Source organism: Castanea sativa, chromosome 11 (genome assembly GCF_040712315.1).
Source record: "Castanea sativa cultivar Marrone di Chiusa Pesio chromosome 11, ASM4071231v1".
Classification (NCBI taxonomy): Eukaryota; Viridiplantae; Streptophyta; class Magnoliopsida; order Fagales; family Fagaceae; genus Castanea; species Castanea sativa.
The window spans coordinates 35,111,493-35,173,088 of record NC_134023.1 but is presented as its reverse complement, the minus strand read 5'-3'; the positions used below and the strand labels follow the sequence as shown (position 1 = coordinate 35,173,088).

Sequence of the window (61,596 nt, the reverse complement as noted above, 5' to 3'; positions counted from 1 at the left end):
CACTTGCATTGCTAATCTAGTTTAGCAAAAAGTATTTTCAAGTTTGACTGTGTTTATAAGTGATTTCTGAACTAAAATGGTAAATGCACCAATTAGTAAAAGGAAATGGCAAATCTGGTCCTTGATCATTTCACCCTCCAACCTGAGAATGGCTAGTCTTTGGTCAAATTAATAATTGATATCATGAACAACAAAGGAGTGGGTGGGCCAATTGAGTATTTATATTTTATTTTTGATTAATTGTAATTGAGTTGGAGCTTCGAGGAGTGGATGAAAAAACCTTACCATCTTTGTCTAAATTTTATTCACTAAATTTAGGGCCTAGTAATTCAATAGTGTAAGGTTGAATAGGCAAACCATGACAAAAATGTAGAGTTTTGTAAGTCAGAGTATTGCTTTCAAGTTCAAGATAAAAACACAAGATCAGCTCAAAAGTAAGAAGAATTTGGAAGCTCGACAGCTGTTTAATTGACAGTTTGACAGCTATTCAATTGATGTTTGGACTTATGTTCGACTGATCAAAAGACTGTCGAAAATTGCAAATCAGTTTTTGCTGACGCGTTTTAATTGAGGCCATTGGATTGTTTTTAACATTGTTAGTCCCCGGCTTCAAAAAAAAAAAAAAAAAAAAAACATTGTTAGGGTCTGTTTAGATACAGCTTATGTATTGAAAACTAAAAATTTATTACTGAAAATACTGTAACAAAATATTTTTTAAAAACAAAACACTGTTCACGAACATTGTTCACGCGTTTTTGTACTTTGGCTAGTCCATGAACAGTGCCATGGGATCAGCCAAAAAATGCAAACGCAGCTTTAACGCGCAAAACTCAGCTCCCAAACACCGCTTAGTCTCCCATATAAAAAGGACTATTATTTTATGGATGAAATCTATAAAGCTAGGGAGACAGAAAACCCTATGTTAGTCCAAAAGAAAATCCTAGTAAGTTTAGAATGGAGAATATTTTGGGCTGTATTGCTTTGGTGAGATTAGTGTTTGAAGTCATAGAGACATCATCCTAGTGTTGCTGCTATTAAGTAAATCTCCGGAAGGTTCTTGGAATTGGTCGAAGATTTAGATGGTGAAATACTGGGGCGTCATTTGTGGACTGTTCATATACATAGTTGAAGTGTTAAAAAGTTTTGAAATGATAGATAACTTCATTTATTGGGATTACAGAGTTTAGAAACAAATGTTTTATACTAGATTTATAAACTTCTGGATTGCTCACTTGGGAAGCGTTTCCCTGATTTTTTCCTCAAATAGATTTCCTTAAGTTATTTACTTTCTTACCGTGTTGTTGTCTCTTTGTGATTGATTTTGGACAATTGGTGAAAAATTATTCTTCATACCATATATGTTTTAATTATGTACAGTAGAATCGGAAATTGGCATAAATGAACTATGTAATACACACATATATATATATATATATATATATATATTTTGTGTATGGAAGATAACTCAGTAAAATAACTTATATATATATATATATATATATATATATATATATATATATATATATATATATTTGTGTGTGGAAGAGAACTCAGTAAAGTAACTTGGTTGAATCACTAGCAATTCAACAACTGGGGGACTAAATAATTTTCAAGTAGAAATATTTGCTCTCTTTTATTGTGAATCAGGATTTAAATTGACCTTTCTCATTTTTGCAAATACCGAATTATTATAATATTTAATCATTATTCAATAACTTTGAAAGCACAATATATTTCACAATATTTTTTACAATTGTTGAGGGGGAAGATTATGATTGGTGTTTAATAAAAGTAATGTTAGTGATGCTCTCAATGAAAGTGATGTTTCATTAATAAAAGTCTGCCAAATCTACAACAAGTTGTGAAGTTTATTATGTTTGAAACAATGTTAAATTTCATTTTAAAATGAACAACCATTCTTGTTAAATGAACGTATTTGTTATTTACTTGTTATATATATATATATATATATATATATATATATATATATATATAAAAGTATAAATATATGAAGTGTTTGATAAATTGATTAAAATCTGATATAAATTGAACCAAAGATAAAAATAATTTTAAATGGGATAAGCTTTATTATATCTATTGTGTCTAGAATTAGGTTAAAACTAGTTTTAATTAGCATGTAGTTTATGAAAATGTCAAATTTAAAATTATTTTACACTTGGAATTTGTATGTCAAAATATGAAAATTTGATTTTATTCGAAAGAATTAAAGTGTTGAAGAGTCCCACACTTCTTTTGATGAAGTAAATACAATTGCTATGATTTGAGATTTCAATTTCCTGTGAGTTGATTTAATAAAATTCCATATTTCGTATATAAAAAAAAGGAAAGATCTATTAGGTTTAGAATTGATCTTTGACAAGAGGTCAAACCACACCAATATCAATTCATTTTATTAAATATCTTCCAAGGTAAGGATTCAACAATTACTTAGCCAAAATTAAGTAACTATTCATATGTTGTTAAAGATGAATAAGGAATGTCAGTCTTTTATAATTTTGTTATCATCTAATTGAAGAATTCTCTTATATGGTAATATATATAGTCCCAATTTTAAACCTATTTTTCAACAAATTAAAAACAAGTAAACCAGTTGTATTTTTCTTAGCGATTTTGTGGCTTGCCAAACACCTCCTTATACTTACATTAAGTAATACTTTAAATAAACTAGAAGAAATTTATCCAAACAAACCCGGTCCTGTCTCTTGTGGACATGAATGCGATTTACTGGGAGTACGAGATAGATTAAAATTTTTATATTTTTGAGAATCTGAGAGATTAAAATAATCACTATAAAGTATAAAGAGAATTTTTGGAGAAAGTTAATAGAAAGCCCACAGTTCGTCCTTTTTATCAAATTAAAAACCTTAATTTTTTTTTTCAATTTAAATCTCAAATTTCAAAAGTCATGATAGTCTAATCACTTCATTCATATCTTTGAAAAACCTCTAATGGAACAATAAATGAGTATTGAGGATGAACTTTTCGCAACAGTAACCCAGTTTACAAAACAGTATTAGCAAGATCAGCTCTATGCTTTTATTTTATTTTATTATATCTCATTCTCATTCCTTGTGGCCCAGGCCCACTTGAAAGGGATCTCTTTTGGAGGAACATATGAAAATGTGGTTTGGAGGCCCAAGAAAGCACTTTGATTTTTGATGGGGTTTGAAACCAAACTTCTTCTCAGGAGGATAGATGGGGCGATTCAGGTGAAATCCAATGTAGATCTAACTTTCTATTCAATCGTGGGATCTGGGCGGTCAGGGGGGGGGGAGGGGGACCACCATGGCTCCTCTCTTCTCGAGAATCCATACATCCCTTATTAGTATTTGGACAACTATCTCTTGAGCACCGGTTTAGGTTCGGCCTCAATGGGAAAATAAAACAGAGCACCTTACAACGCATCTTCGTAGACCAAGAACTATGAGATCACCCCTTTCACTCTAGGGTGATGGAGGGATCACACTATTCGAGCCTTTTTTTTTCATGCTTTTCTCGAAGGTCTGGAGAAAGTTGCAATCAATAGGATTTTCCTAATCATCCCTTTCTAAAAGGAAGAAGTTGAAATTATTTTTCCTCTCTGCAGGGACCAGGAGATTGGATCTAGCCATAAGAAGAATGCTTGGTTGATAAATAACTCACTTCTTGGTCTTCGACTCAGCCGAGAAAGTTTCTTTGGATTGGAGGAGGAGAGCGGAATGGGTTGGATTTCCTTGAGTTTCTTTGAGACCAATTTGACAGGAGATCGATGAGATTTATGTTCAAATATTTCTTCTTAGAACGGATTGATTTGATCCCATAAGTAGGCTCATTGCCCCATAGCATGTTGCTTCTGGAAGCATTACCTTGCATTTCTTCTATAGAATCTCCTAATTGTTCCAGAGCAACTAGAAAGAGATTCTTTAACTAGAAAGAATTCAGTTTAGATGTAGGATACCTATCCAGAAGTTTTCGCAACTCAGTGATGTAAGATGGAATCATCAAAGATTTGACTTTTTGAATTCTATTTGTAACTCACTATAGGCTCGAGAAACAAAGAGAAGATGTGAATGAACGAGATATCCAGCAACAAGAATAGAGGAACGTTCGAACATTTTGTGATCTCAGATGTGTACTCTTTTGAGCTCAAATTAAGAAGCATAAGGCTTGGAGCACATGCATTTCCATTAATGCTTAAGTGCCCCACGTGTAAGTCCAAAACTAAGATTTGTTCCTCCATTGCTTCTTCCTCATTTCACGCTCATTCCTTATTTCACTCCTTGTTTCACATTCAACTTAAACCTCCAAATTTTGCAACATCATTTGGTTGAAAATCTTCAAGAACAGTTAGCAAGCAACCTTAACTAATCAAATTATACAAAATTAACACGAGGCCAAACCATCATTTTCCCATGAAACCTACAGTTCAAAATTAGCAAAATTCAAAAGAACCATAATTTAAGAGTAGTCATTACTTATTGGGTATTTTAGACACACTAAGAGCCCTCTATAAAAGCCAAGTGGGTGGGAACATGAAAGGGGAAAAAAAGCTTCATAAACCTCAAAATCTCTTCATTTACTATTACCCACAAAAACACAATGTTCTTATGCTAAATACAACGAAGGTCAAGACAGGTTTCTTGGGTTCTTTATCACATGTGGGATGTTAGAAATATTGTATTATATTTTTCAAGTAATAAAATATAAATGAATGCCTTTATATAGGAGGTAGAGTGTGCAGTACAAGTATGTGTGCTATACAAGTAAATAAGGTGGGTTTAAGGCCCATAGTCTATTACATGTTAATAGCCCCCTTCAAACTCAAGGTAGGTGTGAGACCAATTTGAGGTTGTCAACCAAAGCATGAAGGTGTCCTTTAAGATGTGACTTGGTGAAAATATTTGTAAGTTGATTTTTAGAGAAGACTGAGAATAGCTTGAGAGCACCATAGACAAGATGATAATGGATAAAATGACAATCAAGCTCGATGTGTTTAGTTTGTTCATGGAATATATCATTGTGAGTAATATGAATGACATTCTGGTTATCACAAAGAGGAGTGGCAAAGGATGTAGACACACCTAATCCTTAAGAAGCCATCGAAGCTAAAGGAGTTCAGATTTGGTATCAGCAAGGGCATGATATTTTTCTTTAGTATTGGAGTGGGCCACAAAGGTTTGTTTCTTGCTTCACCAAGAGATCAGAAAAGAATCAAGAAGAAAACAATAACCAGTGGTTGACCTTCGATTAGTGGGATCTCCTACCCAATCAGCATAAAAGAATGCACAAAGAACAAGAAGAGACTGAGTAGAGTAGAAAAGGCCATGAAAGAGAATGCCCTTTAGATATCGAAGAATGCACAGGACAATAGCATAGTGGGTCGATCATGGAGTAGACAAAAACTGGCTCACTTGGTGAACAACATAAGAAATGTTTGGACGAGTGATGGTGAGATAAACTAAGTTGCCAACCAATCGTCTGTAACGAGAGGGATTAGATAATGGCTTCCCAGCTAAGGGAGTTAGATGCACATTAAGTTTAATTGGAGTGTCAATAGTCTAACTATTAGTAAGTCCAGCTCGAGACAATAGTTCAGAAGTATACTTGGCTTGAGTAATATAAAACCCATCAGTGGAATGAGTGATTTTAAGACCTAAGAAGTAGTTGAAATGTCTAAGATTTTTCATCTCAAATTGCTAGCTAAGAAAATCCATGAGTTCTTGAATGCCACTAAAGTTGTCATCAGTTATGATCATGTCATCTGCATACTAAAGAAGTAAAATAGTGCTTTTGCCGATGCGATGAAGAAACAAGGCAGAATCATAAGGGCTAGCAATGTAACCCAAGCAAAAGAAGGTGGAGCTAAACTTAGCAAACCAAGCTCGCGGAGCTTGTTTAAGGTAATAAAGTGCACAACAAAGGTAACAAACCTTGTTCGATTCAATATAGAGACTATGAGGAGGTTGCATATACACTTCTTCACTTAAATTCTCATTAAGGAAGACATTTTTGACATCCATTTGAAAAGAGTCTCATATACTAGTAGCTGTAACAATCAAAAGGGCATGGACAGATGAAATTCGAGCAACTGAAGCTAAGGTCTCTTCATAATCAATTCTATACTCCTGCGTAAAACCTTTTGCAACAAGACGAGCTTTATAACACTCAATAGACCCATCAGCGTGAATCTTGATCCTGTAGATCCACTTACAACGAATTACAAACTTCTTAGGGGGGAGAGTCACCAAATCCCAAGTATGGTTTTTAGATAAGGCATCAAGTTCCTCTTTCATTGCAATCTACGATAAGGGGTTAGTGGAGGCCTCATGATAGGTATAAGATTTGTGTAGTGTAGCAAGGGCAGTGTAACAACGATAGTCAAGTAAATTTGTAGAAATGGGTTTTACCCGAGTTGAGTAACGAGATGGAATGCCGTGTGCAAGATAGCGAAAGTTGGGGACCTACGCTCAAAGTTGGGTAGCTCGTCTTCGACTTGTTCATTTTCCACCTATTTATTTGAGGGTGATTTAGGACAGATATAAAAAATATCTGGTGGTTGGATAAAGAAGTCTATAGGAGAATCAGAAGCAACTATAGAAGGAATATGTGACTCTTTTGGAAAGAGTTCTAAGACAGAGGAGGTAGACAAGATGGAACAGAAGTGAGATAGCTCAATAAAGGGGCGATGTTCCCAGAAGACAACATTTAGGGAAACGCGGAGACAACGTGAGATAGGATCATAACATCGACACCTCGTTTGAGTTTCTCCATAGCCAAGGAAATAACAAAGTCTGGATTGAGGCTCAAGTTTGTTGTGCTCATAAGGCTAAAAAAGAACAAAACAGGTAGAAGTTGCTAGCTGAGAAAATCCTTGAGTTTTGTTAATGCCATTAAGGTCATCACTAGTTAGGATTATGTCATCCATATACAAGAGAAGAAAAATAGTTCCTTTGTCGCTGCAACGAAGAAATAAGGCAGAATCATAAGGACTAGCAGTATAACCCAAGCGTAAGATGGTAGAGCTAAACTTTTCAACCGAGCTCGTGGAGCATGTTTAAGGCCATAAAGTGTACCTCGAAGGTAACAAACCTTGTTCAATTCAATAGAGAGACTAGAAGGAGGTTGTATATAAACTTCTTCACTTAAATTCCCATTAGGAAAGACATTTTTGACATCCATCTAAAAAAGAGTCTCATTTATTGGTAGCAGCAATAGCTAAGACGGCATGAATAGATGAGATTCAAGCAATCCAAGTAAATGTCTCTTCATAATTAATCCTATACTCCTATGTAAAACATTTGGTAACAAAATGAGCTTTATAGTGCTTAATGGACCATTAGTGCGAATCTTGATCCCGTAGATCCACTTACAACCAACCACATACTTCCAAGGGGGGAGAGTTACCAAATCCTAAGTATGATTTTTAGATAAGGCATCAAGTTTCTCTTTCATTGCAATCTGCCACAAGGGGTTAGTGGAGGCCTCATGATAGGTGTGAGGCTTTTGTAGTGTAGCAATGGTAGTGTAACAATGATAGTCAAGTAAATGTGTAGGAATAGATCTTACCTGAGTTGAGTGATGAGGTGGAATGCCGTGTGCAAGATCTTTAGGTAGAGCAGAAGTAGGTGACCTAGGCTCAAAGTTGGGTAACTTGTCTTCGTCCTGTTTATCTTCTACCTATTTATTTAAGGGTGATCTAGGAGAGACATAAAAAATATCTAGTGGTTGGATAGAGAAGTCAATAGGAGGATCATGAGCAACTATAGAAGGAATATGTGGCTCGTTTGGCAAGAGTTTTAAGACAAAGGAGGTAGACGTGAAGATATGGAAGTGAGAGAGCTTAACAAAAGAGCGATATTTTCAAAAGACAACATTTGGGGAAACATGAAGACAATGAGAGATAGGATCATAACACCGATACACTGTTTGAGTTTCTCCATAGCCAAGGAAACAACAAAGTCTGGATCGAGGCTCAAGTTTGTTGTGCTTATGAGGCTAAAACAGAACAAAACAGACATAAATTGCTAGCTAAGAAAATCCTTGAGTTCTTGAATACCACTAAGGCCATCACCAATTATGATTATGTCATCCACATATAGGAGAAGCAAAATAGTGCATTTGTCAGTGCGATGAAGAAACAAGGCAGTATCATAAGGACTAGTAGTGTAACCCAAGTGGAAGATGGTGGAGTTGAACTTGGCAAACCAAGCTCGTGGAGCATGTTTAAGGCCATAAAGTGTACCTCGAAGGTAACAAACCTTGTTCAATTCAATAGAGAGACTAGAAGGAGGCTGCATATAAACATCTTCACTTAAATTTCCATTAGGGAAGACATTTTTGACATCCATCTGAAAAAAAGTCTCATTTATTGGCAGCAGCAACAGCTAAGAGGGCACGAATAGATGAGATTCGAGCAACCGGAGCAAAGGTCTCTTCATAATCAATCCTATAGTCCTATGTAAAACTTTTTGCAACAAGATGAGTTTTATAGTGCTCAATGGACCCATCAGCGCGAATCTTGATCCTGTAGATCCACTTACAACCAACCACATACTTCCAAGGGGAGAGAGTTACCAAATCCCAAGTATGGTTTTTAGATAAGGCATCAAGTTTCTCTTTCATTGCAATCTGTCATAAGGGGTTAGTGGAGGCCCCACGATAGGTGTGAGGCTTTTGTAGCGTTGCAAGGGTAGCGTAACAATGATAGTCAAGTAAATGTGTAGGAATCGATCTTACCTGAGTTGAGTGATGAGGTGGAATGCCGTGTGCAAGATCTTTAGGCAGAGCAGAAGTAGGTGACCTAGGTTCAAAGTTGGGTAGCTTGTCTTCGTCCTGTTCATCTTCTACCTATTTATTTAAGGGTGATCTAGGAGAGATATAAAAAATATCTAGTGGTTAGACAGAGAAGTTTATAGGAGGATTAGGAGCAACTATAGAAGGAATATGTGGCTCGTTTGGAAAGAGTTCTAAGACAGAGGAGGTAGACGTGAAGATATGGAAGTGAGAGAGTTTAACAAAAGAGCGATATTTCCAAAAGACAACATTTAGGGAAACACGAAGACAATGAGAGATAGGATCATAACACCGATACACTATTTGAGTTTCTCCTTAGCCAAGGAAACAACAAAGTCTGGATCGAGGCTCAAGTTTGTTGTGCTTATGAGGCTAAAAAAGAACAAAATAGGCCTAAACTGCTAGCTATGAAAATCTTTGAGTTCTTGAATGCTACTAAGGTCATCACCAGTTATGATTATGTCATCCACATACAAGAGAAGCAAAATAGTACATTTGTCAGTGCGATGAAGAAACAAGGCGAAATCATAAGGACTAGTAGTGTAACCCAAGTGGAAGATGGTGGAGTTGAACTTGGCAAACCAAGCTCGTGGAGCATTTTTAAGGCCATAAAATGTACCTCGAAGGTAACAAACCTTGTTCAATTCAACAGAGAGACTAGAAAGAAGCTGCATATAAACTTCTTCACTTAAATTTCCATTAGGGAAGACATTTTTGACATCCATATGAATAAAAGTCTCATTTATTGGCAGCAGCAACAGCTAAGAGGGCATGAATAGATGAGATTCAAGCAACTAGAGCAAATGTCTCTTTATAATCAATCCTATAGTCCTATGTAAAACCTTTTGCAACAAGACGAGTTTTATGGTGCTCAATAGACCCATTAGCGCGAATCTTGATCCTGTAAATCCACTTACAACCAACCATAGACTTCCTAGGGGGGAGAGTTACCAAATTCCAAGTATGGTTTTCAGATAGGGCATTAAGTTCCTATTTCATTGCAATTTGCTATAAGGGGTTAGTGGAGGCCTCACGATAGGTGTGAGGCTTATGTTGTATAACAAGGGCAATGTAACTATGATAGTCAAGTAAATGTGCAGGAATGGATCTTACTTAAGTTAAGTGACGAGATGGAATGTTGTGTGCAAGATCTTCAGGTAGAGTAGAAGCAAGGGACCTAGGCTCAAAGTTGGGTAGCTCGTCTTCGACTTGTTCATCTTCCACCTATTTATTTGAGGGTGATTCAGGAGAGGCATAACAAAAATTTGGTGGTTGGACAAAGAAGTCTATAGGAGGATCGGGAGCAACTATAGAAGGAATATGTGACTCATTTGGAAAGAGTTCTAAGACAATGGAGGTAGACAGGGAGTAACAGAAGTGAGAAAGATTAACAAAGGAGTGATGTTCTCAGAAGACAACATTTAGGGAAGCATGAAAACGATGAGAAACAGGATCACAATACTAATACCCCATTTGAGTTTCTCCATAGCTAAGGAAACAACAAAGTCTGGATCGAGGCTTAAGTTTGTTATACTTATTAGGCTAAAAAAGAACGAAATATGCAAAACCAAAAGAGCCTAGGTGATGATAGTTAAGAGGCGACCCAAAAATCTGCTCATATGGTGTTTGATTATGGATGACAGGCTTGGAATACAATTAATAGCATGAAGAGTGGTTTCACCCCAAAATGGGGTAGGAACTTTGGCAGAGAGAAAAAGAGCATGAATAGTGTCAAGAATATAATGAAATTTTCGTTCGACTTTACCACTTTACTAAGAGGTACCAGGACAAGTTAGATGATTTATAGTGCCATAGGAATGAAAAATAGCTTGAAAAGCATATTGAGTCTATTCAAGAGCATTATTAAATCCAAAAATCTTGATACATTTGGAAAATTGTGTTTCAACTATTTTTGCAATGGTATAGTAGATTTGTAGTAATTTAGAACGAGATTTCATAAGAAAAATCCAACTATAATGAGATTAATCATCAACAAAAATAACAAACTATCGAGATCCACCAATACTAGTAACAGGGGAAGGTCCTCAAACATCAGAATGAAATAAATCAAATATATTGGTAGATATCGATTCACGATTGTTGAAAGGCAAAGCTGGTTGTTTTCTTAATTGGCATAAAGTACCATTAAAATTGTCTTTGGATACAGAACCTAACAGACTCCTAGAAGCTAACTGTTATACCCGAGAAGAAAGTGTATGACTAAGACAAAAATGCCAAAGTGCGAGAGAAGGAAAAAAAGAAACTACAGCAGCTGTAGTAGAAACAAAAATAGGAGTAATAGGTGGAAGATGAAGGTTATCTATAAGAAACATACGCCCAACTCTAGGACTGGTCCCAAGCTCCTGTCCCGTCCTCAGATCTTGCATAGTACACCCAAAATAGTAAAAAAATAAGGCAATAACCCAATTTAGCCAATTACCCCACAGAAAATAAACCATAGGATAGGTAAGGTACATGGAAGAACCCAAGAATCGAAAGGTTGGAGGTCGAAACAAAACCTAGACTAATTTTATGCATGGTGGAACCATTAGCTATATGAGTACTAAAATGATGTGGTACAGGTTCAAGTTTAGAAAATAAGGATGGGTGAGGTGTCATGTGATTGTAATAAGTAGAATAACAAAGCCAAGAGTGAGAGTTACCAGGTAAAACTAAGAGAGCAGTGGAAAGAGATACATTGCTAGCCATATGAATAACCTGAGCTATGATGTTTTGTAGTTCAGTTGATGAGAGGTTGACAGTGGATCCAGAATACTTGGGAGTCATCTGAGATGGAAGACATTGGCTGGGTAGACTCAGTATTAGCAACAACAGTAGTAGATTTGCAATAGTTGCAAAACTTTTTGTTAGGCTGTTTGTGACGATTGCAGAAGTTAGATGCATTAAACCCTGATTGTGGAGGTTGCTTCGTGGGAGGAGCAGAAGGAGTAATAGCCAAAACATTAAGCTTATTCTAGGTTCGAAGAGTTTCAAGATGAGCTTATTCTCCAACCAACTTATTTACAATAGTTTCAAGAGAGGGAGGAGGACTGTGATTAAGAAGTTGACCTTAGATGAGCTCATAGGAGACGAAATTCATCTCAAATAGTAGCATATTGTTGAGCATCCTTTGAGCATGCCCAAGTTGAATTAGAAAGGTCAATTTGGTCCCAAATGTAGTGAAGCTGATCATAGTAGTCATTGATAGATTGCCCTGGTTCTTGCTTGGGTTGATGGAATTCAACCACTAATTGATGTTTTGTGGATCCGTGAGAGGTGGAGTAATTTTTAACCAATATATCCCATGCAGATTTTGCATCATCAAAGTTGCCCAATAAATTGGTGATGGAAGAATAGAGGTGTTGTAGAGCCAAGTGAGAATTATGTGGTTGTGACATTCCATTCAACCATGCAAGTGATGAAAGCAATATCTTATTAAGCTACCTCTTTCATAGGAATAGTGATTGTACCATCACAATATTGTTAGAGCATGTGACTCTTAAGAAAACCATGCATAGCTTGAGACCAAAATAAGTAATTCTTATTCCCTTTCAATATAAAATTGATGAAGCGAGGAAGAAAAATATCATTTTTATCCATTTAGAGGCAAATATATGCAAAAATAGACTGCAAAAATGAAATCTATGCGAAAAACTAGGTAAGGAGCACCCTGGACTGCAAAAGGTCAACTTTAGAAAAGTCAACGGTCAAACTTGGTTAAAAAGTCAATGGTCAAAGTCAACCAACGAAAGCCATAGATGCTCAACTATAGAGCTATGATGTCAGCAAGATGACATCAACATATGACGTGGATGATGATGTAAGTGGAGACAGGGGCAATGATGTGGCAGCTGATGTAAGCTAGACTTGACGTGGCACTGATGATGTCACATATAATGTCAATCGATTTAGGTGCAGGCGTGTGCGGTGCATGAAGAGCTTGTGACACCAATGCAATTACTTCGATGGCGTGTGAAGCTCCAATGGCAGCTGGACTTCCACTTTTGAGTAGATTGGCGAATGACGATCTTGGTGGTGCCTGTAAAAGGTTAATTAGGGCAAGATTCACGATGGCAACGATAAGAGCATTGGTCTTTATGGTGTGGGACTCCTCAATGATGGCAGCTATAGGTCCAGAATCTAAGAACGATGGTTGAGAGATGTCGGAGGTTTAACGGTGAGTGGCTGTGACGGCTGTTGTGATGGCGGAAGCGATGGGAGAATGGAGTAACACCAAGAGAGACAAGAATGCTAAGAAAAGGTCAAAAAAATGGCTCTAATACCATGTTAGAAATATTGAAATATTGTATTGTATTTCTCAAGTAATAAAATACACATGAGTGCTTTTATAAAGAAGATAGAGTTTGCAGTACAAATATGTATGCTATATAAGTAAATAAGGTAGGCCTAAGGCCCATAGTCTATTACACATTACCATGAGAAATTCTCTTTGTCTCCCCTACCACACCATTTTAAGTTTCTCCACTTTTGTCATATTTTAAGGCTTATTGTCTTTGCTCACTTCTTATTGCAGCCTAACCTATGTAATGAGTCCACAAAATAACAGCTTTGTCATTCCATAATGGACAAACCCAAGATACGTTACACATTTATAGCGAACATTTATGACAACGAGTAATAAACGAAGCAATGGGAAAAAAGACGTTACATAAGTCAAAGCACTAATTTGTGACGCCTCAATCGTTACAAATGAGAATGAATGCAGAGATCTGTTGCTCATTAAAGACAAAGATGTCTATAAAGTCAGAGAAGAACAACACCAAAAGGTGCACACAATTCTCATCCCAAAAGCTGTTCCCAAGTTGAATTCTTTTGCAATATACTTTGATTGAATCCCATTCTAAGTTAATCATCGGAGGGTGTTTGGCAAACACCACACCGGTGTATCTTTTTTCTCTATTTTAGATCTGTTGCAGGTTTGTCCCTAGACGAATTTATTACCGTCGTCCATCCACACTAACGAAGATCACAACTGTTGATTTTTTGCATCATCACCATCTATTTGCAAGTTTTTATTTTTATATTTTTGATAATTTGATACTAGTAAAAGAAGGAGAGTGGATTAAAATCCTATATGTTTCCATTGGAAATAGGAAGAGTTACTATCTAATTAAACTACACGGCTCCTAGCTTTTTGCAAGTTAATGCTTTTATATGTAGTTCTTGTCACAAAGCCGCAAGACTTTACCACAATTAGGACTGTCCATGGGTCGGTCTAGGTCGGATTTGGCATCAACCCAGGCTGAACCTACTCAGATTAGATGGAACAAAAACACACCCACAATCGACCTCCGACCACCACGGGTCAAGTCGGCCAGGCTTAGGGGAGCGAATGGTTGGGTCAGTCGAGTTCGATGATGAGCGATGGCGGATGGAGGAGAAGTTCTCTCTTCACCAATCTGAGTTAAAGGTGCCGGATTTGAGTAGATCAGAGCCTATCTTCGTCGGTCTTAGTAAGAATAGTCAGATTTAACCAAATATTAGACTCTATCTTTCCCGATCTGAGCCTATCATCGCCAATTTGAGCTTATCTTTGCTGATCTGAGTCAGATCTAACCATATATTGCCGGATTTGAGCAAATCTGACAAAGGAGGAGAGTAGATCTTGGGCGGATTTGAGTGAATCTAAGCAAATACCACCGGATCTAAGTGAAGGAAGACGAAGGGTGGCCAGATCAGAGCTAAGAAATACCAGAAAGTCGTCGGATCTAGGTAATTTTGACATTTTTTTAGCATTTGTCGGTCGGATTGGGTGGCTTGGATTTTAGGGACTGAAAGCCCCCATTAAAAGCAGATAATAAATTGCTCAGTTATTGTTCCATTAGATATTTTTAAGAGCTATATAGACAAAGTGGTTGCGTTGTCATGGTTTATAAATTTTGGTGTTTAAATTAGTATAACTAAAAACTCAGAGATTAATTCACAAGAAGCAAACTGACTTTTTTTTTTAATTAAAAAAATTCCCCTATTATTTTTCATTTTGTGTGGTTTTGTCAATTTCAGCAAAAGCTAATGACCATTAATTTTCTTTTTTGGGGGTCTGGATCTGTTGGTTTCAGCAAAAGCAAATGACACACATTTTATAAATCAAGATACAAATTGTGTGATTCATTATTTGCTTTGAGTTTTGTTTTAAATGATTTTTTTTAATAAGTGAAGACCTGGAGGGAGACTAACCTCTGGTGGAATTAAGGGGGACTAAATCACTAAACATCCAACCCGCCATAAGGCCCATAACCTCCCATAAAAGAGCATCTTCTCAGAAATATTTTCAACTTATGGTGTTTATTATCGATAATGACTCTTTATAATCAAACTAAAATACCAATTGATTTTTTAGTATAGATAGAAATCCAAATCTTTTATTCAACAATAAAAAAAATTTAGTAATTGAACTAATTAGAACTCAAAAAATAGTGATAAATTAAACCAAATAGTGATTGCTTAGCAGAATAGTTGGTCATATTCACTAATGGAAGTGTTCGTATGAGTGATACTCTGATTTATTGGTAAAGTGTATTTCTTTTTACCTTGAATTATAAGGTTAATTACAAATTTTTTTGAGCTTCACATTTGAGCAATCAAAAGTAATCCAGTCTGTTCTAATTTTCTCATTGTATTTTAAATTTAATGAGTATTTACGTGCGTATAAGTTATAACATTGTCATGTAATATAACTATGTGCGTATAATTATATATATTTTTTATTCTGAATAATTACATGGTAAGGTTATGGATTTTTTTTTTTTTTTTTTTTTTTGAGATAGAGGTTATGGAATTTAAGGTTTACAATGTGATGATAACTATAAAAATAAAAAAGATAAAGAAAAAAAAAAGTATCAGGATATTGCAAGTATCATGATAGCTTTAAAGCGTCACTTCAATAAATTTAAAGTTCCAGAAATATTGTAAACTACCTTTTTGTTCAAATGAGAAAGTATGATTTTCCTTTCATTTCTTTGTATCGGAATGAGAAAAAACATCGAGAAATGCTATGTTTACAATATTTTTACAAAACTTTTATAACAAATTTTAAGTGACATATTGTTACTGATTGTTGTTGATGAAAAAAATAGTAATTTCACTGATAAGTTCAAATTAAAACTAATAATAACTTACCATCTATGTGAAATTCATCACATGCTTACACTCTTCATAAAGACATTGTCTTTTGCCATATTCCTCATGCCACTAGTACTGTAGCCACTGTCAATCCATAGCAGCCGTTCTTTAGTCTTTGGCACAACCATTCTGAGGCCCTTATAGCCATCTTCATGTATTGATTCATCATTGTTGGCCCTTGCCATCACTAAAATTTTGTACAATTTATTTCACATTATATGTCTGGCCCATTCTACATTTGATCTAGTCATTCATGGTCATTTCATAGCTTCTTCGCTAGCTAGTTTACATTCCATACTCAAGGTATCATTAAGCTTCTACCTTGAGTATATGGGGTATGGTAGTGTGTCATGCATGTCACATTTGACACATGTTGATATTCTTCATTGATTAAAATCAAGGAACGTTAAAAGGATGTTTGAGAGAGTAGTTTAAGTTATGTTGTTTAGGTGTTTTTGATATATGTGTGGGTGAAAAAGTGTGTGAAAATGTTTGTAATGTTGTTTAAAATGTGTAAAAATGTGTTTAAACATGCTTGCCAAACACCCCCTAATTATCTATGTTTTTAGTCTTGATCAAGGTATTCTCACAAGTCAACTTTAGTTTTTATACGATGATTCATATAGTAAAAAGGTAAAATGTAGTCATCAAAGACTTTTCTTTGTGGACGTAGGCTATATTAGGCCTTACGACTTACCACATACACCCTTACTTTCACTCTCCTTCTCTGTCTAAATCTTTTTTCCTTTTCTGTCTAAAGCTTTTATTTTAACACTTTTATATTAGCATTTCTTATTGTTAGATTTTTACATGCAATTAAATCTAACTTTTGTAAAGAAAATGTCATATAAGAGTATAGCAAAATGACATATAGAAATGACATATTTTGACTTCTGAATAACATTTGCTTATAAGTAATGCTCCTAGTAGTTAATATATTTTATTTCCACCATGAATATATAATTAATTTCGGGTCAGCTCCACTTGGAGAGAGAGAGAGAGAGAGAGAGAAATTGGAATTCTTGATGGATTATGGTGTCAAAGTTTCGGATGATTGGAATGCAAGCAATCTTACCAAGAAAAGAAATTCTAGATCGTGCCTCACCCTCCACTCTTTTTCTGCTGCTGTAGAGTCAATAGTTTAACAATAAGACATGATACTTTTCCCATAGTTGTCAAGGTCTATATTTAATTCATACATACTCTCTTTATTGTGTGATTAATCACTTCACCAGAAGCACTATATTTGCATAATCTATCAGGCTTTATAACATGATAAGCACCCTCCAAATAACAAATGAGCCTTCAAAAAGTCTTGTTTGCAGTTGGGGTAGTGCCTTGCACGTATAACCGCGTTGCTCTTAACAAAATGCCATTCATTCTTTCATATAAAAGAGCAAACCCAATCACCACCCTATTCCAAAACCTGAACAAGAAGTAGAAAAAAAATGTCTTTCTTTAAAGCCTACGGCAAAGTTGATGAAACCGAACAAGCAAAGCTTGTAGCTGCTCGGAAGACCCGGAAGAGAATCACCATCATAAGCTTATCATCCATAATCCTTGTTGCAATTGTAGTTGCTGCTGTAGTTGGAACTCGTAATAGTTCTGGTTCAAACAAAGGTAGTGATGCACAGCCTCTTTCCACCTCTGTAAAAGCTGTTTGCGATGTAACATTGTACCCGGATTCATGCTTTGCTAGCCTTTCTCCTTTATCTAACTCCACGAACATTCAACCTTTGGATGTCTTCAAGTTGGCAATCCAAGTGGCTATGAATGAAGTGTCAAATGCTGCTCTGAAATTATCTGAGCCCGGCTTTCTCAATGGTTTCAATGACAACATGACCACCATAGCTATGGAAAATTGTCAGGAACTTTTGAGTCTTGCTTTGGATGATCTCAATAGCACACTGTATGCTGGTTCTGACTCATTTCTTCAAGTCATCGATGACCTCATAACATGGCTAAGTTCTGCAGGTACTTGCCAACAGACCTGCATAGATGGCTTTGAGAATGCCAATCAAACATCAATACAGACTACTATTGCCGATCACCTGAAGAATTCTACTGAATTAACTAGCAACAGCCTTGCTATCACCACATGGCTTTCTAACATTTTGGGTTCGGTGAAGCTAAGGCGACTTATGAGTTACCCTGAGAACCAAGAAGAGCCAGAGTGGCTGCATCCAAATGATAGGAAGCTACTTCAAAGTCCAGATTTAAGGTACCAGGCCAACATAGTTGTGGGGAAAGATGCATCTTGTAAATACAAAAAAATTACTGATGCACTCAAGCAAGTTCCCAAAAAAAGTGACAAGAGGTTTGTGATCTATGTGAAGAAAGGAGTTTATTATGAAAATGTGCTGGTTGACAAGAACATGTGGAACGTTGTGATGGTTGGTGATGGAAGAACTGCAACAATTGTATCTAGTAATCTAAACTTTGTGGACGGGACTCCTACGTTTGCAACCGCTACATTTGGTAAGACTAGGCATATTGTGCTTTTTAATTTGAATAATTTTCTTAGGTGAAAAATTCATATTAAATATTACAAATCCGAAAGTTGTATTCAGTATCATATTATTTTAAATTTCAAATGATATGAAATTCTGTACATCCATAGATTTAACAAATTAAATATTGACTGTAATATATGAACTCTTTTAATTTCACGTGAAATGTAGTGGATCTTGCTCCCAGCCAACTTCACTAACAATTAAATTTCTTTCTGTGCAGCTGTATATGGGAAGGGCTTCGTTGCTCGAGATATGGGATTCCGAAACAATGCAGGTGCGATCAAGCAGCAAGCAGTGGCCCTCATATCAAAGTCAGACCTATCAATCTTTTACCGCTGTCACATTGATGCATTTCAAGACACCCTTTATACACATTCCAACCGACAGTTCTACCGTGAATGCAACATTTATGGAACAGTTGATTTCATCTTTGGGAATTCTGCAGTTGTGCTTCAAAAGTGCAACATATTTGCTAAGGTTCCAATACCAGGCCAGCAGAACACTATCACAGCTCAAGGTAAGTTGGACCCAAATCAGAACACTGGAATCTCAATACAAGGTTGCACCATATCTCCTTTTGGGAACTTGAGTTCAGTCCAGACATACCTTGGACGTCCATGGAAGAATTACTCAACAACAGTGTTCCTCCAAAACAATCTAGGGAGCTTAATCAACCCCAATGGATGGTTACCATGGGTAGGCACATCAGCCCCAAGCACCATATTTTACTCTGAATACCAAAATTATGGACCTGGTTCTTCCACAAAGAATAGAGTCAAATGGAAGGGAGTAAAAACCATTAATCTTCAAGTAGCAAGCAAATTTACAGTAAATAAATTCATCCAAGGAAACAAGTGGATATCTGCCTCAGGTGCACCCTACCAACCTGGCCTCCGAACGTGATAAATTTCATGGAGACTTTCTCAAAGAGATGTTTGGTTTTTGTCCCCACTCCCTCTTTTGTTCTAATTCTTTTTTTCGCTAATAGTTGTTTAAATATTGTTTTCTTTGACTTCATACAATGTATGAGGTTCGTTGATTGAAAAATGTTTCGAATAAAAACGATATCTAACAAGTGTAACGTGAAAATATTCTGAGGTAATAAGTGCCTCATGCTTTTCTTGAAAGATTCTATAACAATTGCATGTGATTTATTTTCTTCTTGCTTCTTTCCCTTTGCAATGAACTTGAAAATTGCATATAGCAAGAAACGTCTAAAACTACTTGAGGTTTCTCTTCTGAAGTTATGTTTCAGAATCACAACCTCCATTTCAAGGACTGTAGTAATTAGACCAATATTCTCCGAATCATTTACTAACAACTAAAAAATCAAGAAGAATGAGAAGAAATAATGACAAAGAAAATTTTTGTTGGATTATATTTTGTATGTGTTGACAAATCCAAGTCAAAACGCATTTTTTTTATTATATATTTAGTCTTATTTTAGTGTGTTTAGAAAGTGCTGATCGATTGAGGCAACTTGAATCTCAACATGGTAGTCGATCGATCAAACCTAAATCTCAACAAAATTCTAATGAATTGTGTCAATCCAGAACTTGAGAAGCAAACAGTACTGATCATGTCAATCCAGAAAGACTCAATTGCCTTCCTAAACATTCTCCATGAGACCGTAATTTTTCATAGCCCTAGGAAAAGTATGCTAAAATAATTACATTTAGTATCCACTTCATGACATAGATCTAGGCCCAAGGATCCATAATAGACTATCTAACCATTCCTTATATTAGTTTATGTCTTCAAAAAAAGGGCTACGGTTGGATTCAGTTCTCTTGTGTATTGGACTTGTTAAGATGTAAACACGTGACAATTATTTGACATGAGTTCAAATTCCAATGAATCCAATACACAGAAACACTAGTCCCAAATTAGATAAACTGGCATAAGCACTTGATTTATGAGTCACAAAACAAAACTGTGTATCAAATTAAGCGGTCCTCACTATCCACTCATGTTAACCCATTGAGACTCAATTACTTTCCTAGATATGCTTTATGAGACTGTATTTTTTCATGGCCTTAGGAAAAACATGCTAAAATAGCAATATTAAGTACCAGTATAAGACAAAGTTCTAGGTCCAAATGGCACGTAATAAGCCATTTATTTGGTCCATTAGGTTTACACAATACAGAGCAGCGATCCATCAAGTCATTCTTTTAATTGCTTGACTGGATAGTACAAACGTGCTCCTCAACTTAAACAAAACCCTTGTGCTCCACTAAATTAGCCTTATATCATACCAACCCCAAAAGAACTAGAGATGGGGATCATCTTTGTTGCACATATAGCTAAACACATGCATCTTCTCTCTCTTCAACTATGAAAGCTTGGATTTGTGTAGATACTCAAGAGCTTGTTTAGACCCCCAAAATAAAAATTACGGCTAGATAACTTTTACTCTAACTTATATTAAGTGCAAAACAAGAGTAATGAAGCTCAAACAACCGTTATCACTACCCTAAGCCATATCATCCATTATCAACAATAAAGGAAGAACTTAAAGAGTAGGGAAGAGAGATGCAAACACAAGATAACACCGAGACATGTTATCGAAGAAGAAACCGAAGAACTCGGTAAAAAACATCTCTGCGACCCTCCAAGTTGAAATCGATCCACTAGAGAATAAAGTTGAAGTACATGAATAATAAAAGACCCTTCAAGCCTAGTCCACCCCATATACTTGAGCCCTCCAAGCTCCTGCTACCAATTGACTTCTTAGAGCCTTAACTTCTCTAGTTTTTCGGATCCCACAATTCAGCTTGATTGCATCTGTCAATAAATGGCTCATTCCAATGCTTCCCAATAGCACCAAAATCTCACTTTACACTCAGAATGGGTGTAGTAAGTGTTTGGGCTATCAACCTCTCAAGGATGTAGAGTTAGAGGGGTAGGAGTTGAGGAAAACCACAAGGAAATGTGTAGATGATTGTGGATATAAATCTCTAACTCTCAAGTGTATTTTCTAGGGTTTTCTCTCTGAAAAATACTCCTTACAATTTGTGAGTAATGAAGGCATATATATATAGTGTGGGTAAAGACTTGGTAAAACAAAACTTCACTTTTTGCTAAACAGAGAGTTTCGCGAGTCCTTCGCGGGGGCCTTACTCACGAGACACTTGCGAAAATCTCCAGCATGACATGACTCTTCATCTTCCAGTCATGTGCTTTACACGTGGCTCTTTCGTGGGTAAGCTTCTCGCGAGACACTCGAGAAAACCGCTTGTTCATCCTTTGAAACTTGAGTCTTCACACTCTCTCACACTCATCTCTTACAATTAGAAACTCACATACATACATGGAAAAATGATTGAAGAAATTTACAATCAAATTTGGCACGGAATTAAAACCAACACAAAATAGTTGTAAATCACAACTTTACAAACTACACCAAATTTCTTCTCTTTGGCTTTATGATTATAATGGAAGAAAATGTTATGCATTATTGCTTTAATATTAAGGGATATAATATCAATGAGTAATGATAGTTAAGAGTTATATATTTCTTATTCAATATTCACTTTACACGCACTAAAACATGACTGAAAATTGTTAAATCATATTTTTAAAATATAATTTCCCTAAGATTATATTTAAATACAATTTCAAAAAGAAGTGCATACGAAGTGTGCAATTATTAAAAAAATTTGGAATTGTTTAATGTTGGAAATTGGAGGTTCAAGAATTCGAAACGTGGGTTTGAATGATTGAGAGAACAAGTTCGACCGATTGAAAGACGAGTTGTGCAGAATTTAATTAAAGCCCATTAGTCTGTTAAGCCCATTAAGTGATTAGGGTTTCAAATCTAATTCTCCTAGTGTTTAAAAGAAACCCTAAGGCACGTTTTGTGATGACTTTGGAGATACTCTTTTGAGATCTAAAAGGTACTGTACCTTCTCTTTTCAAAGCCACTACCGGAAATCATTCTCATACCATTGGAACCTGTAGGTCTAAATTTTCTGCTACAAGATCAACAACTGCTGATGATCCAAAACCTTTGAGTGGGATCTTAAAATCACAAACGTAGGTATTTGTGTTTAGTAAATTCAGATAGAAGAGTCTGTAGAGTTTGGGATACATGTGGTCGTGTGAGTAAGTTGTATATGAGGTAACTTTAGATTTTAGGGAGAGAATCTATTGTAAACTTCCATTCTATTATAGCAAATTTGTTTAGCTTGAGAATAGTTAGGTTAAATCATCTCCAAGTTTTTACCTTAAAATTGTTGGTTTCATTGGTTTTTCCTGAGTTATCATATTGCTGTCTTATTTACTTTTTTGCACTAAGTAAAATGATTGCATGAGTTTAATCTAAATCTGAATAATTAATCTATTGTAAACTTCCATTTTATTATAGCAAATTTGTTTAGCTTGAGAATAGTTAAGTTAAATCCTCTCTAAGTTTTTTACCTTAAAATTGTTGGTTTCATTGGTTTTTCCTGAGTTATCATATTGCCGTCTTATTTACTTTTCTGCACTAAGTAATATGATTGTATGAGTTTAATCTAAATCTAAATAATTAATCTAAGTAACTACTTGGCTAATTAATTAGGTTAAACAAATTTGGTTTGTAGGGGTCTAAACAGAACAAACAAGTTCTTATTTAGGCCCACCACATACATAAAATTTTAAGCTACAACTAACGATATACCACATCAACAAGTGTCAAATTTGTGGTCAAATTTTGTGTCTATAGACTTTCGCAAAAGCAATTGTAGGTTATTTTAAAATCATTTTTGCAGTATTTCAATATTTGTTCTCTTTACAAGCATAGGAAACACACTGGTGACGTTGGCCATTCTTAACATGTTGTTCCTAAGAACATATATAAATAAATAAATAATTTAAATTTCATAATCTTCAAATAATCATTTGAATAATAACATTTCACATAAATTAGATTTCACCATAAAATTAAATAATAAGTTGATACATATTAACTCGATGGTACCTTAAAATAATCTCATACGTCATAACATGATAAACAAAATTACTATAAACACATGTATTATAATTTAGGTGCGTGGCAGGGTTGCACAGACTAAGTTGCTAGCTTGAGACAATACGCACCGTCTATGGATTTATCCAATGTCTTTGAAAAATAATTTCTGCACGTTATCTTGCACATTATCTTCAGGATGCAACTGCCTAACCACTTTGCTGATTATCTCTACAAGCCTACATAGCTTGTAGGATATGAAGTTCTTAATAGTATTTTCTTTTACCCAGAATAAAATACATACAAATAGTAATATATTTAAATATAATTTAACAACAAATATTTGAAGAGGGAGTATACGGCTTGTTGGAATGTAAAATTTACTCATAAAAGAATTGTCATCATCTCAAAATGCTTACACTACATGTATATAAATGTCTAAGGTGTAGCCTTGTCATTTAATTCCATGTTTTAATTAAATTAAACTTTCTGATATTTTTTGTATTCAAAACGTTTGGTTTGGACAGCCATTTAGCTACAAACCATTTCAACATTTTTATGCTCATTGAATTCAGCAGTAATGGGACACTAAAGAGAAAACCTGTCAAATGAACATTTTTACTCTATACGAATTTAACAGGTATAAAGATTAAATGATTATATAATCAGAATTAAAATACATTTTATAAAAATATGTTAGGAAATATGTGTTTCACTTGTTAGAAACATATGTCATTATTTTATGTAATTGGCTAATCCTTTGATAAAATGCACTTTACTTGTATTTGAATAGATCTAGGATATTTTTAATACTTCAAAAAACAAGGTTTCAAGATCAAGTGTTAAAGCCATGCAAGTCTGTCTAAGAAACAAGCTGAAGAAGTGCTTGTCATTAAAGCTCGACAGCTAGTATCTATCGAGCTTAAAAAGCTATTCCAACCCCGTGGCTCGACAGCTGCTCGACAGCATCTTGACAGATGTTATCTGTCAAGGTTTAAGAAAAACAGAATTTTAGATCTGTTTTGATTCCAATATGTGGATATGTCTTTGGGCCTTCTTTTCTCATAACCCTAGTGTTAGAATTTATTTAGATCCCTTAAACCACAATTGGATTAACCTAGTTAACAAACCAAGTTATTACTTAGTCCAAATTCCAGATCTAAGTTAACACAATCATATAATTATATCAATGTAAAGTGCGGAATATAAAAACACAAAGATATGATGACCCAGGAAAACCAAACCGGTAAAAAACCTAGGGAGGATTTAACCTAGTTATCCTCAAGGTAAACCTGAATCCACTATAAAAGAATCGAAGTGTACAATAGCGATTTAGACCACTAACATCCTATTGCTACCCACCAATAGAACTTACTGACACGACCACATGCAAGCTCCGAGAGCACAAACTCCTTCTTTCTTAGATTCTCCAGCAGGTACAAGCACCCCCGCTTGTGTATCTTTAAGCTCTTATGGCAGCAACTGAACGATCATCCAGCTCTCGAAGAAATCTCCTTCTTGATAATCCCAAGCTTGTGTGAAGGCAAGCACCTCTCAGATCTTACAAGAGATTCACACAAACAGCAATATGAGCAACAAGACTCTAGAGAGGTTTGGGTACAAAACCCTAGATACAACAAGAGGCACACTCTTCTCTCCCTTAGAAGCCTTTAAAAACGTGCTTAGGGTTTCCCTTATATAGTGGGAGAAGTAGATTAGAAACCCTAATCCTAAATGGGCTTAAACTGTGTTTGGGTCGACTAAAAATTTTGCAGAAAATTCCTAATGCATGATTCTCGATCGGTCGGGTCTATTCTTCGATCGATCGAGCCGTGCAAAAATAGAACAATAATTTTCTGCAACTACTCAATTCCAAACTTACATTAAACCAAACTTTGAGCAAGTCTAAACCTAGACTAAATGTTTTGATCATGGTTTGCTAACACAATACACATTGAAGTTCTAATACATTAGTCCCTAAGGTCTTAGAACCTAATAATCTCCCTCTTTGGCAATCCGTGACAAAACACATCACAAACATGAAATGCTCAAAGTTACAAAAAGCCCAATCAGATTTAAAAAGCACTAAACTCAATTCAACCTAACTACTATCTATCAGTTGCAAGTGTAGATAGCAGCACGACTGAATCAACCTGTATATTCTTGAAATACTCAACAAACGCATAAACGCATGTGTGACAGAAAAACAGTAAAACAACAAATATGCAAACTAACTCTCCCCCTAAGTTAGATGCATCAAAAACAATTTTAACTCCGCCTAAACAGAACATTCTTGTATTTTCCACACATATTCCCACATTTCATTTAAATAAATCTTCCCCTTTTTGTCACGTATTGACAAAGATAACTCAAACAAAGAGTAACAACTCAAAAGAGAACAAGAGGAAATAGAGAATTAAGGGAAGACAAAACAAGATAACTCTATAGAAAATAGAGACAACTCCCCCAATGAAGAGAAAAGGTTAAAAACAAGTTTCTCCCCCTATAAAAATAGGAAAAACAAAACAAGTTTTGGGAAAAACAGTTTTGGGGAAAACATAGGAGGTGGGGAAAATAAAAAACACACAAACATAACTTAAAAAAATTTAAGTTGAGGGTGCATATGAAGAAAAATATTCTCTTTTTCAATAAATGCAAACTTAACATTATGTGACCCATAAACAGTTGCATGAGTAGAGAAAATATTTACACATTGATTATCCATCATATCTCTTAAGAAAAATATTTTCTATAGTTTACACATAAAAATAGCATATACTAGAATGTACAAAGGACTCAAAAATTAATCAATCAATTTTTAAATCAAGTTGAGTACCCAATTTAGCAAAGTGTATGCATGGTATGTGTGAAAACAATGAGAGATATGACTGCAAAACTATAAGATGGATACAAAAATCAATGCAATGCATGTGAATCCTAAACACAAATGATGCATGGAAAAAAATTTGGTCAAATGCTTAAAAACAGAAAATTTTTCAGTTTCGATCGATCGAGAATCGATCGAAGACCAATCGAGTCAGGCAGAACCTAACCAAAAATTTTAACACTTTTTTGATCGAGACAGAGACAGTTTCGATCGATCGAAAATCTGGAAAAAAACAAATTTTTGAAAAACAGAGCAGTTTAATGCAGAAACTCCTCAAAGCATAGTGTTTCACAAGTGAAATGCATGAGTATGAGCTTAAAAGTTTTTCAAAAACATTTAAATTCAATCCAGATATTCCATATTTTGCATCAAACACCATAAAACACATAATCTTGGATGGTAAAACCAAATTCACACACAATATCATGTACCAAGTTTTACAAAGAGTAACTTGTGAAATGTGTGCAACTAGCAAAATTTCTTTAAAGGGCCGTCAAACAGACATATAAAATGATTATTTTAAGGGCCGTCAAACAGAACACAAGTTGCACAAGCATTGAGAAAAGTTTGTTCAACCAATTTGTGACCGGAGACAAAGTTTGCCCTAGTTCATCTCTATTGTGAAGAAGCTGCTGTGTTTGTGCACCATAGGGTTTTATAACCAAGTATCTTCTTGATCTTCATCATGTGGATGAACTAAAAATGAACTAAAAATTTTTGCAGCCAACATCTTTCTCAAGTTGGTGATTGAAGTCGCGTACTGAGATTCGCGCAATTGGTTAGTTATGTACTGAGAGCTGTGCATCAAAAGGAGAGATTGTCACTACAGAACAAGCCTAATTGGGTATTGGGGTAAGGGTTCAACTGTAGGTTGGTAGAAGGTACTAAGATTCCTTTACTTGTAACCGCTTGTTTTGATAATAGTAGATTCTCGGGAGTGGTGACCTTAAAATCACATAGTGGAGTTTTTGACTTGGAGGTTTTTCCTATTCGTAAAAAAATCACCATGTCAAATTTATTTTCCACTGCACTTTAGTTTAATTAGTGATTTGTTTATGCTACCACGCGTTTGCATGTTAAATTGATTAATTAATTAAACTTGGCTAATTAATCAACTTAATCCATCACAAATGATCAATATATTTTTGGCTTATCAAGTGGTATCAGAGCAGACACACTCTGATTAGGGTTTAATCCTTGTGTGTGATCCATTGACCCCTATTTGTCATGGATAGAGGACAATGTCTTATTATACCATCTTTATTTGATGGAACTAACTATGCATACTAGAAAGTATGCATGAGAGCTTTTTTGTAGTCTTTAGATGAGAAGGTGTGGCAAGCTGTAGAGATTGGCTGCACCAAGCCAAAGGAAGCGTTAGCCGATTGGGATGAAACAAAGATCAAGGCAGCAAACTTTAACATCTGGGCATTGAATGTCTTATTCAGTGTAGTCACTAACGAGGAGTTCAAGAAGATATCATCGACTAAAACTACAAAGGAAGCTTGGACCATCCTCTAGTCAACCTATGAGGGAATAAAGACTGTGAAAGATTCGAAACTATAGAGGCTCACTACAAGCTTCGAAGAAATTAAGATGGAGGAGGATGAGTCGTTTGATGAGTTCCATGCCAAACTGAAGGACATAGTGAACTCTACTTTGAATCTCGGAGAAACTATTCCAGAATCCAAGATTGTGAGAAAAGTGCTCAAATCTCTACCTGAAAGATTTCATGCCAAGATCACTACTATTGAGGAATCAAAGGATATTGATAAAATTTCTTTGACAGAGCTGGTTGGAAATATACAGACCTATGAGTTGGGTTTGTCCAGAATCGGGAAGTCTAGCAAGAGCAAGAGCAAGAGCAAGAGCATGGCACTGAAGGCCAAGAATAGTGAGATGGAAGAGTCTTCAGACGATGACGATTTTATGATGAAATCCTACATCACCAGACAATTCAAGAAGTTTATGAAGAATGCCAATGGGAAGGGCTTTCTATGAAGTCAATCAAACTATTGGAGCACTGAGGTTTGAAAATAACTTCTTGGCTGAAAAGATCAAGAAGCTTGAGGCAGAACTGTTTCAAGTTAGAGCTCAGCTGGAAAGGACGTCAAGTGCTAAGCTCGACGAAATTCTTAGTCTTCAAAAATCTACTTCCGATCGAACCAGTTTAGGGTATCATCTCTCTTCTTCTAGTACTACTGTTTTTGTTCCTCCTAGAAATAATGTTGAAATTGAGAACACTAATGTAAAAATTGAATTAGCTAGTGAGAACATAGACAAGGGCAAATCTATCTTAGGAGCACCCCCTAAGCAGGATAAGAAAGAAGTTAAAAACCCTAGGGCTAAGAATGCTAACTCTCAAAAGCCTAAAAAGAAGAAGCAACATCTCTGTCATCATTGTGGAGCAGCTGGTCATACTCGACCAAATTGATATAAGTGGTTAGCCACTCAAAATAGCAGCAACATGATGGCGTTGGGAAACCAGAATTAATTTCCATCCTCCTTTGCTCCTCTTGGAGATCTTCTTAAATCTCTCATGTTTGTTTCAAACTTGAATGGTCTTAATTCTTCCCCCTCATCGCCGGTTCAAGGGTTTCCAAAAAGGAAAGGTTCTTCCAAAGTGTGGAAGGCAAAGGGTTTCAAGTGATTTAATCACTTTTTCTCTTTCTCCCTATCTGTTTTTGATTGTATTACTTATGTGTTTGCTTTCTTGTCTTGAGTCAGTCTAGTTTTATGCATTGCTTTGTTTTATTTTACATGTTTTTGTTTGTTAGTTTTCAGTTTTATTTATTTTGTTTTGATATAAAAATATTTTTGAAAAATTCAAAAAAATACAAAAACAGTGTGTGTATGTATACATTGGTTCTTGTGAACCTTAAAATGGCCATTGAAACATAGTTCTCTAAACTTTGTATCATTTATAGCTTAGATGAATATCCTTATGCACAACTAAGCAAGCAAGCTTTATGGCTCTTTGTTTGTGATGAATAAGATTAAGTAATCTCTTGTACTTAACACTCGTATCACTCTTTTTGATGGAAATGACTAGAAAATCCTAAGAGAAAGGCATAAATAAATATTTAACCACGGTTACCCGCCAATCATGAAATGACATCTGTATGCTTCGGCATAGCAAAAGTGTAATGTCAATGACATCTGTATACTTCGGCATAGCAAAAGTGCAATGTCAAAAAGCTTAACATAATTGAGTATTTCTTTTCTCTCTTTTGTATACCCATGCATGATTTGCTTAGTAAAATATATATATATATATATATATGCAAAGAAAATAAAAGTAAAAAGAACAAAATGCTTTAAAACATGATTGCAAGCGTGTTTTCTAGGAGATGTGGGAGTTATAGGATGTACCTTGAAGGTGATAGTCCCCATCAAACAGTTATGATTGTGTATGAGTTAAAATGATTTTCTTATATCTCAAATCATCATAACATAGAGACACTTATGAAATTTTGCGATGTTTTCACACACAACACGCAAATTTTTTTGCTATTTTTGATACATGTGCAGATACAATGTGATTTGGCCATCACAAGGTTTACATGTGTTAATGTATGCTCACTAAACTGTCTTGACTTGTTTTTGAAACATAAAATCGGTTAGACTTATTGTGTGTGTGTGTGTGTGTGTGTGTGATCAATGTGCTTAAAATTGTTGTTGAGAGATGATTTTTGAGATTTTAAAATGTTGCTTGGATCTTTGGTTGAGTTGCATGCTTGGTTTACATGTTTGTGTTTTTCTCTTCTTGGAAAAATGTTTTTAAGCAATCTCAACACCTCCTCAACACCTCCTCGATACCTGGCTATCTATCGAGCTCTTCAGTTAGTTCTTATCGCAATCTCGATACCTCTCGATAGCTAGGTGGATCGATCGAGAAATCTCCTGTCCCCTCAATAGCTCCTAGATACCTTCTTGATCCATCGAGCTTTTGTTGTAGACATCTCTGGAAAACTCTGGACACCTCTCAATAGCTACATTGGTCTAAGCCTTTTATCTCGACACCTCTCAACACCTCTATCTGTCGAGATTTACTGAACACTCTTTTCTCTCTCAAAACCTTCAATTCACGTGATTTTCTCCATTTTCTTGCTTCAAATCACTTGGTATGATCTCTCTTTCTCTCATTCTTCATGATCTTTTCATGCATTCATATCTAGGTTTTGAGTTTTTGAAAATTTTTGGGGATTTTTCAAAATGTTGAGTTTTTGTAAAACTTTTGGGATGGGTTTTGTAGATTTGATCTTACAAACTTCATGCATTGCATCTCATGTGCATTATAACTATATTTTCATGCATTTAGATGTGTGGTATATTAGTTAATCTGTTTGTGTGCTGGTAGGTTTGGATTGGGCTGAGCCCATGATGATATTATTGTTGCACGTCACATGTTCATGAATTATCATGCATACGTCCTTTGCATTCAATATATATTTCTGTATATTTGATTGCTTAGGACTTTCTGTGTGTTTCTTTCTTCCCCCTTTCTCTCTTGTTTACTTTAGTGCGTCAATGGCACAGAAACGTAAGTCTGCTCCGTCCTAGAACTATTTTTGTTCTAGGGCCTCTTCGTCTTTTGATCCTACCCTCTATTCTGTTTGGTTCCATGATGAGAAAGCCCAAAAGGACTTCTCGGAGAACTTCTCTAAACGAGGTGTTCATTCGGAACGCTGAGTTATTTTGTCAGATTTTGCCGACACTGACCTTCCCAATGTCTTTCACAATCGGGAATGTGAGTCACTGTGTGACGTCCCGGTCACATGTCCTTCCGTGCTAATCCAGGAGTTCTACTCCAACTTGCATGGAATTGATTCTTCAGCACCACTCTTTCATACTCTAGTTCGAGGTACGCGTATAGTGGTCACACCGGAGTTGGTATTTGATGTGCTCCGTGTCCCGATGGTTGCTCATCTTGACTACCCCGTTTGTGAGCATCTGCAGACTGTGTCCAAAGATGAGATGATCTCTGCTTTCTGCGAGCGCCTAGCTGATTGGGGTGATCGTCAGTTTACATCATGTTTGACCTTTGCTAAAGGTCCTAGATTCATGAACATGATGATGACTTTTGTTTTACACCCTCTCTCTCATTATAACTCTATCACAGAGCCCTGTGCTCGACTTCTGTTGTCCCTTCTTGAGGATCTCACTATAGATTTTCCTTCACATTTCATTATTTATATCATGGATGTGTATAGGTATACGACGACTCGTGATAAGCTCATCTTTCCTTCAGCTATCATGTGGATTTTATGCCATTTTTTTGTTCCTTTTCCCTCATCCAACCATTTCTCTGTCATGTTTGCCATTGACTACACTACCGTTAAACGAAACGAGGCGCAGTTTCGTTCGAGGTGATCCGGTTCGGCAGCTCCTCCCACTCCTTCAACTCCATCCACCTCCGCTCCCTCTACTTCAGCGGGAGGTGTGACTTTGGATGCGATTATGGCGCAGCTTCAGCACATGGATTCTCGCCTCGATACACTTTCTACCGAGTTGTGTCAGGTGAACATCCGTGTCGGCCGTATTGCTAGACAGTAGGCTCGCCTTGGTGGCTTTGTGGAGTCTCCTTCTCCTCCTCCTGAGGCATCCGACAATGATGGTTCCGGCGACGATGATGATGATGAGGATGGAGATGCTAGCTCTTCCAGCTCTGACAAGATGTCTACTTGACACTCTTACCCTTTGTCACTCATGACAAAAAGGGGGAGTAGTTTTGGTTTGGATATGAGAGTAGTCATTCTTAGGGGGAGAGTTAGTATAGGACCTTTTTGTTAGGGGGAGTGTTGATATCTTGAGGGATGTAGTGAGGACTACTTGTATCTTTTTCTTTTCTTTCTTTTAGAGATACATTGTTCTTGTACCTTAGGTCTTGTGACCATTTTTTTTTCATACATTGTGCTTATCTTTGATATATATGTGATAATGTATGTTTTTCTTCACCTATCCTTACACGTGTTGTTTCTTTTATCTCTCTATGCACATGCTTCGTATTATTTATATGCAATCTATTATTTCTGTTTCACATAAAAATGCCTTAATGTGTTTTGTTTAAAGTGTTTCAGAAATATAGGTTGTCAAAGTCTACTTATCATGAACTCTCTTCTTGCAAAGTTTTCAAGAGTTTATGGTAGGATATATTTTATTGTATTCAACAAGTGAGCATAAGTTGAGTATTTTATGACTTCTCTCATATGTTCATTTGTTTGTTGTGGTTTTGTCACGGATTGCCAAAGGGGAAGATTGTTAGGACATATGTGTTTTACTTGTTAGGAACATATGTCATTATTTTATGTAATTGGCTAATCTTTTGACAAAACACATTTTACTTGTATTTGGTAGATCTAGGATGTTTTTAATACTTCAAGAAACAAGGTTTCAAGATCAAGTATTAAAGCCATGTAAGTTTGTCCAAGAAATAAGCTGAAGAAGTGTCTGTCATTAAATCTCGACAGCTAGCTCGACAGCTAGTATCTATCGAGCTTAAGAAGCTATTCCAACCCCCTAGCTCGACAGCTGCTCGACAGCATTTCGACAGATGCTATTTGTCAAGGTTTAAGAAAAACAGAATTTCAGATCTGTTTTGATTCCAATCCGTGGATATGTCTTTGGGCCTTCTTTCCTCATAACCCTAGACATATAAAAGGATTATTTTAAGAGATATCAAACAGAACACAAGTTGCACAAGCATTGAGAAAAGTCTGTTCAAGCAATTTGTGATCGGAGACAAAGTTTGCCCTAGTTCATCTCTATTGTGAAGAAACTGTTGTGTTTGTGCACCATAGGGTTTTGTAACCAAGCATCTTCTTGATTTTCATCGTATGAATGAACTAAAGAACTTTGCAGCCAACATCTTTCTGAAGTTGGTGATTGAAGTCACGTACTGGGATCCGCACAATTGGTTAGTCACGTTCTAGGAGTCGTGCATCAAAAGGAGAGATTGTCACTACAGAACAAGTCCAATTGGGTATTGGGGTAAGGGTTCAACTGTAGGTTGGTAGAAGGTACTGAGATTCTTTTACTTGTAACTGCTTGTTTTGATAATAGTGGATTCTCGGGAGTAGTGACCTTAAAATCACACGGTGGGGTTTTTACTTTGGTGGTTTTCTCCATTCGTAAACAAATCACTGTATCAAATTTATTTTCCGCTGCACTTTAGTTTAATTGGTGATTTGTTTGTGCTACCACGCGTTTGCATGTTAAATTGATTAATTAATTAAACTTAACTAATTAATCAACTTAATCTATCACAAGGGGTCAATACGTTTTTAGCCTATCAAAATATTCCAATATAACATAAAGCAAACTTAACCTCCCTAACATATTGTCACACGTAATTGATCAAAAAAACCCTCCCTAACAGTTTTCCATACGATTCTATAGGCCATAAATGAAGTACTCTAGTGAAGGAAAGATTATACAAAGCCTTCATTATAAATTGACAGCACCAGAAGAATGAATGAAAGTTTTATCCAGTTTTAGATCTCTAGTCAAGTAGTCCTGCATAGAAGGGAATATTAGTATTAGGCAACCAAGTATACCCCATTGTGAAATTGTACACAGTGAAATTCAAAGCCTGCGTAGCATTCATCAAACTATAACCAGGCCAGTGTACTCTCTTGCTGGTATTTGCACCTGGTCCATAATTCTTAAACTCCCCATAATAAAGTGTGTCTAGTCCAACTGTTCCATTCCACTCCAACCATCCAACTGGATCGATCACACTACCAATATATGATTGCATATACACAGTCCTAGAATACTCCTTCCAAGGTCGGCCTAGATAAGTTGATGTGGAGTTCAAATCCATAGCCAAGTCAGGTGCAGCTTCTATTGTGCAATTGTGGATGGATATGCCAGTGTTCTGATTTGGGTCAGTCCGGCCCTGAGCTGTGACTGCATTCTTCTGGTTAACCATTGGTTTCCGAGAATATATATTGCAGCTCTGAAACACAGCAGCAGCGTTCCCAAATATGAAATCTACAGTTCCATATATGTCACATTCTTTGTAGAATTGTCTGAAAGAGTGAACATAGAGTGTGTCCTGGTAGCCTTCGAAACTACAACGATAGAATGTGGAGAGGTCGGCATTGTTCCTTACAGCCACTGCTTGGTGTTTCGTAGGACCAGCTGTGTTCCTGAATGTAATGTCTACTGCAATAAACCTGTCTCCAGAAACAGCTGCACCACCATACGAATTGGTTTGGAGTCCGCACAAATAAAATTTTCCAAGTTTTATGATGATGGATATGAGTCAAGCATTATTGTGGAATTCACTGATCCACACCCCCAAATAAAGCCTAGAGGATTCATTTGTATGATCTCCCACAAGTTATTGTTGTATACATTTCAAAAACATTCAAAACATGTGAAAAAATTTATGGGAGGTTGAATTAACACAAGCACTACCGCTTGTTGCAAAAACTTAAATAGTTAGAAAAAGTGTAAATTCGATCATTGAATCATTAGACTTAACAACTTTTAGGCTCAGTTTAATTTTTATCCTCATAAAATTAAGCACATTTGAATATTATTCTTGTCATCAATTCTAATTAACGAAAGATACTTTTTTTTTTTTTTTTTCTTTAGATACAAGATAGAATTTTGCCTCTAGTCTAATCTAAATGTATATGTGTATGAAGCTCCTTTCTGGAGACTTGAACCTCGACCCTTGCCCTCCACACCCTACAAGTATTTATACTTGTGGAGTGACCACCGCATCAAAGGGGCGCGGAAGTATTAACGAAAGATACTGACATAGCTAATAGAATGTTTGTGTCAACTTGATTAAAAATAATAATATTAAATAAAAACGGTGTAGCTAGGTTAATAGCTTAGCCAGTGAAAAGCTGTGTTAGCTATAAATTTTGAAAACCAAAAGCTTATTTAAACATAATAATTTCATGTAAAGTGATTAAAACGAGTAATATTAGGAATACAACATTTTTTTACCATTTATTTCATAATTATTGACTTGACTTATTCTAATTTGAACAATATCACTTTCACCTGAGTCTACTACTAACTTTATTTTTATTATGCACAATCATAATAGGTCATGTCATCTCCCTAAATACACTTGTTAGAAATGAAGATCATGTAATTATCCAAATGAAAGAAAAATTTGTTAGTGACAGGATGAGCTCCAATACTTGTAATGTTTTTGATGAACACATGAACATGATAGAAATTTTTTGGAAGACAAGATGTATGGCATGGTTATAGTACTTACCAAAGGTTGAAGAATTAAAAGTTGTCCAGCCATCAATCACACTATGGTTTCCAGTGATCACAGTCTTGTTGATCCCATCTCCAATCAACAGTATATTCCTCTTATGTTTGGGCACCACAATGTACTCCTCGTAATATCCTTCTCTTGCATAAATTACAAATAATCCATCTTCAGGCATCGAATTATTGGGAGCAAATGCAATTGCCTCGGTGATGGATGTGAAGTTTCCGCGGGTACCATTACGGGTTACAGTCACTTTATCAATTACAAGAATTCCATTATTGCCTTTCAATTCACTGAGTATCCGTTCCTTGTTGGGGCAATGCACTGATTTTTGGCAAGAGGATCTCCGTAGATCCTACAGCAAATTACTTCTTCAATTTCCTTTTTACCCCAAAACTCCTCAAATAATCACCTCAATCTATTTTGCATAAAAAAAAAAAAAAATTCTAACTCTCTCTACTTCTTCTTCTTCTTCTTTTTTTTTTTTTTTTTTTTTTTTTTTTTTTTTTTCCTTTAATTATTTGTTTCACAATAAAAAGCTTCTCCAGTATTTTGAAGTGAACCTCTCTTTTTGTGTTGAAGAGCAACTAGTTGACAGAGTTTTAGCTGTTTATTTCAAATGGAGTCACGCATATGGTACAAGTTCGTAGTTCCTTTAATAATAATAAAAACTTTTTGAAGAAAACATCTAGGGTTCAAATTGTCTCACCTACATTCAAATAAAGAAAAATACTCCAATGCACAAGAGGGTAAGCTATATCATTGGAAAAGTCGGCGAGGTAAAGTGACATCACCCTAAGTACAAGGAGGAAAAAGTGTACTTTCCTTTTTTTTTTTTTTATAATAATTAAAATGAAATAGTAAAATATAAGAAATTTACAAACCCTATAATATCATTACAATATTTTTCAAGAGTTTGGTAAAAATAAAATATAAACATCAACTATATTTTGTTAATATCAGGTGCTTTATAATCAAGGAAGTCAATTTTGTACTAAAAACCGTTTTGGTTTAGATAAAAAGATGATATATTTCAATATTAGTTAATATCAATATATTGTTTCGGAATTACTACTATTTAAGTGTATGTGTGTGTGTATATAGATATATATATATATATAGATATATATATATATATATATATATATATATATATATTTGAGAATTTTTATATATGAAAATTTACCAAACTAAATGTACATATTTTTACAAAATGTTAAAAATACCACAAATTTTATCATATTGCATTTACAAATTGATGTGTGTTCTTGGTAAATTTCAATAACATAATAAATAATTGTCAAAATAATTTTTTGTGGTTGGTAAAATATTAATGTGTAAAGATTTTGTAATAAAAGTTTGTAGAGTCCTTAGTATGACTTATATCTTTTGTTTACTCAACATTGTTCTGAACTCCTCTTTTATTCTCCTCAACCAATCTCTCTTCTTTTTACAGGTTTATTTTATTTATTTTTTTAGCATTGTTTATTTCATATATGCTATTACACACATAGTGCACACACACAAAAAATAGAGGAAAACATGACTTGAAGTCACGATGTCAAACTAAGGATAAATAAAGCTGCAAAAGACAAAGTAATGCGCAAAGACTTAGAAGATGGAGCAACATGCAGAGGAAAAACAAAGAAGAAAAAGAAAGAAAGAGACCAAGATAGGAGAGAAAGGGACAAGATCATGAGATTTTGGGAGACATCTATTATCATGTGAGTGAAATTTTTTTCAGCAATTGAGTTTCTGTTTCAGTCTTGCACTCATTTACTAATTGAAATCTGGTATTTCTCCCAATACTGTTGGAATAACTTTGGTATGGCCGATATTTAAATTGACACAAAATTAAAGCATTTTTGTACTGGCCTAGGCACGAGTGCGAAAAATACTGACTAGTACAATACAAAATCGATTTCCTTGTTTGTAGCTCATCAACTAGCATCTCATTATATTTCTAATGAAAACATTCAAGATTTAAATCTCTCACCTTCAAGTAGTGATGCATCCCAAAAAAGAAAAAAAAAAAACGTGCACAAGATTGAAAAGTTAGCGAGGTAAAGTGACACCATCACTAAGTACAAGGAGGTAAAAGTGTATGTTCCTTTGTTCCTTTGTTTTATAATTAAAATGGAATAATAAAAAATAAGCAATTTGCATACCCTACTAAATAATAATATCATTACAAAATTTATTAAGAGTTAAAAAAAGAATTCAAAATAATCATTGACTGTATCAAATTTGAGTAAGAAGATTTCACATATAGATTATTCATAAATGAAACCGCGTTTTGAAACTAGTATTGTCTCATTATGTGTATTATAATTATTATTATTTCCGGCTGAGTATCTGTACTTGTCTTTTGACATGTTTCAAAAATCACTTTCTATAAGGAATTTGTTAAACTAATCTTCAATAATCAATAAAATACTACTCCCTAGTCCCTTGATGGTTGATAGAATTCTAATGACTACGTTACCAACTCAAAAGACACACAAAGATAATTATATATAATAATAATCTATCCCCTCCTTTTAGGGAAATCTCCCAGGCCCACCTATTAATTTATAGGCGGCATCAGGCCGTCCTAGAGATATGAGTAATTTAAATCAAAACTAGCAGCCATAGATGTTCCATTCATCCGCAGCACAATACTGTATATATAAGGATGGTTTGGTTTGTGTTTGCAAATAATAATTTTTAATTTTTAAATAGTATTACATGTATTTTTATATATTTTTTTACATACGCATATTTTTACAAATTTTTTCAAACAACAATTTTCAATTTTTAAATATATGTACCAAACGGGGCATATACTTCGGTTTTCCTCTTTTATTTTTCTAAATTGAAACCTTAGAAGTTTAGAACTTAATACTAAACTCTAAAATGCTGCAATTGTCACTCAAGGAATGTGACTATACAAAAAGGCACCGCTCCTAACCATAAAAGGAAAAAAAATTGCTATCGAGTTCAGTCAAATTAAAAGAATGAGGGTGATCACAAGCAAAAACACGTGATGTGAAGTGGCAGCCAAGTTGTTCAACTCCAACCGTGTTTCGTGAACACTGAGCTTTCTAGCAAGTCACCATGACTTTCAACCGGCCCAAACACTATTTTATTTCTGGATAACTCATTCAAGAAGATTGGGCAAAGTCATCAATTGTGAGGCCGAATTTCGAAGGGCCCCAAATCTTAATTAACTCGACCTTTAATACACAATAAGCACTAGATTTTAGGTAATCTCTGACCAAGAGATCCGTCTAGATTGTCTCTTGGTGCAATTATAATTTATATTATATAATTAACTTGGATGGGTACAAAAGATTCAACATGTTGCTCTTATTTTTAGGACTTTGTGCCGTCCATGAATGATCTTTGAGAACTTTTAAAAGACTCTTTTTTTGGGGGGGGGGGGGGGGGTGGGTAAAAAAAATTAAAGTGAGATGTCTACCAATTCACTAAAAATGTGTTTTAACTTTAAGGTGCCTTTAAAAACTAAAGACAGTTTTAAGCTCAAGGTTGAAGTTTGGAACTTTTAAGAAGGAAAAAAAAACTTTATAATTAACTGTTTATATTTTATAAATTCAAAACTCTAAAGCATCTTTCAGTGTAATTGTAAAACAATCTAATTCTAGAAGCTAAAGAGTTTTTTAAGTAAAATCCTATATTACATAATTTCTACTACACTACTAAAGCTCTACAATTAAATCTATGCTTCCTAAAATAATATTAGACTCTTTGTTAAAAGTTTAGGGCAAGACTTACTGTACGTAGGTGCAATTCTTTATGTTCCTCTTTTAAAATTTTGTTATGCGGATTTTTTCTTATTAATGGAATTGTATTTTTTAGTTAAGTAGCTACATGGTTAAATTTTAAAATAAGAATTTAAAGAATAAAACCTAAGATACTGTACCCAAATTTTGTCCAAAAGTTTATATGTAATTAAAACAACTGTTCTAGGTTCGGTGGATAGCCCTAACATAATCAATGATTTTTACCCCTTGGACCACCAGCTCAAGCAATATGCCAGTAAATTGTCAATGCTGCCATCTTTGGTCCATGCAACAAACAAAAAATTTTGCTATGTAGATTTTTTTTATAGATGAAAGTATTTATTTTAGTTAAGTAGTCACATAGTTGAATCTTAAAATAGAAATTTAAGAAATAACACCTAAGTACTGTACTTAAGTTTTGTCCAAAAATTTATACGTAATTAAAACAACCGTTCCAAGTTTGGTGGACAGCCCTAACATAATCAATGAATTTTACCCCTTGGACCACCAGCTCAAGCAATATGCCAGTAAATTGTCAATGCTGCCATCTTTGGTCCATGCAACAAACAAAAAATTTTGCTATGTAGATTTTTTTTATAGATGAAAGTGTTTATTTTAGTTAAGTAGTCACATAGTTGAATCTTAAAATAGAAATTTAAAAAATAACACCTAAGTACTGTACTTAAGTTTTGTCCAAAAATTTATACGTAATTAAAACAACCGTTCCAAGTTTGGTGGACAGCCCTAACATAATCAATGAATTTTACCCCTTGGACCACCAGCTCAAGCAATATGCCAGTAAATTGTCAATGCTGCTACCTTTGGTCCATGCACTAAACACTAAGTCAGCCGACACAACAATTTTTGAGAAATGTTAAAAGTTAAAACTATTGTAATCAAATTTTATTATTTTTGTATTTACCAAACTTAGTAATAAATGTAATTATTTATAGTTCAATAAATAAATCTCGAAATTACCTTTGTGATATATATTATAAAATTTCTTACAATTCTAGCATAATTTTTTTTTATTATAAGTCATTTCACAAGAATTTTTTTATATATAATAATATGGTATTCTAGTTTTTGATGAGACTATTTTACTCCCACTCCTAAATTATGAGATGTTTTAAAAATCTATGGAACGATGAAACTTGTATTTTTGGGTTTACGACATAATTTCAAAGTTTGCTGAACCTACAGCCATGATATCCATAAAGAAACTCTTTTTTTACATTTAGTGAGGTGGTATGTTATACATTTTGTGAGGAAGTATGTTATAATTGAAAGTGGGGTTACTTAAATAACAATTTACCAAAAAATTATGATAAATACTGTCACTGTGCAAGAAAATAAGAAAACCAAGAAATAAAAAAATAACAAGCACTAATTAATTAAAAAAAAAAAGATTTAGTACCTTGATGAAGGTTTCAAGTGGCTCCCGGACAGGGTGTCCCTTGGTCGGAAATCCACCATTAGACCCTTTTTTCTTCTTTTTCATTTTCAGATTTCGATCCAACGAATGTGTCACCAACCCAAGTGACACACTATACAACTCTGTCACATTGTTCAGAGGCTCAGACACTGCACTCACAATGCTACTCTTAGAATACTCAAGCCCATCATAACAAGTTTGCTGGTTTGTCACAATTGCACTCAGCAATGTCTGAACTCGCTCCACAAGCTCATCGTTCAAAGACCCAGCTATTTTCAGCTCAGTTGAGATGGACTCCAAGTAGTCCACATTGAGTTGAGAGAGCTGGCCGCAATCATAGAGTGCACCAATCTCAGCTTGGCTCATATAGGATCGCTTCTTGTCGTGGGTGAGGTAATGGTTGATCTTGCCTGACATTTTACGTGCTTGTTTGAGAGACTGTTTGACAGAGAACTTGCCGTACCTGTAGGGATCGGACGGTGAGGAGCGGATGGTGGAGAGGATCGAACGGCAGAGTTTTGGGTAGAGGGTGGACTTGCATGCAGTGGAAGGTGAATAGGATTGAGCTGTGGTAAACGCAGCTAAGAAAAGTAGTATGAGAGAAGAAATGAAGAGAAAGATTGGGGGCTTTGGCATTCTGAAATTTGTGATTTTGGCCTTTGAAAATTTGGGTTAAGGCTATTGACCTTTTCTTATCCAAACTCAGTAAAGATGAAAATTGTGTGTACTAAATACGACCTTATTTTCAATCTATTTATTATTACTTCTTCGAACTCTCAGAAAAGTAAAAGAAAAGCGCAATTGGAAAAGTAAAAGTTGTGTGCATTGAATAGTGAATACCTTACTATGCTTGAAAATGCAACTGAGGCTAAGAGGTGAAAATGCAATTGAGATTTGGTGGATTTAATAGTGTGAAGAGAGAGAGAGAGAGAGAGAGAGAGAGAGAGTTTATGCGTGTGCGCGCAATGTACATGCAGAGCAATTAGTTTGAATTTATATATAGGTAGCATAGAAGAAGGGGAATCATAAATGCGTGTGAAAATATTAATGGTGATGGGGTTTGGTCATTGGTGTGTCGGTTTGAGAAGTTAAAGATGGGCAATAAATTAATGTAGGGTAGTATGGTAGGAACTTGCAAACAAAGATATGGCCAGATGTCACGTAGATGTGGGTAGTTTACACTGCCTCTTGTATATAATTATTACAGTTTTGTTACAAAACCAACGACTTCCACTTTTAATTTTTTCTTTTGCTCTTTTTTATATAATGTATGATGTACTCCACGGCAGTTTTTGTAAGCGCACAATTGCACCTAGACCCAAAGACAATCACGGGCTCAGGTTCAATGAACCTTAAACAATAAGATTTGTAGAGTGTGGGCTTTAAACCTAGGTTAGAAATGCTGGGAGCTTGATAACAGGCTTTTATAAGCAAACACAAGTAAATAAAGAACGATAATGACAAATGGATCTCCTCGGACTCGAGCCGAGGACTATTTCTTTATTATTTCTCTTTCTTCCTTCAAAATTACAAGTTCTTAATTTCTTTCTTAGTTTCCCGATCCCCCATTTCTTTGGCCTTTAACCCCCTTTTATACTTCCTTCCCTGATACTTTTTGAACAGTGACTAGAAGTTTCCACCTCACTGTTCAGGGGTCACCTCCCCATTAATGCGGCCAGGGAGGTAGGTGCAGAGCCTTTAATGCGGAGGTGGCAGCCTTTATTCTTGATATTTTCTTTAATACTGGTGCATCTAGAAGATTCAGGATGTCCCCTTTTAACCACTGGTCTCTCCAGAGTTGTGCTTTGACCTTCATAATGAAACTTTGAATTCTCTAGGGCTCTTCCGAGGAGAATCTCGTCCTCGGTTGTATCCTCGGACCTCGGCGTACGGGCCAACTCATAGAGTTTAATCCTGGAGCAGGTCGGCCCTCCACATTACAGCCCAAAGGCCCATATGCCTACTTGGGTCCTTTTACTCCCCACAATAGCCCCTCAAAACTCTAATTTTCAATATCCGAGGAGAAAATTAGGGTTTTGATCCGATGAGAACTAACTCTGCTTACTATGTGAATGATTGCACGTGTGGAAACCGTTTCGCGTTCCAGAAAACGCCACTTGGCGGTTTTATTTTCAGAAATGCGCGCATTTATTACTATGAATTACACCTTGTCCCCCACGTTCAACGGTGAGATGTGCATCCAACGGTCCTCGTTATTTCACGAAAAATTGGGCGGGACAAATATAATTTCGAGGCCGCTTTCCGCACACCATGACGCTTCGAGAACCTGCGCCTTCATTTAATTCATCAGGGACTAATCCCATCAAAACATCAGTAAACATACTTTACCCGCAGAAAACCGTGGAACTCTGCACAACTTGAGATTCGTAAGTTTTTTATTCTCCTTTTCTTAACCTTTTCTCCTCGGATCTTGTCCTCGGCTATACTTGTAGACTTTTTCCCTTTTAGAGTTTAGTCTTTCGCCCCTCTCTGATGGGAAAATTTAAATGTCTAGTTGATACCGCCGCTGGAATGGAAGGCTTCAGAGCCAAGTATCACATTCCCGGCGATGTAGGTTTAAAATATTGCCCGGCGGAAGCCGTGGCCGGCTCTAGAAAGGAGGGAGAGGTTATCATCCCAATGGTAGCCTTTGTAGAGGGTGGGATGACCCTCCCAATGAAGCCTGTAACTAGGGAGTACCTTCGCAACCACCGGTTGTGTCCCGATCAGTGCCTCCCAAACGTTTTTAGAGTTTTGGGTAGCGTTGATGCTCTAAACGAGCAAATGGGTCTAAACCTCACCTGGCACGATGTCGTCTTTCTGTACGAGTCCCATAAACTTACCAATTTAGGTTACTACATTAAATCTCGATCCAATGTCGTTAGGCTAATCTCCTGTCTGCCCAAATCCAACAAAGGCATGAAGGACGACTACCTGATCGTCTCTGGGAACTGGCACGACGGCCTCCACTGCCCAGTTGAGTGGGGAGATCCAAGTGCGACACCTTAGGATTAAACTCCCCACCGCATAACTTCCTCTAACATTCACAAAAATGCGTATTCACATGTATTCATATCTATTTAAGTTTATTATACATTGTGTGAATCTGACCGGGTTCGTTTGCTTTGATGTCTTTCTTTGCAGATAAGCAACACGTGCGCCCACGCTTGAGCCACTGCAACGTCGCAGATCTAAACCGGGTACTGCGCTCCGAGGTGTTTGTCAGCGAGGACCTACAACTCAGAGCTGCTCACTTGATTCTAGGGTACGACCCCGTATCCTCGGACTTCCAGGCAATAGAGAACGCCATTATTGCAGGTGACCGGCGACGTAGGAAGATCAACGTAGCCAGACCTCGCTTCCTGGACGATCGCGACCTCCCTGACAGCCCTGACACCATACTCTATTTACGACCGATTGCTGCGGTCCCTCTAGCTACACACTCCCAGGAAACTATTGTCCCAGAGGAGCAAGTGTCTTCTTCAAACACGCTAGACGAGGAGATAGAACAGTTCCAACTTGAAGACACCGAAAGACCTCGAGGGAACCAGTTTGTTGTACTTTTTGACGAGGAAGAGGAAGCCACTGAGGCCTCTGGGATTGCAGGGTTAGTCGTTGCCCAACCAGAGGACGAATCCGAGGAGGACATGGATAGGATGAAGGGTCTCCTAACCACGAGAGCTACGAAGGTTGCTGAGAGAAAGACGGGGGGGTCCCAAGCTCTTTCACCTTTGCCACCTCCCCCTCCTCCAGCTGAGCTAAAACTTCCAGCCGAGGATCCCAAAAAGAAAAGAAAGGGGGAGGCCGAGGGGACGAGCAGCAAGGACCCCAAGAAACCACGACAACAACCCCCACCGGTTCAGCAGCACCGGCCACCTGGTCCCCTGATCTAAGACTGGACGGCGCACCTATCTCCTGCCAGTCCAGTATCAGGGCGGCCCAGCAAGGCCATGCCCACCACTTGGCCGAAGTGTTAGAGCGCCCTCTTCTGCTGCCCAAGGACATGGAAACCTTGGAAAAAATGAGCCAGCCACAACTATTCATCTCTTTAAAAAGGGATTTAGCGCTGGTAAGTTTAACCCTTTTAGGAAGATTCCACTTTTAACAATATCAGATTATTCATAAGTGTCTTGCTATATCTGACTTCCTCGCACTTTATTGCAGGCCATTCAGGAAGTCTTCGTAGCCGAGAAATTTATAGAAGACACTCGGAAGAAGGCCAGAACTGAGCTTGAAATCAGGCTGGAGACTGAGAAGTCCTTGGGCACAGCCCTTGCTGAAAATGAGAAGCTTACCTCGGAGGTGGTTGAGCTAAAGAGAGAGAAAAATGGGGCCGAGGCGAACCTGAAGACCATGAAGACCCAGATAGAAGGGCAACGCAAGCTTCTTCGTGAAAAAGATGACGAGCTCTCCCAAGCCCAAAGGGAGCGCTCGGATTTGGAGAAGGAACTTGCGCGAATGAAGGAGGAAGCCGGCGCATTCCATCGTTCTCTAGAAGCCGCCAAGCAGGCGAGTTACGAGGAAGGGGTAGCGGTCACCGAGGAGCAACTGACAGAAGCCTTTGCGGCCTTGTGCCGGGAGTACTGTCAAAAGGTCTGGGGGGAAGCTCTGAATGTAGCAGGAGTTCCTCTATCCTCGGATCTGAGGAAGTCCGAGAATATTCGGCTTCCCCTGGAGATACAGGAGATTGAAGAGGCTCCTGCTGCTACTCCTACCCCTGAAACAACTCTTCCTGCTCTTCCTGCCATGGTCCCAAAGCTAATTCCAGATCCTACAGAACCTTCGGGTTCCAATAAAGAAAAGGAAGGAGACGGGGATGCCGAGAAGGACCTGAGCCAGAATGTGGAGTCCAAAGTCCCTCCAACAAAGGCAGCAGACAAAGGAAAGCAAGTGTTGTCTCCCTTTGAGCTGGAGTTGAGAAAGACCGAGGCCACCAGCACTTCTCAGCAAGACCCCCCTCCAAAAGCTTAGGACCTAGCTTAGGACTTCTCTTTTTCCATATTTGAATTAAATATGTAATGTATATTTGAATGATTAATGAAGAACAATTTCATTTGATTCTCACCTATGTTGCATCCGTTTTACTTTATTCTTTTTGTATTTGTCATAAAGATTGTCATTAGTACATAGTCAAAAAGGGATAGAACAAACAAATCTAACTCCAAGTATTACACAATCATAACCTCCACGCAGTCATTCGCATGTTTTAGTATTAAAAACTTAACAGCAGATGACAGGGTTGAGATATTTTAAACAATGCCTTGGTAAAAAAAGACCTCATATAACGGTTAAACCCTTATAATGTGTGGTTTTGTTTTTAGTAGGATGTAAGATCCAAGGACCATTCCTTACATAAATTTGCTTAACACTTAAAGATATAGAGCTTTAAGATCCGATCTGACAAATAGTAAGGCACTAATTTCCAGACGCAATAAGAAATTAACTTTAATCAAGTTTGCAGTCCGAGAACAAGACTTAACCAAGTTGCTGTTTGATTATTTAGATCAGTAACTTCAAATGTTAATTTTCCCAAAGTAGGAGGTCCGAGGACCCGGCATAACTAAGGTTCTGTTTAACAAGTGACAAGATATCAATTTCCACAAGGTTTGTGGTCCGAGGACGACACTTAACCAAGTTTTTGTTTGATTCTTAAAAGTAGTAACTGCAAATGTTAATTTTCCCAAAGTAGGAGGTCCGAGGACCCGGCATAACTAAGGTTCTGTTTAACAAGTGACAAGATATCAATTTCCACAAGGTTTGTGGTCCGAGGACGACACTTAACCAAGTTTCTGTTTGATTCTTAAGGATTGTAACTTCAAATGTTAATTTTCCCAAAGTAGGAGGTCCGAGGACCCGGCATAACTAAGGTTCTGTTTAACAAGTGACAAGATATCAATTTCCACAAGGTTTGTGGTCCGAGGACGACACTTAACCAAGTTTCTGTTTGATTCTTAAGGATTGTAACTTCAAATGTTAATTTTCCCAAAGTAGGAGGTCCGAGGACCCGGCATAACTAAGGTTCTGTTTAACAAGTGACAAGATATCAATTTCCACAAGGTTTGTGGTCCGAGGACAACACTTAACCAAGTTTCTGTTCGATTCTTAAAAGTAGTAACTGCAAATGTTAATTTTCTCAAAGTAGGAGGTCCGAGGACCCGGCATAACTAAGGTTCTGTTTAACAAGTGACAAGATATCAATTTCCACAAGGTTTGTGGTCCGAGGACGACACTTAACCAAGTTTCTGTTTGATTCTTAAGGATTGTAACTTCAAATGTTAATTTTCCCAAAGTAGGAGGTCCGAGGACCCGGCATAACTAAGGTTCTGTTTAATAAGTGACAAGATATCAATTTCCACAAGGTTTGTGGTCCGAGGATGACACTTAACCAAGTTTCTGTTTGATTCTTAAGGATTGTAATTTCAAATGTTAATTTTCCCAAAGTAGAAGGTCCGAGGACCCGGCATAACTAAGGTTCTGTTTAACAAGTGACAAGATATCAATTTCCACAAGGTTTGTGGTCCGAGGACGACACTTAACCAAGTTTCTGTTTGATTCTTAAAAGTAGTAACTGCATGCGTCAGAGGTACTCATAACTTTGAAATGTTAACTGACAAAAGCACATTTTATTAATAATAATACCTTCTAAGATTATTTACATTCCATGGGCGTGGTACAATTCTTTCATCTAGGTCAACTAGCCGATATGACCCTATGCCTGCTACTGAAACAATGCGATAGGGGCCTTCCCAGTTGGGTCCTAGTTTACCCCAAGCTGGGTTCTTAGAGGTGCCCACAACTTTTCTTAGCACAAGATCACCAGGTGCAAGTGGCCTTAGCTTCACGTGGGCATCATATCCTCGTTTTAGCTTCTGCTGATAATAAACCATTTGGACCATAGCTGCCTTGCGCCGTTCCTCAAGTAAATCAAGACCTTTCTCCAGGAGTCCCTTGTTATTCTCTGGGCTAAAAGAGCTCGTCTTTAGGGTAGGAAAACCAGATTCCAGAGGTATCACCGCCTCGGCTCCATAAGTCATAGAGAATGGTGTTTCCCCAGTGGACCTGCGCGGTGTGGTCCGATACGTCCACAGAACATGAGGGAGCTCTTCTACCCATCTGCCTTTCGCATCGTCCAACCTCTTCTTGAGCCCGTTGACTATGACCTTGTTAATGGCCTCGGCTTGTCCATTTCCCTGAGGATAAGCTGGGGTGGAGTACCTATTTATGATACCCATGTCACCGCAATACTTCCTGAAAGCTTTGCTGTCAAATTGGACACCATTATCTGATATAAGTGTATGTGGTATTCCAAATCTAGTGACGATGTTCTTCCACACAAACTTCTTGGAATCAACATCTCTAATGTTTGCCAAGGGCTCCGCCTCGACCCATTTAGTAAAGTAATCCGTTCCTACAAGCAGCCATCTTCTGTTACCTGCTGCCCTCGGAAATGGCCCCACTATGTCCAATCCCCACTGTGCGAAGGGCCAAGGACTGGAAAGGGGGTTAAGAACTCCTCTAGGTTGATGGATGTTAGGGGCGAACCTCTGGCATTGATCACATTTCCTGGCGTAGTCTTGAGCCTCCCTTTGCATATTGGGCCACCAATAACCCTGAGTCAGAGCTCTGTGGGCCAAGGACCTTCCCCCAGTGTGGCTGCCACAAATCCCTTCATGTAGTTCTTCCAGAAGTGCTTCCGTTGAGTCAGGCTGCACACACACAGCAAGTACGGTCTTGAAAAGGATCGTTTATACAGTTTCCGATCCTCGGACAACCAGAAGCGTGGCGCCTTTCGACGTATCTTATCTGCTTCCGATTTGTCCTCGGGAAGGATGTCATTCTTAAGAAAAGACACAACCGGGTCAATCCAACTAGGTCCAGGCCTTACTAGATGGACGCGAGCCACATTGATGGGGGTAAGAGTTGGCTTTAGCAAATCCTCCACAAGGATAATCCTGGGCAAACCCTGAGCCAAAGATGTTGCCAATGTGGCTAAAGGTCTGCATGGGTGTTTCCACTCCTAGGAATGTGAGCTAAGGCAAAAGAGTCAAATTCAGCTTGCTGACGTTTGACCTGGGCCAAATATTCCTGCATTCTGGGGTTTCTAGCCTCCATGGTCCCCATGACTTGGCCGACCACTAACTGAGAGTCCGAGGACACATGGATTTCCCTTCCGCCCATCCTACGTACCATCTGCATGCCTACCAAGACTGCTTCATACTCGGCCTCATTGTTAGTAGCCGAGAAGGCCAATCTTAAAGATTTCGAAGACAATTCCTTTAGGGGACATTAGAACAAGTCCAACACCAGACCCTCTCTGATTAGCAACCCCATCCATATACAATTTCCAAGCCGAGGGCACTGCGGCCGTGACCACTCCAACTGATTTTCCATCCATGTGTGCTTCTTTTAGAGTTTCTTCTAGCAATGGTTCAGTAAACTCTGCCACCAAGTCAGCGAGGACCTGACCCTTCACCGAGGTGCGAGGCTTGTATTTAACGTCAAAAGCCCCCAGGATGGTCCCCCACTTTGCTATCCTGCCTGAGTAGTCGGCACTACGTAGCACTGCCTTGAGGGGCAATTGGGTCAGGACAACCACGGTGTGGGACTGGAAATAATGAGGAAGCTTTCGCGTGGCCTGAACTACGGCCAGAACTGCTTTCTCCAAGGGTAGATAATGCACCTCGGCATCGTTTAAAGATTTGCTAACGTAGTATACCGGCCTTTGCACCCCGTCATCATTCCTTATAAGGACCAGGCTGACCGCATGGACAGCCACTGCCAGATGAGCAAATAAGACCTCGTCCGCCTCGGGACGAGACAAAATGGGCGGCCGAGAAAGATCTTGCTTGAGTTGTTGGAAAGCTAACGCGCAGTCCTCGGTCCATTGGAACCCTTTCCATTTGTTCAACAACTGAAAGAAAGGACGACATCGGTGAGCCGACCGAGATATAAATCTGTTCAAGGCGGCAATCATTCCAGTTAATTTCTAGACTTCTTTTGGGTTCCGAGGAGGCTGCAAGTCCTGAATAGCCTTAACCTGTGTTGGGTTTACCTTTATGCCTCTATGAGTGATCATGTACCCCAAAAATTTTCCAAACCCAACGCCGAAAGAGCATTTTGAGGCGTTAAGGCGCAGCTTACACTTTCTTAACACCTGAAAGGTGTCAGCCAGGTCTCTCACGTGCGAGGGTATTGTTTTGCTCTTCACCACCATATCATCCACATATACTTCAACAGTCTTCCCCAGTTGCTGTTCAAACATTCTAGTCATCATCCTTTGGTAGGTAGCCCCAGCATTCTTCAAACTAAATGGCATGACCTTATAATGATAATTTCCCGTTGGAGTAATGAAAGCAGTCTTCTCTTGATCCTCCAATGCCAAGGGAATCTGGTGATACCCCTGGAAGGCGTCCAGAAAACTCATCCTGGGATGTCCGACATTAGCATCCACTAGTTAATCAATACGAGGGATTGGGAACGAATCCTTGGGGCAGGCCTTATTCAGATCAGTAAAGTCCACACATACCTTCCATGTCCCATTCTTCTTTTTAACAACAACAGTATGGGCCAACCACTCGGGGTAGAAAACTTCTTTGATAGCCCCAGCCCTCTTGAGTTTAAGAACCTCTTCCTTCACAGCCTCAGAATGTTCTCTAGAAGATCGCCGAGGTGGCTGCCTTTTCGGAACAATAGTTGGGTTGACATTTAAATGATGACAAATGAAGCTCGGATCAATGCCTGGAGCTTCATAAGGATCCCACGCAAAAACATCAATATTGTCCTTCAAAAATTCTAACAATTCCATCTTCTCTTGATGTGGCAAAAGTATGCCGACTTGGAAGAACCTTTCTGAGCCATTGGCTACTGGAAATTTCTCTAACTCCTCACAATGTGTCTCCTCTCCTGTCACCATTCCAGATGAATCAGGAGATGTTAACTGCTATAAGTCTTTGGTGATTAAAGCCGAAGACTCGGCTTCTGTCTGATGCAGTACTGCAGCCGATATGCACTGCCTGGCTACCGATTGGCTGCCGAGGATTTCCTCAACACATTCCCCCGAGGGGAATTTAACTTTAACATGTAAGGTAGAGGAAACGGCTCCAAGTGCGTGCAGCCAAGGCCTGGCGAGGATGGCTGTATATGGAGAGTACGTGTCAACCACAATGAAATCCACCTCAACCGTTTCTGAGCCGGATTGAACGGGCAAACGGATCTGTCCCTTTGGCACAACGGCTCTCCCTTCAAAGCTTATAAGCGGCGAATCATAAGGAGTAAGATCTTCCAACTTCAACCTTAACCCCTTAAATAGATCAGGGTACATGATATCTGCACCGCTGCCCTGATCTATCATCACCCTCCTCACATCATAATTCCCTATCCTAAGCGTAACTACAAGGGCATCGTCATGGGGCTGGATAGTCCCTACCTTATCCTCGTCGGAGAATCCTAAGACGGGCAAAGTGCCCTTCAACCTCTTCGGCCTGCTGCCCGTATCCTCGGCCTGAGAATGGGAAACCGCCATTACCCTAGTGGGACCTGAGCCGGTCCTACTAGGTGCAGCGAAGATAACATTGATTGTTCCCAATGCCGGCCGAGACGAATTGTTCCTCTGATTGTTTGAGCCGGACTGGCTGCCCTGACCAGTAGGTTGACACAAGTGCTGCTTCAGTTTTCCTTCACTGACAAGCTGCTCCAAATGGTTCCAAAGGGTCCGACAGTTCTCGGTAGTGTGGCCCACATCCTGATGGTACTGACAAAAGAGGTTCGGATTCCTCTTCGCAGGGTCCCCTGACATCTTACCAGGCCACTTGAAAAAGGGCTCCTTACGAACTTTCTCCAACAACTAATGCACTGGTTCTCGGAACACAGTGCTCACGGCCTGAGGTGCTGCCGAGCCGGACTGCCCAACGTAATCTCTCCTCGGCCTATTGTTGTGGTACCTGTCCGACCTGAAATCCCTTCTCTCCTGCGGGATAACCTTCTCCTTACCCTTTCCTTGCTGTTGGTCTTCCTCCACTCTCTTATACTCGTCAATACGGTCCATGAGGCGACGTATACTGCGGACGGGCTTTTTAGTCAAAGACTTTCTCAGGTCGTGATCAGTAGGAAGGCCTACCTTAAAGGTATTAAGCGCCACCTCATCAAAGTCGCCATCTATTTCATTAAACATCTCCCAATAACGGTCGGAGTATGCTTTCAACGTCTCCCCCTCCCTCATAGTCATGGATAACAACGAGTCCAATGGTCGAGGGACTCTGCTACACGTAATGAACCGCGAAGCGAATGCTCTAGTAAGCTCCCCAAACGAACCTATAGACCCCGATTTAAGGCCGTTAAACCACCTCATAGCAACAGGTCCCAGGCTAGAGGGGAAAACTTTACACATCAGGGTCTCGTTGTGAGAGTGCACCGCCATCCTCTGGTTAAAGTGACTCACGTGCTCCACCGGATCAGTCCGGCCATTGTAGATGGTAAAAGTGGGCTGGGTAAACCTTCTCGGAAGCCTTCCTTTCTCAATCCTCCATGTAAATGGAGATTTGGAGAGTTGGTGCAACGCCCTACTCATAGCATCGTTGCCTAAGCCCCTAGAATGAGGCTTTTTACGTCTACGAGTTGGCTGGTCGTCCTCCTCATCGGAGGATGTTGCACTGGTGGGAGAGCGCGACCTTGAGCTGTAGCCACCTCCCCTATCCTCCTCTGAGGAAGGATTAGATGAGGACGGTGAAAACCTACGCTTAGCACGGCGTAACCTTCTCTTCAAACGATTGATTTCCTTCTGCATGGATTTAGAACCCTCATCGTGGGTGGTGCTACCCCCCTCATGAATATGGCTAGCGCCTGGGTATTCTGTATGGACACTTCCCTCACGATCCCTTCGATGTTCAAGACGTTCGAAATGATCTTCCGGCTGTGATCCCTGTGACTTTGCATGGTGAGCACCTAAGCCTGCCATAGTATCCCTACCTCTTCTAGACTAGATTTCCCACAGACGGCGCCAATTGTAAGCGCACAATTGCACCTGGACCCAAAGACAATCACGGGCTCAGGCCCAATGAGCCTTAAACAATAAGATTTGTAGAGTGTGGGCTTTAAACCTAGGTTAGAAATGCTGGGAGCTTGATAACAGGCTTTTATAAGCAAACACAAGTAAATAAAGAACGATAATGACAAATGGATCTCCTCGGACTCGAGCCGAGGACTATTTCTTTATTATTTCTCTTTCTTCCTTCAAAATTACAAGTTCTTAATTTCTTTCTTAGTTTCCCGATCCCCCATTTCTTTGGCCTTTACCCCCCTTTTATACTTCCTTCCCTGATACTTTTTGAACAGTGACTAGAAGTTTCCACCTCACTGTTCAGGGGTCACCTCCCCATTAATGCGGCCAGGGAGGTAGGTGCAGAGCCTTTAATGCGGAGGTGGCAGCCTTTATTCTTGATATTTTCTTTAATACTGGTGCATCTAGAAGATTCAGGATGTCCCCTTTTAACCACTGGTCTCTCCAGAGTTGTGCTTTGACCTTCATAATGAAACTTTGAATTCTCTAGGGCTCTTCCGAGGAGAATCTCGTCCTCGGCTGTATCCTCGGACCTCGGCGTACGGGCCAACTCATAGAGTTTAATCCTGGAGCAGGTCGGCCCTCCACATTACAGCCCAAAGGCCCATATGCCCACTTGGGTCCTTTTACTCCCCACAGTTTTGATGCGATTTCTTTCATCATATCATATGGTAATTCGTCATTTGATGTTGTGATATGAACTACATGATGTCTTAATTACATGATTAAACATAAGCTATAACTACAAATATGCGGATCTAGAAAGTTTGACAAAATTTTTTACAACGGTTGATATGATAGATTATGTAAAAAAGTGATATTAGAGATTAATTTAAATAAAAGTTTGTCAATTCAACTGTTACAAAAAAATATTATGAAATTTTGTGTATATATCATGCAGCATTGCTCTTTGTAAACCATTTTTTTTTTTTTTTTTTTTTTTATCATTGCTCTTTGTTAACTAGTGCTCCCAAAAAGTCTTGTACATCAACCAGTTTACATTCACGGTGTTTCCAAGATATCTAAGGTTCAAATATTTATTTTCTCATTGTAACTATCAAATTATAAAAAATAAAAAAAACTAATATACTTAAAATTATATTAAACTATAATTTTATATATATATTTTTTAAAATAATATCAAACTAGGTATACATAACATATATAATCTATTAAGGTGAAAGCTAAAATCTAAATTAAATTCAAATTTTGAGCCAAGTGCCCTTCTAATTGTCCTATAATTTGATGACAAGTGTTCTTAGATTGAAAGTACTATAATTCTATTTCAAGTTTGATTTCATTTGTACTCTACTTTTGGGTATATATTTATATGCAAATTAATTCATCTTGTTAGTATATATGATAGTTAGTCTATTAGTCCACTAGGCTTTGATCACCTAATGTACTGAACTTGAGGTATATTGATATTACTTGTACTCCTCACATACTGTTCTTATATAAAGGTTTCTTATTGTACAGTATTATACATACAAAATATATGTTGTATGGGCAGCGTTTTGGTTTCTAAGCCCAAGAGGTAGAAGGATTCAGGCCCAAAGAGCCCAATACAATGAATTTGTAGAGAGTAAGCTTAAAAACTAGGCTTCAATGAATCAAGCAACATGCACAATGGGTTAAAGATAATAAGAAAGCAAAGAAAGACAAGCTTATGAAAAGAAATCCTTCCTCGACGAAGTCCAAGGAGAGTGGTTCTGGAATATAATTCTTTCAAACTTGGATACAATTTAAATTCTTGTTGCTACAATGTGTTTTCTACAGATTTTCCAATCCCCCTCCCCCTGGAGGGTCTCTCACATTATATGCCTCCCTTTAGATGATCTTGACCCTTTATTTGTTGATCGTCCAGGCTACCATTTGAGTGCTTGTCCCATCAGACACCTTCCCAAACCCCTTGTGAGTTGCAATAACCAAGGTAGCACTATTCAGGGGTCTTCTCCACATAAATGCGGCCAGGAGGTTTGGTAGGATGCATTAAATGTGGTGGCAGCCACCGTCCCTTCAGTCAGAGCTAACCCCTTCCCCGAAACTCTTTCTCTTCGGTATGACCTCCTTTAGTAACGTGCCACTAACGTGGCCTTACTGCCCTAGGGTGTGATCTTCTCGGAATTGCAGTGGCCTCTTCGGCCTTAAGCATGACACGTGGCAGTGTAACCTTATCAAATTTCTATTCCCCACAATAGCCCCTCAAAACTCAGGTTTTTTCCTCTTATCTGATGAGAAAAGTGGGGTTTTGACCTTGGATAATTAACTTCACACGCTTCTTTTGAATTCCACACGTGAAAACGTCACCTTGCCCACCCCGTAACCGTTCCGGCACTTCTAAATCCGCAACGTCTCATTAAATGCTCCAGAAGGCGCTTTGTTCCCACTTCCTATGATGAGATGGGGATCCTATGGCTGACATCTCTCCTCGAATTTTGGGCAGGATAACTCCCACCCAATTCTGCCACCTTTAAATGGTGCCTGGGGGATTCATTTCTCCCACTTTTCAAAACTTAACTTTCAAACTCTCAAACACCCAAGAAGCTCCTAAAGCAATCCCTACCTTTATTTTCGTAAGATTTTTCCTTCTTAGGTTCTTTTCTCCTCAGCCAGTCTCCTTGGCCTGTTGTTCTCTGTTTCTTTTCCTCACAAGAATATCTTTGACTTCACCTTAGCTTGTTTAGATGGGTAGGTTTGCTCACCTAGTAGATTTTCCCGCCAGTATAGATGGTTTTAGGGCCTTGTATCTCATTCCCCGGGGTGTTTCCTTACGGTACTGCCCTCCGGAGGGATGGATTGACCTTAGAAGGGAGGGGGAAGTAGTTATTCCTATAATCGCCTTTATAGAAGGGGGAATGAGGCTACCCATGGAGAGGGTGACTAGGGACTACTTGATAGTCCATAGGATCTGCCATCACCACTGCGCGCCCAACCTATTTAGAGTCTTGGGCAGTGTAGACGTTCTCAACAAGCAAATGGGGTTAGGCCTCATTTGGCACAATGTCGTCTGGATGTACGAGTGTCATCTACTTACAGATTTGGGATACTACCTTAAGTCTAGGTCTTCTGTTGTTAGGTTCGTCTCACGTCTCCCCAAATCCAACAAGGGCATAAAAGATGACTTCTTGATTGTCTCGAGTGAATGACATGCCGGTCTTCACTGCCTAGTCCAAAAGGGAGTGCTAGGTGGGCTAATCGGGGTTTAGGTCTTTTAACATGGGCGCTAGTTCTGTAGTTTTGCTACTTTCTCCTTTCTTTTAGTATTTTATTTCTTTCTAATGGAAGGCTTCATTATTCTAACAGTAGTTTTGCTTCTCGACTATTTTTGCAGATAAAAGATATATAGCTCCCAATATCAACTTCGTCAACGTTCTCGATCTCAACAAGGTGCTGAGGTCCATGGTGTTTATGAGTGAGGATAAACAGTTAAGAGCTATCCATCTCATCCTCAGCCTCGAGCCCTTATCAGACAAGTTCCAAGACGTGGGTCATGCGATCAGAGTCGGCAATCCTCAGTTGGCTCGGATAGACGTCTCCGTACCCGGGTTCCTAGCTAGAGAAGACGTCGTTTGATGTAGAACACAATTTAATGTTTAATTATTGTAATTTATTATTTTTGGTATTTTTATGTAAAAACGTTATTTTAGGTTTAGGTGATTTATTTCCTTGTTTTTAGGTGCATTTAATGCTTTTTAGGTCAAATTTGATTCCTGATATGGTAAGGTATCAATTAGGAGTTATTTTAGAATATATTTTCTTGTCTGTCAAGTTTTATGGAGCCCTTAAATAGACCCTGAAGTTTGTAAACGTTTTTCAATATATTATTGAATAAAAATCAGAAAATGTGAGGCTTTGCTCTTCTTTTGGTTCTTCAAGAACTGTGAACTTATCAGGGATTCTTCCTTGTGGCGTTCAAACTTTATACCTTTGGTTCATGATTCTTTATAATCATTGGGTCAATGTCAACTTATACCTTTGGTTCGCGTTTCGATTATAAACGTTGGGTCAGGGTTTCTATCAAAAATCTGAATTTTAGTTTTCTTGGGCAAATATTCCAATATTTTTGTTGGGTCTCAAAGCGTGTCGATTGAGGTTTGCATCATCGTTCAAGTCGAGCTACCCTCCCGCCGTGCTCCCGCCGTGCTCCCTTTGAGGGCGTGGTCTCGAGAGAAGAAATAGCTTCCTCTTGCATATCACTCGAGGTGGAGATAGATCAGTTCTAGCTTGAGAAAGACAGGGAGGAACAAGGAAAGCCTGTAATCCATGTCTCGAACTTAGAAGACGAGCTTGACAAATCTTCTGTCATCCGTTCCCCCAAGCTCATTGTTGCACGCTTGGACAGTAGTTCGGAAGAGGGGGATGAAATGTCGTTGGATAATAAGAAGAAAAGCTTGCGTGAGCTCCTCAAAGCTAGGGGTCAACGCCTAAGGATGCCTTAGGGTCTCAACCTCCTTTTATTCTTCCCCCTTCTCCTCCTCCTCCAGTTAACTCGTTTGCTCTTGCTAGCCTAAAGAAGAGGAAGAAGGAGAAGGAGGTGGTTGAGGAGGGGGAGCTGGTCCCTCAAAAGCATAGGGTTCCCCCCAAGTAGCAAAAAAAGGCCAAGGGCAAGAGGAAGGCCTCCTTGATCGAAAGCAAGGAGGACCAGAACGTGGCCGAAGTGCACCTTCAAAACTTGGTATGGGATCCTTGGCTAGAGCTAGATGGGGCAGCCATACCATGGAACTCCAGCATTAGGGAGTTCCAGAAAAGGCACGCCCACTACCTCACCGAGGCCCTAGAGCAACCCTTCTTGCTGTCGAAGGATATGGTTGCATTGAAGAACGTGAGGCAGCCAACATCTTTTTTTCCCTAAAGAGGGACCTGGCCTTGGTAAGTTTCTCGGCATGCCTTATTGGCATCATGTTAGGCCACCTTTCTCTTATTTAATAACGTATTCCTTTGTCGTTTTTGTGCAGACCATCCAGGAGGTATTTATGGCTGAGGAATGAGTGAAAGATGCCTGGAATGAGGCCAGAGTCGAGGCCAACCTCCGCGTCGAGACCAGCAAGGCCTTGGGCGCTACAGAGTAGAAGAACCAAGAGCTCATCACAAAGCTGACCACTAAGGAGAGGGGGTAAAAGAGCGCTAAGGCCAACCTGAAGAACGCCCAAGACTAAGCTAAGGAGCAGCGCAAAAAGCTCTATCATATTGAGATAGAGCTGGCTATGGCCAAGCAGTAGGTCCTAAATTTGAACGCAAAATTAGGGAAGGCCAAGGAAGCTGCGGAGGCCTCGGAGCAGAAATTCTACAACCTTGGGGTGCAGGAGACCGAAGCCCACTTGGTGGAGGAGCTAGTTGAGGTCTGCAAGGAGTACTGCCAGGAAGTGTGGACAGAGGCACTCAACCTAGCAGGCGTCCCTGCCGCCTTGGAATAGCGAAGAGCTGAGAACATCTACTATCCTCCAGACATTAGCAAAGCTCCAGCAACGCTTCTAGGCCCTGAAGTAGATGTTGCCCCAATGACAATTGCCTCTAAGTAGCCTTCTACCTCCCAGATCTCTCTCCCTCCTCCCGAGGTCTCTAAAAGGTTTAGCAAGGCTGGCAACCAAGGCCAAAAGGTGGAGATGGCCAAAGGCAAGGGGGTTGGCTTGGGTGGTTCTCGGCTATAGGATAAAGGTAAAGGTAAGGAGACCAAGCCCCTACCAGAGGTTGCTTCTAAGGCCAAGGATGCTGCTCCCAAGGCTAAAGATGCTACCCCCAAGGCGAAGGAAGTTGATCTCAAGGCGACTAACCTCCCAGCCAAGTAGCAAAGGGGACCCTTCTCCAGCCAAGGCTTAGTTTAGGACTTTTCTTTTTTGATGTTGTCTTTTTCTTTTGTCATGTAATTTCCTTTTGTTGTGTAGTTTTCTTTTGTTGTGGCAGTTTGCCCTATTCAAAATGTACCTCCTCTCTTGAGCAATGAATAGATACTGATTTTTGTTTCAAGGCAAGTGAAACTTTGTCTTTCTTTTTCTTTTTTCTTTATAATATTTATATCTAAGTAGCTATGATAGATGTTCTGTCTTTTGCTAAGGGTTAGATTAATGAAGCTTCTAAGGATGAAAACCCATATCTTGATAAAAGGCTAACAGTAATGAATTGTTGTTAATTCAAATAAATCAAAGTTATCAAACCCATGTAATCAGTGAGGAAAATAACTATATGTTGAAACTGCATAATCAACAAGAATGTTTAAGTCCTCAAAAACAAGCAAAACACTTAGTAGAAAAAGGGGATGTTTGAGGTCTTTTATTTTAGGAGTACCCTATGAGTGCACCTTCAGAGTCTTTTGACCAAAACCTAGGGTGAGTCCTTTTTTTTTTTTTTTTTTTCTTGGTGATGCATATGCCAAGGTCCCATCCTTGGTGAAATTGCAAAGTGTTATTTTACTCAAGGTATGTGGTCCGAGGTCCTGCTTGGTATTCTTATGATCAAAGAAATGTTAATTTACCCAAGACATGTGGTCTGAGGAGATCGGAGATAACCAACGTTCTGTTTACCACTTGAACAAATAACCAAGAATATTAATCTACCCAAGATATGTGGTCCGAGGAACCAGGCATGACCAATGTTCTGTTTAATATTCAAACAAGTGATAGAGAGTATTAATTTATCCAAGGCATGTGGTCCGAGGGATCAGGCATAACCAAAGTTCTATTTAACACTTAAGCAAATAATGAAGAATATTAATTTGCCCAAGGTATGTGGTCCGAGGAGTTAGGCATAACCAATGTTCTGTTTAATATTCCAACAAGTAATGGAGAGTATTAATTTACCCAAGGCATGTGATCTGAGGGACCAGACATAACCAAGGTTTTGTTTAACACTTAAGCAAATAACCAAGAATATTAATGTACCCAAGGTATGTGGTCTGAGGTGCCAAGCATGACTAAGGTTCTGTTTAATATTCAAACAAGTGATGGAGAGTATTAATTTACCCATGGCGTGTGGTCCGAGGGACCAAGTATAAACAATGTTCTATTTAACACTTAAGCAAATAACCTAGAATATTAATTTACCCAAGGTATGTGGTCCGAGGAGCTAAGCATGACCAAAGTTTTGTTTAATATTCAAACAAGTAACCAGGGCGAAACATAATCTTCAACAAAAGCATGACAAAATTTCCTTCCATTAATAGTAATAGCTTCACAAGTTATTTACATTCTAGGGGCATGGCACGACATTTTCGTCCAAATCTTCAAAGAAGTATACACCTATACCAGCTACCAAGGTGATGCGGTATGACCCTTCCCAATTGGGCCCCAACTTTCCCCATGCTAGTTTTTTTGCAGTACCCACAACCTTTCTCAATACCAAGTCCCCAGGGGATAACGGTCTTGACTTCACGCTTAAGTCGTACCCCTATTTGAGTTTCTGCTGGTAATATGCCAATTGAACTCTAGCATTTTCTCTTCGTTCTTCAAGTAAATCCAAGCTCTTCTCTAACAAGTTTTCATTGCTGTCTGGAGCGAATAAGCTTGTCCTCAGCATTGGGAATCCAGTCTCTAAAGGTAGAAGGATTCAGGCCTAAAGAGCCCAACATAATGAATTTGTAGAGAATGGGCTTAAAAACCAGGCTTCAATGGATCAAGAAACATGCACAATGGATTAAAGATAATAAGAAAGCAAAGAAAGACAAGCTCGTGCAAAGAAATCCTTCCTCAGCGAAGTCCAATGAGAGTGGTTCTGGAATATAATTCATTTAAACTTGGATACAATTTCAATTTTTGTTGCTACAATGTTTTTTTCTACAGATTTTTTGATCCTCCTCCCCTTGGAGGGTCTCTCACATTATATAGCTTCCTTTAGATGATCTTGGCCCTCCATTTGTTGATCGTCCAAGCTACCACTTGAGTGCTTATCCCATTAGACACCTTCCCAAACCCCTTGTGATTTTCGGCAACCAAGGTAGCATTGTTCAAGAGTCTTCTCCACATAAATGCGGCCAGGAGGTTTGGTGGGATGCGTTAAATGTGGTGGCAGCCACCGTCCCTTTAGTTAAGGCTGGCCCCTTCTCCAAAGCTCTTTCTCTTCAATATGACCTCCTCTGGTAACATTCCACTAACGTGGCCTTACTGCTCTAGGGTGTGATCTCCTCGGAACTGCAATGGCCTCCTCAACCTCATGCATGACATGTGGCAATGTAACCTTATCAAATTTTTATTCCCCACATATGTAATATACATATTATTCTCTTAGTCTCTGTCTCGATCTCTCATATCACATTCTCTTTATATTGTCAACACATCAAACTTCAAAAATATAAAAGTATTTCATTTGAATTTATTATGTTTATATGTAATACTATTTGTATTGTATATAATTTGTTACTTATTAGATAGAAATGTTTGATATATATCATTGTGGTTGTTTTTATTGCATTCAATATATATGCAAGGTTTATAAGCTAGTATGATATATTAATGTGAAAGCTTATTCAATTACTCAAATTAGATTAAATCTAAATGTACTACAATTTTGAACCAAGTGTCAATTTAATTTCATTATAAAATATTATTCCAAATGTCTTTATTTGTGCCTTGTCACGGAATCTCCTAACTTTAGTTACTTAGAAATTGTAGAAACCAAAAACATGTGATAGTAAAATGTTTATTCTAATATTGATATTATAGAGAAATTTTGATTTTAAAATATAAAATGAAAAAGAACTTGATGATGTACAAAACAAAATCAATAAATGCATTTTGTGTAATGAGCTTTGGGAAAGCTTTTCAGGTTTCAATTGAGTTTTGATTGAGGGAATGA

The 61,596-nt window shown here is 38.0% G+C and overlaps 2 protein-coding genes across 2 annotated transcripts; one reads left to right on the top strand and one right to left on the bottom strand.

Moving 5' to 3' along the window:
• Window positions 1-17,384: 17,384 nt before the first annotated feature.
• On the top strand, window positions 17,385-19,352 carry LOC142616405 (putative pectinesterase/pectinesterase inhibitor 46). Its single transcript, XM_075789266.1, has 2 exons — window positions 17,385-18,414; window positions 18,670-19,352. Exons 1-2 carry the CDS (start codon window positions 17,385-17,387, stop codon window positions 19,350-19,352), a joined length of 1,713 nt encoding a protein of 570 aa, XP_075645381.1.
• Window positions 19,353-33,666: 14,314 nt separating this feature from the next.
• Window positions 33,667-41,624, bottom strand: LOC142615085 (putative pectinesterase/pectinesterase inhibitor 25). Its single transcript, XM_075787774.1, has 3 exons — window positions 40,737-41,624; window positions 35,535-35,892; window positions 33,667-34,483 (listed from the first exon to the last, which is right to left on the bottom strand). Exons 1-3 carry the CDS (start codon window positions 41,388-41,390, stop codon window positions 33,789-33,791), a joined length of 1,707 nt encoding a protein of 568 aa, XP_075643889.1. The 5' UTR covers window positions 41,391-41,624; the 3' UTR covers window positions 33,667-33,788.
• Between the last annotated feature and the right edge of the window lie 19,972 nt (window positions 41,625-61,596).

Bases quoted from the DNA above. Each gene is read 5' to 3' on its own strand.
- LOC142616405 (XM_075789266.1), top strand. From the start codon at position 17,385: ATGTCTTTCTTTAAAGCCTACGGCAAAGTTGATGAAACCGAACAAGCA. The intron at 18,415-18,669 runs GTAAGACTAGGC...CTTTCTGTGCAG, and splicing joins GTTTGCAACCGCTACATTTG to CTGTATATGGGAAGGGCTTC.
- LOC142615085 (XM_075787774.1), bottom strand. From the start codon at position 41,390: ATGCCAAAGCCCCCAATCTTTCTCTTCATTTCTTCTCTCATACTACTT. The intron at 35,893-40,736 runs GTACTAAATCTT...AATTTGCTGTAG, and splicing joins CACTTGAAACCTTCATCAAG to GATCTACGGAGATCCTCTTG. The intron at 34,484-35,534 runs GTAAGTACTATA...ATGGTGGTGCAG, and splicing joins TTTTAATTCTTCAACCTTTG to CTGTTTCTGGAGACAGGTTT.